This window comes from Setaria viridis, chromosome 8, assembly GCF_005286985.2.
Source record: "Setaria viridis chromosome 8, Setaria_viridis_v4.0, whole genome shotgun sequence".
In the NCBI taxonomy this organism is placed as follows: Eukaryota; Viridiplantae; Streptophyta; class Magnoliopsida; order Poales; family Poaceae; genus Setaria; species Setaria viridis.
Genome location: NC_048270.2, coordinates 30,576,013 through 30,644,371, shown reverse-complemented (window position 1 = coordinate 30,644,371; position 68,359 = coordinate 30,576,013). Strand labels below are relative to the sequence as shown.

The 68,359-nt window shown below is 44.3% G+C and overlaps 8 protein-coding genes and 1 pseudogene across 14 annotated transcripts; 4 read left to right on the top strand and 5 right to left on the bottom strand.

The window, feature by feature from the left end:
* The first annotated feature begins 11,643 nt into the window (after window positions 1-11,643).
* On the top strand, window positions 11,644-14,270 carry LOC117833308 (arginine-specific demethylase JMJ22). Its single transcript, XM_034712756.2, has 2 exons — window positions 11,644-12,989; window positions 13,714-14,270. The coding sequence occupies exons 1-2, from the start codon at window positions 11,713-11,715 to the stop codon at window positions 13,955-13,957; spliced, it is 1,521 nt and encodes a 506-aa protein (XP_034568647.1). The 5' UTR covers window positions 11,644-11,712; the 3' UTR covers window positions 13,958-14,270.
* A 267-nt stretch (window positions 14,271-14,537) lies between these two features.
* On the bottom strand, window positions 14,538-19,277 carry LOC117833306 (prolycopene isomerase, chloroplastic). Its single transcript, XM_034712752.2, has 13 exons — window positions 18,662-19,277; window positions 17,868-18,074; window positions 17,664-17,763; window positions 17,379-17,461; window positions 17,211-17,267; window positions 16,981-17,133; window positions 16,818-16,896; window positions 16,565-16,713; window positions 16,340-16,474; window positions 16,139-16,252; window positions 15,438-15,548; window positions 15,221-15,329; window positions 14,538-15,047 (listed from the first exon to the last, which is right to left on the bottom strand). The coding sequence occupies exons 1-13, from the start codon at window positions 19,067-19,069 to the stop codon at window positions 14,974-14,976; spliced, it is 1,779 nt and encodes a 592-aa protein (XP_034568643.1). The 5' UTR covers window positions 19,070-19,277; the 3' UTR covers window positions 14,538-14,973.
* Window positions 19,278-22,996: 3,719 nt separating this feature from the next.
* LOC117833309 (E3 ubiquitin-protein ligase RHF2A) lies at window positions 22,997-27,438 on the top strand. Of its 3 annotated transcripts, none has more exons than XR_004635390.2 (9): window positions 22,997-23,156; window positions 24,665-24,823; window positions 24,909-24,955; window positions 25,663-25,725; window positions 25,823-25,931; window positions 26,031-26,419; window positions 26,496-26,597; window positions 26,694-27,074; window positions 27,152-27,438. XR_004635390.2 is itself a non-coding variant. In XM_034712757.2 (9 exons), the coding sequence occupies exons 2-8, from the start codon at window positions 24,683-24,685 to the stop codon at window positions 27,016-27,018; spliced, it is 1,176 nt and encodes a 391-aa protein (XP_034568648.1). In that variant the 5' UTR covers window positions 22,997-23,156; window positions 24,665-24,682; the 3' UTR covers window positions 27,019-27,023; window positions 27,152-27,438. The 3 variants fall into 3 exon arrangements, 1 of the variants encoding a protein (XP_034568648.1); XR_011899002.1 differs by having other exon boundaries at window positions 25,663-25,729; window positions 25,827-25,931; XM_034712757.2 differs by having other exon boundaries at window positions 26,694-27,023.
* A 1,157-nt stretch (window positions 27,439-28,595) lies between these two features.
* Window positions 28,596-31,263, top strand: LOC117833307 (uncharacterized). 2 transcript variants are annotated; one of them, XM_034712753.2, is made up of 4 exons: window positions 28,596-28,990; window positions 29,166-29,578; window positions 29,687-30,361; window positions 30,440-31,263. In XM_034712753.2, exons 2-4 carry the CDS (start codon window positions 29,171-29,173, stop codon window positions 31,088-31,090), a joined length of 1,734 nt encoding a protein of 577 aa, XP_034568644.1. In that variant the 5' UTR covers window positions 28,596-28,990; window positions 29,166-29,170; the 3' UTR covers window positions 31,091-31,263. The 2 variants fall into 2 exon arrangements, with proteins under 2 accessions (XP_034568644.1, XP_034568645.1); XM_034712754.2 differs by lacking the exon at window positions 28,596-28,990 and having other exon boundaries at window positions 29,030-29,578.
* A 244-nt stretch (window positions 31,264-31,507) lies between these two features.
* Window positions 31,508-37,480, bottom strand: LOC117833305 (sialyltransferase-like protein 5). 4 transcript variants are annotated; one of them, XM_034712747.2, is made up of 13 exons: window positions 37,339-37,480; window positions 36,789-36,971; window positions 35,177-35,357; window positions 34,987-35,069; window positions 34,232-34,310; window positions 34,070-34,147; window positions 33,894-33,985; window positions 33,601-33,802; window positions 33,289-33,379; window positions 32,824-32,882; window positions 32,577-32,725; window positions 32,377-32,458; window positions 31,508-32,302 (listed from the first exon to the last, which is right to left on the bottom strand). In XM_034712747.2, the coding sequence occupies exons 2-13, from the start codon at window positions 36,926-36,928 to the stop codon at window positions 31,916-31,918; spliced, it is 1,623 nt and encodes a 540-aa protein (XP_034568638.1). In that variant the 5' UTR covers window positions 36,929-36,971; window positions 37,339-37,480; the 3' UTR covers window positions 31,508-31,915. The 4 variants fall into 4 exon arrangements, with proteins under 4 accessions (XP_034568638.1, XP_034568641.1, XP_034568642.1 ...); XM_034712750.2 differs by lacking the exons at window positions 34,987-35,069; window positions 35,177-35,357 and having other exon boundaries at window positions 34,232-34,318; XM_034712751.2 differs by lacking the exons at window positions 34,987-35,069; window positions 35,177-35,357.
* LOC140220131 (uncharacterized) lies at window positions 37,085-40,194 on the bottom strand. Its single transcript, XM_072295685.1, has one exon. The coding sequence runs from the start codon at window positions 39,790-39,792 to the stop codon at window positions 37,348-37,350; it is 2,445 nt and encodes an 814-aa protein (XP_072151786.1). The 5' UTR covers window positions 39,793-40,194; the 3' UTR covers window positions 37,085-37,347.
* Window positions 40,195-41,176: 982 nt separating this feature from the next.
* On the bottom strand, window positions 41,177-53,852 carry LOC117833304 (replication factor C subunit 1). The gene is made up of 22 exons (XM_034712745.2): window positions 53,493-53,852; window positions 53,245-53,385; window positions 52,184-52,696; window positions 52,031-52,098; window positions 51,804-51,879; window positions 51,659-51,720; window positions 51,414-51,565; window positions 50,958-51,118; window positions 50,693-50,881; window positions 50,494-50,615; window positions 50,205-50,412; window positions 49,687-49,740; window positions 49,317-49,486; window positions 48,596-48,686; window positions 47,953-48,134; window positions 47,812-47,851; window positions 47,605-47,729; window positions 46,847-46,919; window positions 46,122-46,214; window positions 42,235-42,481; window positions 41,745-41,804; window positions 41,177-41,659 (listed from the first exon to the last, which is right to left on the bottom strand). The coding sequence occupies exons 1-22, from the start codon at window positions 53,493-53,495 to the stop codon at window positions 41,523-41,525; spliced, it is 2,967 nt and encodes a 988-aa protein (XP_034568636.1). The 5' UTR covers window positions 53,496-53,852; the 3' UTR covers window positions 41,177-41,522.
* Window positions 45,003-45,828, top strand: LOC140223640 (uncharacterized; annotated as a pseudogene).
* A 2,687-nt stretch (window positions 53,853-56,539) lies between the features above and the next one.
* On the bottom strand, window positions 56,540-60,188 carry LOC117833106 (uncharacterized). The gene is made up of 9 exons (XM_034712495.2): window positions 59,658-60,188; window positions 59,337-59,565; window positions 59,183-59,244; window positions 59,017-59,078; window positions 58,658-58,735; window positions 58,476-58,566; window positions 58,306-58,377; window positions 58,114-58,221; window positions 56,540-57,344 (listed from the first exon to the last, which is right to left on the bottom strand). Exons 1-9 carry the CDS (start codon window positions 59,883-59,885, stop codon window positions 56,895-56,897), a joined length of 1,380 nt encoding a protein of 459 aa, XP_034568386.1. The 5' UTR covers window positions 59,886-60,188; the 3' UTR covers window positions 56,540-56,894.
* Window positions 60,189-68,359: the final 8,171 nt, after the last annotated feature.

Genomic DNA, 68,359 nt, shown 5'->3' with positions numbered 1-68,359 from the left:
CCGCCTAGCCTGGATCCGTCGCCGTACCGGGTCGAAGCAGCGCGGCGCAAAGCTGAGAAGCAGTAGCAGTGAAAGCGACGACGATGCGGCCTCCAAGGTCGCGCTGAAGGTGGGGGCCGGCGGCGATGCGGCCTCCAAGGTCACCCTGAAGGTTGGGGGCGGCGGTGATGCGGCGTCCAAGGTCAGCCTGAAGGTTGGCCGCGACGGTGATGCGGCCTCCAAGCTGGCCCTAAAGGTGGGGGACGGCGGCGATGTGGCCCCCAAGGTCGCCCTGAAGGTGGGAGACGGAGGCGACGGCGGCAGCTACGATCCCAACACGGGCACCTGTGGCTGGGATGGGAGCCCGAAGCACATCGTGGAGGTGGGAGGCGGCGACGACGACGATGTCAGCTACTCTCCCATTTTGGGGTGCTGCAACTGCAATCTGATCCGAAAGCACCTTGTGGCGGAGGAGGACGGCTGTGAAGGCACCTGCCCTCGCCACTTGGGGAGCTGCGACTGCTGTGGGAGCCCAAAGCACGTCGGACATGGTCGTCTGCGTTTGGACGCAGAGGGACAATTGTACGTTCTCGACTCAGAAGCTGAAGATAGTGAGCTGGAGGAGAGCTACCGTCCAGTGCTCCGCCGAGGTCAAGGGGTCTTTGGCCGTCGACTTGCTGCAACCGGTGAGGTGGCCTTGGAGGCAGGCACAACCAAAGCTACCACTGATGCCGGCGGCGAAATGACCGAAGAGATGGTGCAGTACATGGAACAATGCCTTACCGGCATCGAAGAGGCCAACAGGGAAGTCTTTATCCCCTGGATCAAGGTTCTCCTCACTTCTATCTACACCCATAACTAGTTCTGATGCCTGCATATTATCTGTACAAATATGTGCTGCTTTTGTGTGTTTTCGCTTTTGGGTATGAAGGTACCTACAATTTAGAACTATATTTCCGCTATTAGATTTCCGCTATGTGAACATTAAGAACTATATTTTGTTAGCTTTTGGGACAGTTATGATTTCCGCTATCCGAACATTAAGAACTATATTTCGTTAGTTCAATGTCACCAGAACAACGCAGCATACTCTTATTTTTGCAGTGAAGTAAATATATGCACGAACAGATGGTGTTTTTAGCGGCAGAAAATGCATGAACACGATTAATAAGTAAGTAGGAATTCAGAGAAACCAAACTAGTTTTTATACATGCAACAAAAGGCTTTCCTTCGCCTCCACTAGGATTACAAGATACTAAACATATTTACAAGTACACACATCACAATAGCAGTACATTAAGCAAAAGCTAGACATCCATATTGCATTGGTGCTGCACACTTCAAAAGCTAGACATCCATATCCCATTGTTGCTGCACACCTCAAAAGCTTAACAAACAATTCGATTAGTTGTTCAACGACTCAATTGCCTTCTGAACTATCTCCCTGTTGCAACTAAGATATTTGGGAAGCATGCCTGCTGCCTCCAGCCTCGGCTTATTCATGTGGGGGATCTTGTACCTATTCCCTCCATTATCTTTCATAACTTCAATCATGCATCCTTGTAGCATCAGGAATACCCTATTTAGAATAACAGGGTTGTAGTGTTCATATTCATTGATCACATTTGCGATGATGTCATCCATATTTCTAGATGTCGTTCTATCCGTCATCGACTGAAGAGATGCAAAGAAACCAAGATCTAGGCAATTCATATCAGGAGAATTAGCAGGTTGATTCATTATGCGTATATCCAGGCCGGTATGGGCAACTGCTATTTTAAAATCAGGATCATCGGCGTGGATATGTGAGGGAGCATTGTCCTGCTGTATCCAAATTATCTCGTTGGCATCTTCTCGAGGCCAACGAATGCGTATAGCTTCAAGAAGTTTTGTGATCATATAAGATCTCATTGTTTGTCTATCAACCTTCATTGTCTTCATGATAGGTGTGCCCCTAGGCCTATTGTCACTTCTTCTTTGTGCCGGTTCCTGAAAGTAGAACGATTCTTATGAGAATATAGTTGTATTGATTCTTATGTATCGAAACAAGAATAAAACATGGCCGAGAATGCTACCTCATGGACAAAAGGCCAACAGCCTAACTTGCCATCAAAATAACATCTACCTTCAGCATCAAACCTAGGCTGTGTAATTCCAGAATAAAACATGACTTTATTAATGTTATTCTTGTTTTGCACTGTCCTGTGGGGGTCTTCTTCGTCTGGAGCCATGTACATCTTCTTATTCTTTCTTGTCCCATTGAACCACTTCTCATCTGTGTGGATTATATTTTTCATGTGTCTGAACATGGGATTAGTTGGCAGCGTACTTGGTTCTAGCATAGAGAGACACCACTGCAGCCTAGCCTTTTTATTTGCTTCCTTCAAATATGGCTTCAGTGAGTTGGAGTGTCGTCGTAGCAATCCTTGCCTGAATGCCCTATGCAGATTGCTTTTATGGACACCTAGAGCATTTGCAAGTGACCTTATAGTACCCCTTGTGCTTAGGGGAATATTTGGAACTCTAGAGACATCCACTTGAACTTTTTTACGGCCGCAGTTCTTAGGTTTCAAACTCTGAACATCAACTGGTATGCCCTATGCCCAACAATTTTTTTCTCTCTTCCATACACGTTGTATGGTACGTACACGGACATTGTACTTTTCAGCAATAATAGTTGTAGTGTTTCTTTTTAATTTTCCATTGTTACTGCTCCGAAGCAAATCTTCAAATATGTCTTGTCTTTGTCTTTCTGTCAAATTCCTCAATCTATGTGGGGCCTGATCATAATTTGCTTGGTCATCATCTACACCATCATGTGCTTGCTCATCCTCTTCAGCATCATGTGCTTGGGCATTGTCTTCGTCGTCATGTGTTTGCTGATTCTCTTCACCATCTGAGTCCGACAACTCCTCTTCATCAAAGGCGATGTCTACAGTTTCAGCGTACACACCAAACACCTCTATAAGGTCATCCAAGGCATCTTGTTGACCTGGATAAAAATAGAACTGATCAATACAAATCGTTTTGGACTTGGAGCTAATAAATGTGTTGTAGGACCTTTTTATTTGGATCACATGCTGCACAGCTGCAGATATGCACACAATTAATAATTTTGCCTAGGATGTGCACAAATGCATTAAATATGATTCTTTTTAGCAAACATATGTGTATGCTCAAGTCACTAATTGGAAATAATCACCTGTCAGCAGGTTGTCTTGTTCACTACCCTGTTGAGGAAGATTCAAGTCAAAGGGATGGAAAACATTATGAACCGGTGCATCATCAAAGAGGCCAGGTAAGGCATCTGCTCCACCACTAAAGGCATTCTCACATGCTACAAAAAATAATTTCAGGTGACAAACATAAACACACCACTTTATTTGTGCTACTGAAATGAGCATTCTAAGATAGCCCTTTAATTGTAGAGAATTGATGTTCGTTAAATATCTTGAACTCCTGGAAATATTCACCTGCATGTACGCTTCCTTCTTGTTCATTTAAAGAAAATGGATGGGCAGCTGTCAATTGCACTTGTGAGTTATCCACCCCTATGAAATGTACTCCCTGTCAGCACTGTTTATTTTGGACAAGATGCTAAAAAAGCATTTGGTATACCAAATTTTTTGTAGAAGCAACAAAACATATGGTGAGGTTAGATGCAACTCTTAGTAGATTAAAATTTTTTGCACTTCTATTGAATCCAGGAAATAACCTTAGGCTACACCAAATTGAAATCCAATAGGAGTAAGGCATCAAATTACCTTCACAAAATCAGTTTAGGAGATAGAGAAAAGACAAACAGAATCCAAGCAAACTCATTTTAGGAGACCAGGAAGAGAGAGAAAAAGAACAAGAGTCATCATACTAAACTGCATGTTGAAGGAGGAGGGCAAGTAAAGAATCACCTCTTTTTATTTCGCTTGCACCAACTGCTTCCAAGGGATCATGGATACTCCTATCTTGTTCATTTGCAGGTGGCTCGTTGAGATCAGGCCCCTCATCTCCTTCCTCATCTAGAGTTGCATTCAAGTCAAGGGCCATGGCGAGTGAATGGTTTGGAGGAGTTGTGGGCAGTGAGGCAGTAGCTTTAGTAGCCCAGAAGTTAAATATGGCGCCTGAATGGCTATTTAAATTTGTTTGTGTTGCTTCTCTTAATTTTTGGCGCTAAGTTTGGTTCCCGCCAGCTGTAAAATTATGTTTTGGTGAAATGTTCATTTGTTTAATGAATATTGTACAAGCAAAAGTAAGTGAATGAACTGTGATATCTGCACATGTAATGATTGCAATTGTAGGGGTATGCATGTCATTTGGTGGTGGCCTTGGTACTCCCCCAAGAGACTAAAACGTCCTTTATATTGGGACAGAGGGAGTACTAGTATACACTCCAATCAACAATCAAAGGAAAACAACATTAAAATAAGAGTAAAGTACATAAGTGGTTCTCAAATTTATCACGCTTTGTCATCTGGTCCCTAAACTTACAAATTGCAGATTTTGACCTCCTAGCGGCGAAGTTTGGAGACATCGAGTTCACCAGGGTTTCGGCCAGTCGCTCTGGAGGCTTCTAGGAAACGACTTGTGGTGCAGTTAAGTTTTTGGTGGCAGCTTCATAGATGGAGGAGATACTGGGGCTGTAGGGTGGTATCATACCCCTTTCTGATGGCAATACAAAAAACAGATATGCGGCGTGGAGTCGAGGCAACGAGAGCGAGGAGTGGAGTCTAACGACGGATGTGACGAGGCCCTGCGCATTGTGTTTTTGTGGAGATGTTTGCGAGGCAGCCTTGGAGAGGTTCAAATCTGGTGGAATCATCCCGTTGGTTTAGGGTGTGGTGCTATGGCGGCACCATGGCGATGGATCCCGCTTGGTAGCGACTTTCTCGGCTGCTTCCTTGTGGTTTCTAAAGATGTTGAGCGGTTACTATATTTTTGGCTACTACATGTGCACGACCTGAAGAAGACAATGACCTGGTATTGCGGTGGCGGTGGTTGGCCCTGCATAGCAGCGGCTAGTTTGGCGTCTGCTGGGCTACTTGAAGGTGAAAGAAGATCTGCGGTGCGACTGATAATTGTGGTGTACGTGACTAGTAGTATTTGCGTTATTGTGGCGGTGGACGAGTTGGATGGAGCTTGTGGTTGCTGAGTTGTTCATTAGCTTAGTTTGTTCTGTATTGATGTCCCAATCCACTTGGGTATTTTTTTGTTGTTGTTGTACTGTCCAGTCTGAGCTGTTCTGCTTTTTAATATAATCGGGTAGCTATCTTGCTGGTTCATTTCAAAAAAATACATTTTTTTGTCCATACCAAAACATGAAAGCAGGTTACACTAGGTAGTCCAAGGAGCATTATCAAGTTGGGACTTGGCATCAAGAAGGCTACGAACACAGCTAGGCAGAACCAGCGCGAGTGCCAGGAGATCGAGAAGACTGTGTCCCGTGTGTGCTAGCTTGTGGACATGCCCATCCAAATAGAGATGCTACGCCACCCTGCGATGAGTGGGGTCTTGGACGACCTGGTGGAGAGCCTCCAGGAGGCCTTGGAGCTAGTCACGAGCTGCATGGAGAAGAGTGCTATTTGTCGCTTCTTCAAGGCCGGTGGCCGCATGGCAAAAGAAGTTGCAACGGGTGCAGGACCATCTTCTGCGGAAGCTGATGCTCGGTACCCTCCCCACAACGACTTCACAATCACTCACTATGAAAAGTGCAAGTTTCACTATAAAACATGAGCATCCGTCCCGAAACTTAGTACCGGTTGCATTTTAAGCTAACGGCTAGCACCCCAGGAGGCTCCCGTGGGGACCTTTACTACCGGTTGGTGCTCACAACTGGTACTAAAGGGTACACATTTGTACCGGTTGGGACCCCCAACCGGTACAAATTTGCCACCCACCCAACCGGTACTAATGTGGTGCACATTAGAACCGATTGCTTTCCCAACCCGGTACTAATGTGGACCCTTTAGTACCGGTTGGTGCCCCCAACCGGTCCTAAACTTCTTCCTATAAATCCCCTCCTTCCTCCTACCTGAGCCATTTCTTCCAACTCGAGCTTTACCTTATCCATGGCGAAATAGGGGAGATGCTGCTGGATTTGTGATCATTTCATGGGGATTTCACTCATTCAAGTGTTCTAAAGGTTAGGAACTTCATCCTCCCTTGATACATGGTTAGTATATTCAAGTGTTCTAAAGGTTAGAAACTTCATCCTCCCTTGATACATAGTTAGTATACTAAGTTTTATGCTTTAGAGCTAGAGAAATTTGTGATTTTTAGAGTAAGCTGCAATGGAGAAATTTTTCATTTATATGAATGTGTTATTTAGAGCTCATATTTGTTTTTTTAAATATATGTACCATTTTGAGTAGGAAATTGTAGGAAATTATGTTAAATTAGAAAAAAAATCTTGAAGTAGCTAGAATTTATATAAAATCATGTTAATTCTTAGAAAAGTATAAAAATAAGTGAAAATTATATTATGTTAATTTATCAATTACGTTATCACACTGTGAGAAATAATGTTCATTTCTTACCAATTCAAGAATTTTTCTATATTCTCTAGCTAATTCACCATTTTTACTACAATTTTTAACTAATTCATATACTGCAGAAATAGAAAAAGAATTAACAACAGATCGAGCTTCACCCTATCAAAGGCGCTATAGGGGAGGTGATGCGGAATTGAAGACTATTTCTTCAGGATTTCACTCATTCAAGTGTTCTAAAAGATAGAAACTTCATCCTCCGTTGTACATGGTTAGTATACTAAGTTCTATACTTCAGAGCTAGAGTTGTTTGTTGTAGTGTATCATGTTGTTTGGGTCTGAAATTTAAATTTTTGTATTTCTATCTAAAGTTTCAGCAACATTTCAATTTTTACTTATTTCATATTTTTTATGTTTCATTTATAATTGTATAGATGATCAGAATAACTTTGGTTCGGTAATATTTTGTAGATGGATTGGCAATGGATGTACAACGCAGACAAACGTTCCTTACAGTACATTAACGGCTTGCATGGTTTTCTCAATCAGGAAGAATCCAACAAACCACCGTCCGGTTTCATTTGTTGTTAATGCAGAAATTGCAAAAATGAGAAGGATTACTCATCCAGAAAGACTATTCACGCCCACATATATAGTTCTGGATCCATGCCTAACTATTTTGTTTGGACCAATCATGGGGAAAGAGGAATTATGATAGATGATGATGGTGAAGAAGAAGAAGATGACAACATTCCTGACTAGATTCCAGTAAGTGCCTTTGCATATGCTCCAATGGGCGAAGCTGAAGAAGAGATGGGTGAAGCAGAAGGTCCTATCAATGATCTAGGTCATGTGTTGCGAGATGCAAAGGAAGACTGCGAGAATGTGAAGGAGTCAAAACAATTTGAGCGTATGTTAGATGATCATAAGAAATTATTGTACCCAGATTGCAAATAGGGGCACAAAATTTTGGGTACCACACTAGAAATGCTGCAATAGAAGGCAAAAAATGGAGTTTCTGACAAGGGTTTTGATGAGTTAATGAAAATCATAAAGAACATGCTTCTCGAGGGAAACAAATTGCCATCCTCAACGTACGAAGCAAAAAAGGTTGTTTGCCCTCTCGGTTTGGAGGTACAAAAGATACATGCATGTCCTAATGACTGTATCCTCTATCGCAGTGAGGAATACGAGAAATTGGAGGCTTGTCCTATGTGCAAAGCGCTGCATTATAAGATCAGGCGAGATGATCCCAGTAATGTTGAGGGACAAACTATTAAGAACAAAGTTCCTGCGAAGGTAATGTGGTATTTCCCTGTAGTACCACGGTTGAAGTGTTTGTTCAGAAACAAGGGACATGCAAAGTTGATGCGTTGGCACAAAAAAGAACGTAAGCAAGATGAAATGATCAGACACCCCGCTGATGGGTCCTAGTGGAGAATAGTTGATAGAGAATTTCCCGAGTTTGAAAAGGATGCAAGGAACATACGGTTTGGTTTAAGTATAGATAGATTCAATCCATTCGATGGGTTCAGTAGTGGTCATAGCACTTAGCCTGTGACCTTATGTATGTTCAACTTTCCGCCTTGGATGCGCATAAAGCGGAAGTTCATTATGATGCCGATAATTATCCAAGGCCTAAAATAACCTAGCAATGACATTGATGTTTACCGAAGACTGTTGGTTGATGACCTTATACTGTTATGGAAGGAAGAAGGTATACGTGTGTGGGATGAGGAAAAAAAGAGACTTTTAATCTACGAGCATTGTTGGTTGTAACCATCAAGGATTGGCCAGCGCTTGGTAATCTGTCTGGATAGTCAAACAAGGGATTCCGATCCTGCACGCACTGTTTAGATAATACTTGCATCATGTATTTGAAACATTGTAGGAAGGTCGTGTATACGGATCATCGTTGATTTCTTCCTGCTAAGCACCCGTTAAGAAAGAAAAGGAAGCTTTTTGAAGGGGAGAAAGAAAAACGTACTAAGCCCATTCACTGTAATGGTAAATGTGTATTTTCTATGATAAAGGATGTGAGGGTAGTCTTTGGCAAGGGCTCTGGTAGCCAACCTGTTCCGAACGACGAGGACAGACACGCACCCATGTGAAAGAAGAAGTCTATATTTTGGGAGCTACCTTATTGGGAAATCCTTCAGATCCGTAATGCAATTGATATGATGCACCTGATGAAAAATCTTTGCATGAACGTGCTTGGCTTCCTGGGTACATATGGAAAGGCAAAGGATACAATTGAAGCGCTTCGGGACCTGAAACGTATAAAACAATGAGATGGTCTACATCCGAAAAAGAAAGACAATGAGCATTACTTGCATCCTGCCGGTTACACTCTTAGCAAGGAAGAGAAGGAAAGCATGTTTGAGTGCTTGAATAGTATCAAGGTCCCACGCTACTCCTCGAATATACAGGCATTAATAAATTTTAAACAAAAGAAATTCATAAATCTAAAGGTCCATGACTACCATGTCCTGATGACACAATTGTTGCCTATTGCACTAAGGGGTATTCTACTAGAGAATGTAAGAATGGCAATCATGAAGCTATGTGCATTCCTCAACATGATTTCTTAGAAGGCAATCCATCCAAACAACCTACTAAAGTTGCAGAATGACGTGGTGCAATGTCTTATTAGCTTTGAGATGGTCTTTCCACCTTCCTTCTTTCATATCATGACCCACCTTCTAGTCTACCTTGTTGAAGAGATTTTTATTCTCGGTCCTGTATTTCTACACAATATGTTCCCTTTCGAGAGGTTTATGGCAATTTTGAAGAAGTATGTTCTTAGCCGTGCCCGTCTGGAAGGAAGCATCGCAAAAAGATATGGAACAGAGGAGGTCATTGAGTTTTGTGTTGACTTTATTGATGACCTGATTTCGATTGGAGTCCCTGTATAATGCCATGAGGGGAGACTGAAGGGAAAGGGCACATTAGGGAGGAAACGCCATGAGTACACATTTTACACCAGAACCCAAGAACAAAAGAGCACAAACCAAAATAGTGGTGTCCGTATAGATGAAATAGACAACAATGGAAAAAAAGATAGATACTATGGTGTCATTGAGAAGATACGGGAACTCGACTATGGACCTTTGAAAATCCCTCTATTTCAGTGCCAATGAGTGAAACTTACTAGAGGAGGCGTAACGACACACAACTATGGGATGACAATAGTGGACCTCAACAAAATTGGATACAGAGAAAAACCATTCGTACTAGCCAATGACGTGACTCAAGTTTTCTATGTGAAGGACATGTCAAGCAAACCAATAAGGAAGGGTGCTAATAAGTCAGATGACCAGCCAAAGCGCCACATAGTTCTTCCAGGGAAAAGAAAAAATCGTTGGAGTTGAGGACAAGACTGACATTTCAGAAGATTATGATTAGTTTGATGATCTTCCTCCATTTTCAGTCAAGGTTGACCAAGTATCCTATTAGCTAAAGAGGACGCTCCATACTTACATCGAGATCACAACCAAAGGACATTCATTAAGAGGAGGGTTATTAACATTCCATTAGATGATGTTGCGTAATGTATTTGAACCATTATGTTGTGTTTTTGGTTATCAACAAAGGAATTAATGTAATTACCCTATTACCCTTAATTATGAATGGTTAGATCTTGTTTATACTTTATACCACTAGGTGGTGGAATTGTACACCGTAAAAAAGCTCCTAGTTTATAAACCAAAGTAAAAAAGAATAAATGTAATAACCTTTGTTGCCCCAGCAAGGCTGGCTTTAGTTGTAGAGTTAAATTTTCTGGTCAATTCCTCGCTCTGCATTCGACGTCACTTAAGCACATATCTCAGCATTTGACCTCACTTAAAGACTTGGCTCTGCATTTGACCTTGCATTTCCTATGGACGTAGATGGCCTTGATAAGTTGCCCTCTTCAGTGGACACAAGTCTTCCTTTTAGATAATATGTCATCGAACCATGAATCTGAAATAGGAGGAAAAATGAATGTCGGTGTGATGCAATAGATGTTAAATAATGTAAACCATATTAGCTCCTCATTCGTTGATTGGAGTTAGCAGTCTCTTCAATTCAGCAGTACCTCCAATTCGAATAAATTGATTGAACAATACTATTTGCAAAAATATCACCCTATTAAACAAGGACTAGTTTTTGCATGGTTAAAATATTAATTATTTTGATTTTTTTAGTACCATTAAATATTAAACAATAAATTTACGTACAATTAAACAAGTACATGATTAATTCACGGTAAACATGTTAATAACATTCTTCTAAATTTTTGCATGGTTATCTAGTTTTTCGAATTTTAAAGTTAACATAAGTATTTTGACCATTATAATCTATTAGTAAGTTAAAATAATAAATTTACCATGTTTGATATTTGATCGCATCTAATATTTTTATAGTGTACATCTAATCCACATGAAGCTACCAAATTATTTTTTCAATTTTTATATTGTATCGATTTTCTTCCTCCCTAGTAGTCTTTTTAGTTTTTCTAGACACACCTCTATTTTGATTCATAAAGTCATCGCACTTCAACCTTGCATTACAATGAGATTAAAGCAGCATGTCATGCTCTGCTGCCATCGGCGCCATCACCTTTGTTTGTTGCTTCCTCCTGCTGTCCTGCAGCTACGCCCTCTCCATGAACTCCGCCACGGTCTCCATCCCAAGAGAATGGCAGGACGACGAAGGAGAGAGAACAGTTTTTTTTACCACCACCTGTTTTTCTAATTAAATGGATCCGTATAGAGTTGTGAGGTGATTTGGGGATCTAATTATAGCACCGCGTAGAAAAATTAATGGAATCAGATTTAAGGCTGCTGTCAATTTACTTTACAAATCCTGCTACCAGACGCTGTTTCATCAATTTTTTGTTTAAAATAATGCGGATGAATACACTTCAAAACAAATATCATAATTTTATCTGCTTTCAAACTTATCTTTCAACAGAAAATGGGTCCTACTAGAATTTACTGTCCCATTTTAGTACCTAATCCATACCGTTAACTTTTCTAGATGAAATTTTTTTTTTTACTGCAGGAAGTGACATGAACAGTTGAAAAGATGCAGGTATTTTCGCTAGGAAGATCTGACAGTTTTTTAATTTACCGCGCTGCGATCTCGTCCGTTCATCTCTGATCGAGTGGCACCTTTAGCCATGCCCGTCTCCACAAGACCTTAACCCCCCGAACTCATCTCCCTCCTCCCCCTCCCGCCGCCACCGCCGCCGCCGCCAGAGCCGACCATGCCGGGGGCCTTCCACTCCCTCCTCCTCCCCCTCCAACGGAAGCGCAAATCCAAGCGCCACCGCAGCCGCAATCACCCAAAGGAGAACAAACCCAAGAACCACCTCGCCGCCGCCGGAGACCCGTCCTTCCACCTGAAGAGCTCCGCCTCCGCCTCCTCCAGGGACATAGGCTGCCTCGTCCAGCCACTCGGCAACCTCTTCCTCGCGGCCACCCCTCGCGCGAACCTCCGGGACGCGGGGCTCGGCGCGCTCCGCCCGCTCCCGGACGACCTCCTCCTCGACGTCCTGGGCCTCCTCCCAGCGCGCGACCTCGCCGCGCTCTCGGCGGCGTCCAAGGCGCTCTACGTCGTGGCCGCCCACGACCCGCTCTGGCGCGCCTTCGTCCTCGACGAACTCGGCGGCGCGTTCGACTTCGCCGGGTCCTGGCGCACCACCTACATCGCCGCGGCCTCCGGCGGCCAGCCCCACCTCATCCCCCCGCGCGCCCTCAAGATCAGGGGCTTCTACTCCGACTACCTCTTCCAGAGCTGGCTCTGCGCCAACATGGAGATGCGGCACGAGTGGCTCGCCCGGGACAACATCGAGCGCCGCCGCGGCATATCCGTGGAGCAGTTCATCGCCGAGGTCGAGGAGCCCAACAGGCCAGTGCTGCTGGAGGGGTGCATTGATGGCTGGCCGGCGTTGCAGAAATGGAGCAGGGAGTACCTACTGGAGATCTCGGCAGGTAAGGAGTTTGCGGTCGGACCGGTGAGCATGACACTGGATAGGTACTTCAGGTATGCAGACAATGTGCAGGAGGAGAGGCCATTGTACCTCTTTGATGCCAAGTTTGCAGAAAAGGTGCCGGAGATGGGGAGGGACTATGAGGTGCCGGTGTACTTTAGGGAGGACCTGTTCAGTGTTCTTGGGGAGGAGAGGCCGGATTACAGATGGGTTATCATTGGACCAGCTGGATCAGGGTCGTCGTTCCATGTTGACCCGAATTCGACATCAGCATGGAATGCTATCATTAAAGGGTCCAAGAAGTGGGTGATGTTTCCACCTGAGGTTGTACCACCAGGTGTCCACCCCAGCGCAGATGGAGCTGAGGTCACCAGCCCTGTATCTATCATGGAGTGGTTCATGAACTTCTATGGGGCTTGTAAGACCTGGGAGAAGAGGCCCATAGAGTGCGTGTGCCGAGCTGGGGAGGTGGTTTTTGTGCCTAATGGGTGGTGGCATTTGGTGATCAATCTTGAGGAGTCCATTGCCATTACCCAGAATTATGTGAGCAGGTTAGATTTCACAGTGCATACTGTTTCATTTTTTTTCTGCAGTCATGTCATATACATTGCCGTTCACAGTCAAGCAATCATGTATTGAATTATTTCTTTTTCAATATTGGCATATAGTTGTACTCTTCTATAGGTATGTTTTTTTTGTCATACCGTTTCACAAACTAGTCAGAATTAAAAGGGATTCCAGTGCTCGATACTGACACTGGTGTTCTATGCTAAAACATATTTTTGCTCACAGGAAATATGTGTGTTGATCGTGTGAGCTTCAACTTAATTACTTTATCTCATTTTAGCCTTGCAAAAGATTTAGGTCTCCTTGTCATTGTACAACTTATGGGTTCATACACCAAAGCCCCTTGATTTAATTCAAAGTATTGTGTCTTCAGTGTTGAATCTATCAGAATTGTCTTTTGGACCCCAACATTACCTAAAAACCCAAATCTGCTGGGCCATGATATTGCCCTTAACTCGCAAAATTGAACTAGTGTTTAGGATTCAGACTAGAAATGAACCATGAAGCCAAGTTCTTTGTGTGGGAAGCAACCTGTGTGCAATGCAGATTTCTTCATCGATACAGCAGAAAATTCTTGACTCATTTCTAATTATGACATGGACACTGTCAGCATTATGCAACTTATGTGTGAAGTTTTGTGCCATTTGCATTTAAAAATTTAGATTATGAATGATGATTTGCTTCTTCCTTTCCCTGCAAAACATCCAGGAGGAATCTGTTGAATGTTCTTGACTTTCTCAAGAAGCCCAATGCAAGCGAGCTTGTCTCGGGGACTAAGGACAGAGTGAACCTGCACGACAAGTTCTGTGGTGCCATCGAGGCCACTCACCCTGGCATGATAAATCAGCTTCAGCTGGAGGCACAGCAGAAGGCTGCTGCTCGGAAGAAGAAAGCATCATTCTGGGATTCCGCTGCCGATGCCAAGAGCGGAGGATTCAAGTTCTCTTTCTGAGTTTCACAACAGCTAGGTTCGAATCATGTTTGAGTGGGTCCATTTTTTTCTTGGTAAGAGTTCAGCAATTTTGTCGGTCCATTTCACTTCCCCGTGTGCATCATGGGAATTTTAGTGTACAAGATTTGTGAGCCTTGCTATCGGTGCGGTCACAGGGAACCTGGCTAACTGATTATCTGATTTGTGCAATGAACTGCCATGTTAACGTCATCCTAATTCGGAAAGGGTCGAGTGCAAGAAAAATCGCATTGCTGTTGTACCGTGTAACCTGTAGCATGATACAATTAAGAATCAGTTTTTGAAGATTTTTTTATGGCCGTTTTTGATGAATTTACAAAAGAATAGTTACATTGTTTTCATATATTAGTAAAGTACAATTACATTTGTTTTCATATCATGTACTCCACGCAGCTTCAGGCATTTCGGGTAACAATCAGGCACTCGTGCAATGGAAACGGGGGCACAATTGCTGCTCAGACTCGCTGTCGGCCAGAACTGTGGGAGTAGGGGGGCCTAGTGGCCATTTGGAGCTTCTATCCTTCAGAATGTTCAAAGGTATCACAAAAGTGAACTTTGAAAGTCGCAGGCAACACATCCGTATGATGTATATTGCAACAAGATGTAGAGCTCTCCTTAGTGTGGAGCTTTGAAGTACACAGTTGATAATGGCATCTGATCACTCCATGTGTAAAGGTTACAGGCTTAGATGCTGATATGAATGCTACAGTTGATCCTAACCCCCCAGATTTAGAATCTGAAATCTGTACACCTATTCGTATTCCCATTCTTCTTTTGGGAGTTTCAGTAGATGACCGCTGAGATGAATAAGTCCCAATTCTAAGCAAGACGGATGGCATAGATAAGACAGACAGCAGCTCCAGATCATGCAGAATCCTAACATTTGTGAAAAATCAGCCTTCTGAAGAAGAAGAAATTGTTCTATGCAAGTGTTCTCAACCATCAAAATTTTTGCTCATGAATAGCCCAAGGTGCTTCAATTTTTGCCTGAAACTGTACTATGCAAGTGTTCTCAACCATCTGAGTAGCCCAAGAAGACCAGCATCTAGAACTGGAGATTTTTGCTCTAGTCCTGGAAGAAGGGCCAAAGCAGTAAAAAGAAATCATGAGTTACAGCCCATCCTAAAAGTTTTGTTCATCAAGTGCTCTCGCTAACACCTAGCATCAAACATGTGGCAAATCCTGTTTTACTAAAACATTAAACTATCCCTGCTCAAGGACAGGCACAGTAGAAACTGAACTTACCAACATCTGCTGCAACTCGGTGAGCACACATGATCCCTGAGAATGCTACAGCAATGACACCTTGCCCAGGAAAACAGCTGTCGCCAACACAGTAAAGGCCATCTATTGACTGTAAATTGAGAACTCCAATTTCAGTTCAAGAAATCTTATAGCATGGTGAGGTCATCCAGTACACCGAGTCAGAGTCACCCAAAGAAAGATGAATTCTTAAACTTACTGTAGTGTTAAAAGGCATTGCCAGTAAGCCCTTTGGTTTACCCCGTGGCATCGGTCCATATGTACCATCATTTCGAGCAAGAAATCTTCGGTGAGTTTTTGGTGAGCCTACCTGGTGAAACAAAACATGTTTTGCATTAGAAGAGTTGCAGGTAGTATCGGTCAAAACAATTCCATTAAATTTTACTACATAGTATCAAAAGTAAGTGCCACAAGTCCATGAAAATGTCTGCTGTATTATATATTTCCAGACTTGTGATGCATGGAGCTCAATATTTTTGAACTCGGAACCCAAACTCGCTTTAACAATTGCCATCAATGGAAGGTCTGGAGACCATACTATAATTACTAAGTATGGGTCATTTGAAAGAGTTTGTTCAAGATATTTTTGTCAGTGGTCGTTACTATCCACAGGGTGTTATCATAGTGATTATGATTATGTGCCAACCTAGAAAGTAGAAACATCTCCACATACTAGAAACATTGGACTATTGTTGTGAGCTAAGTCTAAAAAAATGACTACACTAGATGGACTGCTGTGATCCATAATCATATACATATTCACGTATATGCTAATCTTCTGTTCGCCATCAGATACTTAGAGTTGCAAGGAAATACTTCAAAGTTTATACAAGAATTGATCAAAATCAAACAGTTTCAACATATGTCAATAGAATCACAACATGGAAGGCAAGACGATACCTCTTTGAGGACTATTGAATCTTGAAGACCAGGAAACAACTTCTTTTCAAGCCTTCTGATAATCTCATTGGCCACTACCTCTTTTTTCTCTTCATATTCCTTCCTCGAAAGACCCTGCCAAGAATGAAAACAAACAACCGTAGCATACATGGTTTCTCAATGTTGATGGAATTTGCATTTCAGCTATAACACTGTCCTTACCTCCCAATCTTCTATGCCTGCGGTAGTAAATATATGAAGTATATGATGTCCTTCGGGAGCTAATGATGGATCAAGAACTGTGGGGATACTAAGAAATATGCTTCCATAAGGCTTCTCCAAATTATTCCAATCATCCTGCCAATTAAACATCCAATTGATACAGACACACACCGTTGATGCAAAAAAAAAGGATGCCACTAATGTCCAAAACTCTTAGCTGCATACCTCAAGTACAAAATGATGGCAGTCAGTGCCAGCAGGCAAGACTGAGGCTTTGACACCCATATGAATTGACAGGAAGGATGGCGCCTTAACATAATTCTTTTGGAAGTTTTTCTCCTCTTCTGGAAGCTCTTTGTCTTTCAACAGCTTTCCTGTACATTCAAGAAAAGGGAATTAAACACTGCAACAGGTGAAACTGAAAGAGCTAGTTTTCCCTGCTTGGAAGTTCCAATTTAAGTTATATGTGCAGAATTACCAAAAGTGTCCCATCTTGTGGCATTTGATATCACCGTTTTAGCAAAGAATTCCTTCCCATTTGATAACCTCACACCAACCTGCAGTAGAGAAGTGCTCAGCTAAGATACAAAGCTCAACATAAGTACAGGTCTTTATTCTTTAAGTCGGTAAAGATGACTCACAGCTTTTCCATTTTCAAGAAGAACGTTGGTTACATTCGCCTTGTAACGGATTTCACTGCCCTTTTCAACAAGGCCATCTGCCAGGGATGTCGCAATACCACCAACACCACCAACTGGATAATTAATCCCCCCAAAGTGCCTATCGCACAAGACCTGTTATATTGACATTGAGATGACAGGAACTTCAAACAAATTGAGACGAAGATCTTAAAAATTAATATTGAACTTACCATGCTTGCGTTTATCATGGGTGTTTGCAAGGCATTGACTGTGCTCACAATAAAACACTACAGAAACAATTAATTATCGTAAGTCTTCAACTAAACTATAATTGACTGAAGATCACATGGCTAAAGAGGAAAACATGAAAAGTGAGTCAACTCACAAATATCTCACACCTCAGCATCTATGAAGGAGAGTAGCTCCTGATCTTTTATGAACTGGCGAGCGATATCCCCAGCATTCTGCGGTAAATAATAAGCTGAAAAGAGATAAAAGTGTGACTTTGTTTGCGAATATGATGTGCCATTCGGATTATTTTTCTAACATACAGCCAATAATTCTTTCATTTTATTTGAGATTACATTTGCTCCAAATAAATTTTAGCTGATTCACTATATAATTTCCCTGTAGAGTGTAAAGAGTACATTTTCAATTTGAATACAGGGCTGCAGTTTGGATACCTAGAGTTAAGCATTCTAGAGGCTTCTGGAAAAATTGCCCGAAAAGATAAAGGGGCTCTTCTAGGGACTTCAGCTCCAATGAATTTAATGAATTGAAGATCTGTTGAAATGCGATTGTGAGATAGCAGTCATAACTTGTAACATTGCACAACACAACTGTAACACAACAGTGACAAGATATGAATACAAAGCTGGAGGCAGTACCTTCCAACATATTCCGTAGAACTTAAGGATCCCTTCCTTCTCATGAGGGAATTTGCTGATCAGTTCATTGATGAAGTCTTCATACTTTCTATGCACAAGGACAGAGAGATCCCCAGGTAGGTGGAAATGGACCGTAGAAGGGTCAGGTAGGACTTCCATCTTACGCCCAACTGCTTCCAGTGCTTGTGTGATCAAATTCAAGTTACCCTGGATGACAACATATGCCATGCCTTCCATTAAAAAGTTGTGATGGTTGGTATACCGGATGTGATAAAACAAACACTAACACTGTTGCTTAACAAGGAACATCTGAAAGTGAACACGCATGCATGTCTGCCCCCATTGGCCAGAAGCATGTGGCAATTCGCTGAATTGATCATGAGATGAACATACACATTTACGGACCCTGACCTGACACTGCACACTAGCGTGCATCACGCAGTGCACACTTCTCAACACCTAGCCATGCACATTTGAGCAGCACAGACACTGTCAGCACTCAGCAGGCCGCGTGTGTCAACTACACCTACCGCTGTACCATTCTCAATTAGATAGAGTGACATTAAGCTTCATCAGGTTTATCTGATGGCACGGAACAGCCCCAGAGCAGAGCAACTGCAAACTACCTATCGCAATTCGCCGTAAACCAGACAAAAACAAATCACAATTTCTCATCGAATCAGCCCGTTCTCCTCCACAGCATCGCAACACCTCAGCACACCCGAACACGAACTCCCGGGAACACGCACACGGCACACTGCGCAACCAAATTCCCGAGAGCAGAACCCACCCACCTTGTCGGAGAAGCCGAACATGACGGAGGAGCCGACGTCGAAGGTGAAGCCGTCGCGGCGGTAGTACCCGGAGCTTCCCCCCGGGATGAGGTACTTCTCGAGGACCAGCACCCGCGCGCCCTTCGCCGCCAGCTGCGTCGCCGCCACCAGCCCGCCGATCCCCGACCCGATCACGATCGTGTCGTAGGGACCCTCTCCCTCCCCTCCTCCCGCATCCTCGCCCGCCTCCTCCGCCACCGCCACCGCCGGCGGCCTCTCCGAGGCTAGCGCGCCTTGCCTGACGCCAACGCCAGTGCCGACGCCGCCGCGGGGCCCGCTCGAGGCACGGAGAAGCGCGGCGGGCCGGGCCGCGGGGACGGCGGGGGCGAGGAGGAGCGGGGCGTGCACGCGCGCGGCGAGCGGCGGCATGGCGGCGCCGGAGAAGGGAGAGGCCGAGGCGGTCGCGTTTGGGTTGTTGCGGCGGCGCGGTGGAGGCGAGCGGAGCGGAGTGAGGTGTCGCCGTGTGCGCGCGTGGGGTTTTAAAGTAAGGGGAGGAGGGGGAGGCGAGGAATCTGGTGGGGAGGGAGGCGGGTGGATTCCGGGGCGGGAGGCGACGAAGGCCGGCGGTGGAGGCGCCGAGGCGCGGGGGTGAGACGGTGAGTCGATCTTGAGCCAGTGGCGGGCGGAGGACGGTGGGGGGATCAGGGCCGGCCGGCCGCGGGCGGTGGTGGGCCACGGTGGCAATCCACAGGAGACTGGAGGGCCAGCTCATCCCAACGGATTACCGTAGTGGCCGCACCACTTCAAACTCAGGAAAGTTTTTTTTAGGGAGATTCAAATTTCGATCCTGTTTTGTGTTAACAGCGCTGAGGTGGCGAAGAACAAATGACGAAATGAGACAGAAGCTGGAGAGAGAAGCGTTTGATTCAATGGCAAATACCTTCTTTGACCGCCATTAGAACTGAGCCAAAATATATAACTGATACGGTTACACAAATTTTGGTCACGTTTAGTTCCCTCCAAACTCCCAATTTTGACACTATGCAAAAAAAAGATTCCCCATCACATCAAACTTGCGGTACATGCATGAGTACTAAATGTAGACGAAATCAAAAACTAATTGCACAGTTTTGTTGTACTTTACGAGACGAATCTTTTGAGCCTAATTAGTCAATATTTGGACAATAATTCACAAATACAAACGAAACGCTACAGTTGGTATTTATGGCAAAATGCCAATTTTGCTACTTCCAAATTGGGAATTTGTTTTTCTCAAGTTGTGTAGCATGACAATACCGCCACCTATTTTAGGGGGTGTTTGGGCTCTGTCGTATCGGATGTTTGAATATTAATTAGGAGTATTATAGGCTAAGTACAAAACTAATTGCACAACCCCTAGGCTAAATCGCGAGACGAATCTATTAAGCCTAATTAGTCCATGATTTGACAATGTGGTGCTACAATAACCATTCACTAATGATGGATTAATTAGGCTTAATAGATTTGTCTCGCGATTTAGCATAGGGTTCTGCTATTAGTTTTGTAATTAGCTTATATTTAATCCTTCTAATTAGCATCCAAACATCCAATGTGACAGGGCTAAAGTTTAGTCCCTTCCTCCCAGACAAGACCTTATTTACAACTGAGTGAAAATAGACACAGTCAAAGTAAAAAAAAATAACCTGAATACAAACATAGCCTTCTTCGCGGTAGACTTGAGCATTTTGCAGGTCGCGCTGGGCCGAAAAGAAGCCCAATTCATTTCGGGCACAAAACGTCCATCACATGGGCATTGTCAGGCTGGGCTCAGGTAGTCCATTCTTTTTTATAGAAAAATAAATGAAATTACTTGTTTGGACGGGTTTGGGCTAATCCAAATTTTTTTTTGACTTAGGGGGTGTTTGGATACATCCTCCTAAACTTTAGTATATGTCACATCGGATCGGATGTTTAGATACTAATTAGGAGTATTAAATATAGTCTAATTACAAAACTAATTGCACAGATGGAGTCTAATTTGTGAGATGAATCTATTAAGCCTAATTAGTTCATGATTTGACAATGTGGTGCTACAGTAACCATTTGCTAATGATAGATTAATTAGGTTTAATAGATTCGTCTCGCGAATTAGTATAGGGGTTCTGCAGTTAGTTTTATAATTAGCCCATGTTTAGTCCTCCTAATTAGCATCTAAACATCCGATGTGATCCTCCTAAAGCTTAGTACATCGTATCCAATCACCCCTTAATTTTTCTTGACCGCGCCTGGCTCGGTAGCGAGCATGGGCGGACCAAAACTTATCGGGCTCCGACTGGGCCCGCGGGCCGGACCAGTCCGGACTCATGTCTACTTTACGGTAATTGATCGTGTTACATAAATTGCATCTGCATCGTGATTGGCAAAGACAAACACCACACGTGTACACGACCGCACGCAGAACAAGCCTTCAGACCAGGCCCTCAAATTTTATCGACTAGCATTTGGATAACAAAATCATGTCATTTGGTTCATAGCTAGAGACCAAATGCCTGAATTACCCCTTGTTCGAAATGAACAAAAGCTAACTCTACGAGCTAACAACCGTCAGTTAGCAGAGTCATTAGTCCGATAAGAATAATCCTTAGACTTGAAACGACAAAAAAAATTGCTCGATCTATACCGACTGCGCACATGCACGGACCACCACTCCACCGGTCATGCCTAGCCTCGAGCTCGACCACCATGCGATTGAAGTAGTATCATGTTTTTTTTTTGGCGCGTTGGAATGCGACCACCAGTGGCAGTCATGCCTAGGCCATGTTTAGTTATCCCCAACTTCCAACTTTGACACTATGCAAAAAGAAGATTCACTATCACATCAAACTTGCGATATATGCATGGAGTACTAAATGTAGATGAAATTAAAAACTAATTGCACAGTTTTGTTGTACTTTGCGAGACGAATCTTTTGAGCCTAATTAGTCAATATTTGGACAATAATTCACAAATATAAACGAAACGCTACAGTGTGCTACAGTGCTGGTACAGTAATTTTGCATCTCCCAAATTGCCCAACTAAAGAAGGCCCTAGTAGTAGCATGTTGCCCTCCCTAGTAGCACTGAAAAAGGACTTGGAATTTGTTTGCCCTTTCCTTTTTCAAAAAAAAAAATTGTTTGCTTTAATTGGCTCAAATGGGCTTATGCCCAATGAAATCCAGTAGTAGACACAAAGTAAATTAAAGATTTTCGTATTATCGCATCAATCTTCGCAAAAAAAAAAAGATATGTCCCATAAAAAATTTGGTGGCCGCTTCTATCTGCGAAATTCTGACAAGAATGCAAACACAGATTTTTATATTTTTTTTGCCTGATGATTGATCGTATTACCTACTTGCATTACATCATGTTGGTCCAATTATGGTCGGGCCTGGCAAAGACAAAGACCAGCTCACACATGACACGACCATTAGCACAACAAGCCATTATCCATCAATCCCCTCAAATTCTATCCACAAATGAAGATATTTGGATTACTAGCTTTACTAGGATCGAGCTTAAACCTCACATCGTGAACCCAAATGCCCGAACTGCCCCTCGTTCACACGGAGCCGAAGCCGCCACATCGGGGGGCAGGAACGTCCTTCTTCCGGACCCCACCTGTCATCCCCTCGCGCGCCGATAAGATTTTCCTAGCATTATCCGCGACGACTCTGGCCGGGGCCGGTCGCGACGCCGACGTGCCGTCCCGTTACCCTTCACCCCCTCCTCCTCCCCCCACCTCGAACGCCGCGCCCCACGCGCACACGGCATACCCGCAGTCCCGCACCCACTGCCTCGCGGGCCCCACCGGAGCTCCCACCCCAACCGATCGAACCAATCCCACCCTCCCCTCTCGCATACCCCACCCGCAGACACGTGGGTCATGGACGGCCGCAGGGTGGGCCCCACTCGCGGGTACGTGGGGGCGGGCGGGTGGGGCGGTCAAAACGTGTACTTGGGAGGCCGCACCGCCGTGTCCTAGCGGGCTTAGCAGCCAGGACCCAGCCACCCCCCCGCACCGCACCGCGCCGCGCCAACTACTATTCCTCCACCACCGACCGGGCACCGCCCACCGGCTTCTAACTCACCGACGTGTGGGCCTAGTGGAGAGCGTGTCCCACGAGTCGGTGTGGGTGGGTGTGCGGGAGCGCGTGAGCCAGCGGGGTGGAGCGGAGGAGGAGTGAGGTGGTGGACAGGAGGGAGGGAGGGGGCGGTGGGGCCCACCGGGAGGGGCAGGCGGGGCCCACCGGGAGGGCGGTGGGGGCCGAGTGGAGACGAGGCACGCGTCTCGCTCGTCTCGGTCCCTTTTCGTTTTCCTTTCCCCGTCCAGAGACCTCACCACAGCGAGGACAGGAGAGAGAGGGAGAGGGTGAGGGTGAGGGGGAAGGGGAGAGAGAGAGACAGAGGGGCTAGGGTTTCGTGCTCCCCCACGCTTCACGCATCGAATCCGAGCCGGATCGGGGGGCGCGGAGAGTCGCCGGCGTCCCGGCGGTGCCTGGTAAGCCCAGATCCCCCTCCGCTCGCTCGCCGCCTCCTCCTCTCGCCGACGCGCGGTCTGGTAACGCGGGCGCCTGTTCGGGGGCGCGTGGAGTTGGGGCCGCTGCAAATCGGGCTGCGGTTCGGTTCCGGGGGACCGCGGGTGGGGGTTTGGTTCCGGTGAATTCCGGGCCGATTCGGGGGGCGCTCGTCGCGGTGGGTTAGCTGAGGGGGGTTCCGTTCCATTTGGTGGGAAATTGGGGTTTCTGGGTGCCGGAATTCGGAGGGATTTCGGAGAATTGGCTCCGCACGGGTAGCTTTTTTTTTTTTGTCTCTCTTCTGGTTTGTAGGTTGCGTTTTTTCCCCCCGGGGGGATGATTGGTTTGGGCGTGGTTTAGATCGTGATTTGAGTGGGGGTGGGACGCCCTGTGACGAATTGAGCTGATTGACGTCTGCTTTGCTGGAGAAGCGAACTGGGTTGTGTTGTCTCGTTGGATTGGGGTTTACTTTTGATCGAGGTGGGGGAATGGGGGGCTACTTAGCTGGGACTGTTCTAGCGGCTAGCGCACTGAGCCACTGCTGCTCCAAAGATGGGCCTCCACATGGAGTGAACCGTGGCTGTAAGTGGGTAGTGTTACTGCTCGGATTATACTGTCTTAGTGTCCACTTTAAGTGGTATGTGTGGATTCGAGTGTGGTTTTGTGTTTTCGGCATGCTTTGCAATGGAGTCTGGATTCAACAAGATTCATTGCTATGCAGTATTTGCTACTGTTTTATTGCATGTATCTCTTGGACGTTAGGTGTATCTGTTATATTTTGGGGGAAGGTCCAAAGATGTGATAGTAGATTAGTAAAAAAAATGCAACAGACTTGCGTGGGGGAGATGTCAGTATCAGTGGCATTGAATTATCTTTTGGTTTTCACCTTGATCGTTCAAATTACACTTTTTTCATGCAGCTGATAGTTTTCTGGGGTCCTTATGGTGACAACACCCTTTTAGTGGGCTGTTATCTTTCATGTCTTGCCTGAATTTAATGCTTCTGGGTACCATTAACTTTATCCTTCTGTTTCTTGTGCTACTCAAATGATTAGATTGGTCCACTGAAAAATGTGTGCATTTTTGTGAGGTTGCTAAGGCTTCTTAGAGCAATACTTGCATAAATATGTCGAGACTGTGTTGAACTGTTGATGTTTTTTTCTTGTAATTACGCAGAGCCTGTTATTTTGAAATGGAAAAATGAAATATTCTCCTTATTTTAACATGGAGGTTTGGTAATTTTCCTGGTACTGTGTTCCATTTTTCATATTGTGATTAGTGTCTTGTCAGTGGATACTGTTTGACAGAAGATGTAATAAGATATATTGAATATCTCAAATTTACTGATCCTGTTGGGAATCATGATATTATTCGTTTCCTAAAGCATGATGGACAGCTGAACATATTTGTCTTTCATCTCAACTCAGCCACTAATTATGATGAGCAATCAAATTGTTGACTCTGAACTCCTTTTTTTTGGATATTTTATTCAGGGCTGTGATTCCCTTGCAATGGCATCAGAAACTGATGAGAAAGCTAAGATGGAGAGTTTGACATCACCTGCAGCCTTTGTAGAGGGTGGCATTCAGGATGCATGCGATGATGCATGTAGCATTTGCCTTGAGGCATTCTGTGAGAGTGACCCTTCTGCAGTAAGTTGCTATTTCGTTAGTTGTAACATTTTGCATATAGACAGCATGTTTAACCATTTTCTTGTTCTTGCCTTTCCCCCCCTAGTTGACCAGCTGCAAGCATGAGTTCCATCTCCAATGCATTCTGGAATGGTATGGTACTAGCTCTAATATATGTATCCTACATGTTACAATTTGTATATATATTTCCGCCGTGCACATGAACCATAATTAGTTAGTGTTTTTTTTCAGTAAGGCAACATTTTAGAACATTTGAAATCATATCTTAAGAACGTGCCTTTCCAACTGTATGCTATGATTAACTGGTTTGGTTGACCACATCTATTACCTTTGTTTAGGCTGTAACAGCTGATTGTGAATGCAAACATTGGACAAGTTGTATAATATGGTCGGTTCTGCATGTGATAATTTCGTTCCCTAAATTTAGTGTTTGTCATCTTTCTAATGCAGTTTCCTAGGCTTGGGAAAATTGGTAATCAACTGTACTCTCTTGCAACTAAGGAAAATTAGGGATACAATTATATGATTAATGAACACTTCTCACATTGCTTTTATGAATATTGCAATCAAAATCCATGTAACTATAATTATCATTTGCAGTCGCTGTGCCCTCATTTTTCTATCTGGTGCCGTCAGTGCTGCTAGAGTCATATGGTATTATCGTGTTAGTGTAAATTAGAATTCAGTGTCTTCCATTATGTAAAAAACATCTTTACATGTGCAAGGGCATAGAATTTTAGCCATACATGCAGGATGCTTGGCAGAACCTGTACCTCTTTCTCATTTGTTCCCTGTTCAAAATATTTTTGGCTCTAATGATTGATGGGATTTTTGTGTAGGTGTCAGAGAAGTTCACAGTGCCCAATGTGTTGGCAAGCTATTAGTATGAAGGATCCTACCAGGCAAGTTAATTCTTGGCTACGCAAATATGATGCTTGCCATTTCAGTCCTCTCAGGCTAGTTACTCCTTGGCTAATTTTAACGTTATTGATATCCCAGTCAGGAGCTGCTTGAGGCAGTAGAGCGCGAGAGGAACATAAGAACCAATCAAACTCGAAACACAACTATATTCCATCATCCTGCTCTTGGGGATTTTGAGTTGCAGCATGTATGTGTTACGAAACTACTTCAAGATACATTTCTTCTAGCTTTCCGGTTAAGTGTTATACTTCAAGTTTTTCCTGATTGGTGAGATATACTTGTGCAGTTACCTGTTGTTGGTAATGATGCTGAGCTTGAAGAGCGTATACTACAGCATCTAGCTGCTGCCGCTGCAATGGGAAGGGCGCACCATCTTGGAAGAAGGGAGGGGCACAGGGGCCGATCTGGCTCTCATGGTCGTCCACAGTTCCTAGTTTTCTCTGCACATCCAAATTCACCTTCTGCTGGCACAATTTCTTCATCTTCTGCTCATGTGGATGGGGACAATGATTCAAATCCTGTCACCCCTAGAGCTAGTGAGTCATCTCCACGAGCTATTCGCATTGGAGAAGCGGGTAACCAAAGCCCTGGGATGCTTACCTATGATGCTGAACAGGATGCTGTCGTTTCTTCTGGAAATAGCACTCCTGTATCGAGTCCTAGGTTTTTTAACAGGTACTCCAATCTATATTCAGATACTGCATTCTCATGTTAGTTTTTGCGGTGATCTAAGGCGCTTCTGATGTAACAGGAGACACTCCACTGGACAGTCAACTCCAGATAGGGCTGGCCCATCGGATGTTCAGTCTTTCTCAGACTCCCTGAAGTCTCGCTTAAATGCTGTCTCAATGAAGTATGGATATTTTGTTATTTTTAATATATTTTTGACTTGAGCCTTCCAGCATAATGGAATTTATCCTAAAGCTGTTTATACTTTTGTATAATCCAGGTACAAAGAATCTATTACCAAGAGCACTCGAGGGTGGAAGGAGAGACTATTTTCGCGTAACTCATCTGTGGCGGATCTTGGTTCTGAAGTGAGAAGAGAAGTTAATGCTGGAATTGCCTCTGTGTCAAGGATGATGGAGCGTCTGGAAACTAGAGGAAGTGGCAGAACAGGTGATAGCCCAACAGCATCCACATCTGAAGTTCCTCCTACAGAGTCGAGCAATGAAAGGGCTACGGACAGCATCTCTGCTACTAGTACTACTGCTACTTCTACAAGTACAAGCAACACCCCCACCCCCTGTGTTACGACTTCTGGTTCAAATTAGGACATGTAAGAGTTTCCAAAAGAAGGCCTGCACATGCCCATTCTTCATCTTGAAAGGTACCACATAGATCTTTTCTTATAAACTAGGTTGGATCAAACTAAACGATGCTATTTCTTTTTTTTGTTATTTCCAGGTTGTCAGGTGGCAGAGATGAAATGTGCAACAACACAACACTGTCATCTTCGCGACCATCGCATAAACGACTGCTGTGAAACCGGAATGATGATTTGATGTATTGGGTGGCTTGATACTTGGGTGGTGTGGGGGGCCTAGGAAAGCCGATTTGATCTTCCGTTTCGTCTCCTGTAAAAAATTTCCTCAGAGGGCGGATGTTTACCGGTATAAATAACGGATATGTCATTTTCATAGTATTTGGGTCAGCTATAAATCTGATTGGAACAGCAAAGTTTGCTGCTGCTATACGGTTACTGTAGCACGATTTCCTGTTTTGTTTCTGTTTGTGCTGTCTGCGCGGCTGGGCCGATGCTTTTGGTGTACAAAATACATGCATGTTTCGACTTTCTCGTTCGTATATATATACATGAACATGTTGCTTCCCTAGAGAGACCTGAGCATGGCGAAGGCGGCTGCATCTCTTGTGAAAATGGTCAACCAGTTGAAAACGGTGCAAGTTTATTGAGAACCGTACTTTGAAGTTTACAAATGCTGAGGTTTAAAGTCTGTTCTACTTTTGTTAGTACGAAAATGGTGATTTGCGTAAATAATGTATGTTCTGTTTTAATTCATACAAAAATGCCATTTTGGTTGGATATGCACCAGATTACGTCGAAACTAAAGTATGTGTTTTCGTTAACTTCCCATCGTTTTCAAACGATGGCATTGAGACGATGCACCGGATGACATTTAATGCGGGGAACAATACATTCAATTTTCAGCTGTTCGTTTCGGCTTATCAGCCGGTTTATCAGTCACCGAACAGTATTTTTTTGTTACAACAAATCAGCCGTTTCAGCTTTTCAGCTGGCTTATAAGTCCAGCCGAACAGGTCCTTTAGTTGCGGCAAAATTTGGCAAACAAAGTGATTTTGCGGCTGCGCTGTCACAAGGTTAAATTTGGTAGACAAAAAGTGATATGCGGCTATGTTAGGCTAGATAAGAGTGATGAAATCAAATCAAATCAAATTTGTGTCCAGTCCGCTGACTAGGGCAATCCCACTCGTCCTCGCCCCGTCTCGTGACCGCCTGATGCGCCGAGCCTCCAACTAGTGCCATCGCCGCCGCCTAGTGTGCCGGCTGCTCGAGCCCTTGCAAACTCGCCCCCTCAACTCCTCGTCTCCTCCCTTTCCCTGCACGCTGAATCCGTCACTGGTTTAATCTGCGTTTCCGGTGAAAGCACTAATTCTGGTTTTACGCCTGATCTTAGGCAAAAGATCGAGGAAGGTAGTTCCAGTTGTACACAGGAATACCATGTTGTGTCGAGTCTTCCAAACCCTTTGATACATCTTTGCATTCTACCCAACCCAAACCCCGCTTCACTGTATGGCTCCCTATTGCTATAATTAGGGATTCCATCCGAGCAAAGAAAGAGAGAGCTCTTCAACGGAAAGCCCAGCCCCCCAAGACGCGCCCCCCCTTCCCCCTCCCATCCCAATCCTCGCTGCTCGCCATTTCGCCAATCTTTGTTACGACTCCCAAATCTCGCCATTCCCCCCTGATCCCCAATCTCACGCGCCCTTCGCCTCCCAAATCTCCCCTCTCCCGCGCCCGCGCCCGCGCCACCCCCAAATCGCTCCTCCCCCGCCACCGCCCCCCACTCGCCGGACGGCCCTCCCGCCCACACGGCGTCCGCCGCCAGGGCCCCCTCCCGTGCCCGCCGTACCGGCGCGCCTGCCCGCAGGGCCGCCGCCGCCGCACGATGCCCCCAGGCCGCCGCCGCCGCCAGTCTGCCTGACCGGCGCTGCTGGCGCCCACCGCACCTCCGCCCGCGGTTCCCCGCGCAACAGCAGGCCAAGGTAAAACACCCGGACCCAAAATTCGTCCCGTGCAGTAGCTCCGTAGAAACCGGTTGATCGAGTTCCTGTGTGGAAATCGGTTGATCGAGCTCCTGCGTACACCAAAGTTCCTGTTTCTATTGCGCATATGTAGCTCGAACACAAATCCGATCGCTCCGGTTTATCGAATCGATAGGGACGATGGAGGAAGATTTCACCTTGGGGAACAGTACGGCGGACTGCGGCGGCGGCGGCGGGGAGCTGACGGCCAGCCCACCCGAGGAGCACCATTCGCCGGCCGGAGGAGTGGTCACTCGCTCCGTGAGACCCAACCAGAAACGGTCCAAGAACTTCAGCACCAGGGAGGACGAGATGCTGGTGCGGGCGTGGCTGAACGTGAGCGTGGACCCGGTGCAGGGCAGCGAGCGCGCCGCGTACTGGAAGAGGATCCACGATTACTACCACTCCGGCAGGGACTTCGAGTCGGACCGCAACCAGAACTCCATCACGCACCGCTGGTCTACGATCCAGGAGAGTGTGGGCAAGTTCGAGAGGTGCCTGAGCCGGGTCGAGGGTGCGGACCAGGATGGGGTGATTACTCAGGATGAGGTTTGTTTCTATGTTGTTGATTCGTTTGTCACTTCATGTTTTTCATAAACGAGTTGCCACTTCGCATTGAGTCTGGAAGACTTATGACATTTATTTTTGACTTTGCAGATTATGCAAGCACTTGCTCTGTACAAGTCTGAAGATCAGAACAATAGGTCATTTCAGTTTCTGCACTGCTGGAATCTCTTAAGAACCCATCAGAAGTGGATTGATAGGTCATCTCAGAAATTGTCTCATATACCGTCTCAGAAAAAACAGAAGACAGCTCCCAGTTCGAGTCCGAGTTCGTCTGCTCCATGTGCTCTTGAGGACGGTGAGGCTGCAGCTCAAGAATGTGAGGTACCGACAGAGACAGAGACAGAGCCAATAGGAGCGATGGACGAGGATGTTGACTTGTCGCCCGAGGGAAACAATTCGGTAGATTGGGGTGGCGGTGAGCTGATGGTTAGCGCACCTGAGGAGCAACATTGGCCGATTGGAGTGGCTACTCGCTCCATGAGTCGGAACAAGCGAAGGACAAAGAATTTCAGTAACAGGGAAGACGAGATGCTGGTGTTGGCGTGGCTGAATGTCAGCGTGGATCAGGTCCAAGGCAGTGAACGCTCTACGTACTGGCAGAGAATTTATGACTACTACCACTCAAAAAAGGACTGTGAATCAAATCGCAATCAAAATTCCATCATGCACCGGTGGTCTATTATTCAAGATAGCGTAAGCAAGTTCGAGAGATGTCTAGCCCGGATTGAGGGTACAAGCCAGAATGGGGTGATAACTCAAGATGAGGTTAGTTTGTGTGTTCTTCGATTTGGTCGTCACTTTATACGGAGTCTGGAAGGTTAATATGACATTTTGACTTTACAGATTGTGCAAGCACTTGCTCTATTCAAGTCCGAAGATCAGAACAACAAGTCATTTCAATTTTTGCATTGCTGGAATCTCTTAAGAACCCATCTGAAGTGGATTGGTAGGTCATCTCCGGTTGCACCTCAGAACTCGTCTCAGAAAAAACAGAAGACAACTCCCAGTCCAAGTCCGAGATCATCTGCTCCATGTATTCTTGAGGACAGTGAGGCTGCAATTCAAGAATGTGAGGTGCCAATACAGCCAATGGGTAGGAATATGGAGAAAGAAAATTTACAGCAAGGTGGAGATAGTTTGTCCCTAGAAAATTTACAAGGTGGAGATAGTTTGTCCTTAGAGGCGATAGATAATCTGTGCGCAGAGAAGAATGAGGCGGATGTGGAGAAAGAGCACAAGGAAAATGAGAGAGCATATGCACTAGAACAAGAGAGGGTTGCGCTTGAACAATTGAGGGCTGCGAACGAGGCCAAAAGTCTTGAAACAAGGAGCAAAGAATTAGATTTGAAGAGCAAAGAGCTAGATTTGAAGATAATGCTAGAAGAAGAGAGAATTATGGCTTTGGACATTAGTGCCATGTCCGGGCCACAACAACAATACTACAAGAGCCTACAGAATGACATCATCACTCGACGGTTCAATCGCTCAGGTTGAGCTTGTATGAACAACTCCTGTTAGTATTAGCTATTATGTTAGGTGAACTTTATTAAGTTGCAGGGACCGTTATGGTATGCGAACCTTGGTGAATGGACTATTATGCGCAAGGAGTCGTTGAAATGGACTTTAGTTGCATTGCAAAATTTGCAATGGACCTGTTGAAACCCAAATTTGTGTCTTTTTATTCAAATTGAACAAGACCAAAAGCAATATTAGTTCAGGACTTCTGAAGAAATCATGATAATAAAAAAGCTGTAAATTTGCAACTATATCTGGTCTACTAGATAACAGTAAAGGCCAATTGTTACATGGCCCCTTCAATCAGTTGCATGTTTCGAGAGTACTCATTCTGCAATTGAACTCATCTAGGAGTGTGAAATGAATAAATGTCAGTTACACTAAAAAAGGAGTCAGTTAACCAAAACCACAGATTTGGAATTGAGAGACTGCTGGATGGGCAGCAAAATAGCTCCCCCAGAATTGACAAAAAGACATCTAGGTACAGCTATGTCAAAAAGTGAAAACCATCTCCTATAGTATCAACATATCAACCCCAGCTTAAGCTGCTGTTCCTAGAAGGCTAGAACAAGCAAACCAACCAATAAAAGAATTTTCTGTTCAGGGTAAGATGACCACACTCTGAATCTGATGCCTCATCTAATTTTACAAGTGAATACAGCAACATATGCAGATTCGTCAGGCAATGCAGCTCTTGTTGTGTAGCATCCTTTCAATACCATCGTGAAACCAATCTTACAATTGTCAAAACGCTATCTTCGGTCAAGCTTAGGCGCCGCAATCTCAACTTGAGGCGCCGCAATCTCAACTTGATGAGCGCTGGTGCCTCACACAGACAAGATCGTCTAACTTGTTCCCGTCCATCTTGTACAGAGACACGCCGCCCATTTGGATATAATGTTCCTGAGCCTCCCTTCTTAGCTTCTCAAGTGGGAGCAACTCCCACTTGCTGTAGTTTGAATTCTTACGTGCCTCACTCATATCTGAAGTCCCTGATACTGGTCCGTAGTCAGGGTCAACTGTTCCCCATACCTTGCAATTGCTAAATGGCCCCAGCTCAGCTTGCTGGCCAGTTTCATGTTTTTTTAGACGGAAGGCCGCAGCATGCGCTCTTCTGATCTCTTCTTTGCTTGGTATGTCTGACCAATCTTCAACCCTTTGTGCTCTCATGGGAGAATGGATCCGAATGACCTACATAAGGTAATTATCATTTAAGTCAGAATAAATTTAAAATAGACCACAATGACAACATGGTTGAAGCTTACCCCAAGGCATTCCAGAAGTTGATAATAAGCCCGCCCTTGCAGTGGATTGTGCCCTTTCCTAGGGGCTGAGAAGTATCTTGTCCTGAAATAATAATGTAGTTGGCAGAATATATATTTATACAAAAGAACGTCCAGATAGATAATACCAAGTGTCATGTCAACCTAGAAATACTTGCTATTGTAGCCATGCTAATACTCACCATTCTGTGTAGCCAGGATCAACTGTAAAACCATACATGTCAATAATATCACACATGGAAAGGGCCAGTTCTATGGATTTCATGCCAGTTCCTTTAGCACCTCTTCGTAGGACTATACCTTGAAAAAGGTACACAGGATTTGGAAGTTCCTGCAAGTAACCCACATTCAATATAAGTGAGCATGACTTTCCATGAGTTCTTAGGTATAGTTTCATATCACAAATGAAACAGTATGCAAATCCGTTACCTTTATCACCGCATTGATTTCTTTGTGTGTCAAACTTTTAATAATAAGCGCCTCATCAGCTGCAACAGAAAGCAAGACAGTCACACACCTTGTTTTAAAAGAGCCCTCACATGCTATAGCAGAAATGTTTTTCCACCCATGTAAACTCTATTTGACAATATTAACTTCAGAACCATAAAGTGAACTTGGGGAAAAGCTATTAAGTTTGCATACATTATCACAGATGTAGTTGTATATTATATATGTCTGCAGTCAATGCTTGTTCTCAAAGCACAACAACACGACTCTACAAAATTTTAACCAGAGAGATGGGTACTGTACAGTAATCTGTCAAAGCTTCAGCGGTTAAAAAAATAATGCTATTATTTACTTTTGCTACCTATTTATTTTAATGTAGCAAACTAAAATCCTATCTGGGAAAAGGGACAAATAGTAAATTGGAAGAAATCAGGATTACAGCATTACAGGAGCCCTTTAGTATTGGTGCCATATTTCGAGCAGCACCCCTGACAACCAGTCGAAAGTCCCTTTTCAATCCAACATGTTTTGCATATTTCTGCAGATGGAAACATAAAAAAAATATAAGTATGATAGTTATGCCTCATCGATACTAAAGAAAAAAATATTTGTCAAGACAGCTCATGGAGAACACGCAGGTAGCAAGAAAGTGGTATGCTGATTGGCACAGTGTATGAATCAGGAGGCCAGCATACCTAAAACAATCTTGTCTGCATAATCTCAGTTTAGACAGATTAGAAGAATAATCCAATGCGTTACCTTATTAACAGGTGCCTCATTATCCCGAAACACAGCATCATGCGCATCAATCTCTTGCCCAAACTCTGTTTTCAAGAGATCTCCTGAGTTGCCAACAACTGCACATGTTGCAAACTGGCGTGGGTGGAAAGGAGGTTTAGCAGGCAGCAAGATACTAAGGAGTTCATCACAGAGGGTACGATTGTAGCATTTATCAGCACCACTGCACATTTTGAAAAACAAAATAACTATGACATGTGTGCAGATTGATTTCACGTTAAAAGAAAGAGACATGCAAGAAACCTGAAGCTTACAGCTGTGCAATCCTTTTAGCCGCATAATCCAACCATCCATCGGGTCTCACATCCAAGTACTCCCTTGTCAATACAGTCGTCATGTTGCGATACTGCAATCATATTTGTATTAAAGTTTTAACACAAGCATACATAGTAACGTGAGCAAATGTGTTAGTGAAGAAGAATGTCCTAACCTGTTCCCACAGTAGGATAGTTTCACAGACATCGTATTTGTATTCTAGAGGCTCAAAAATCTTGAACTGGGTATTATACTGCAAAAGTTAACAAGATATTATCACAAATGAATCTTTAACACATGATGCTGGGTGAGGAACAGCAGCCAGAGGAATACTAACCCAGGTGCTGTTGGTCCCTTTAGGAAACTTAAGGACAAGCTTGCAGTGATCAATGATATCTGCTGTGAGGCCAAGTCCCCTGCTTGCCTAAAACAAAGACAAGCCTTAAGCAAGCTAGACGATGAAATATAAGAAAACAAGGTTTGCACTGCATATAGTCGCAAGACTTTTATTTTTTGAGAAGGTTTAAAATGAGCTCAAAGTGGTTGCACAGGGTCACAATTTTGCATTTATATTCATGTGGAGACACAAACACCAACATTAACATAATAGCAAATCTCAGGGATGTTTCTAATCAAGGTAGTAATCCACTATTCATTTCTGAGACAGAGCGCAAAAGTCTACAAAAGTCTATCAGAGATACCAAAGCCAACCAGATTTATCTATATGGACTTTGCAGCAACAGTTGCAAAAAGTGAATACCAATTAGCCAAAGCCATACTCAAGGAATATGCTCTTTGCCTATCATAAGAAAACATACAATCACCATATGGCTGAGGAATCGCAGAAAATTTGCAACCAATCTTAGTATGTGTTATAGCTACAGCATCAGCGGACGACCATTGTGCCCCATCACCACGATTAGAACAGCATATCAGCTAGAGCAGCATAAATGCGAAACAAACAGGTTTCTTCGCAGACAAAATGTGCATGAAACTTGCTCAAAAAAATGTGCATGAACGGAACACACAAAAAAGGAAGAACAATTGCGGCTCCGTCTGTGCGCAACAACGAAGCGATTGCGGGAGGCGTACCACGCACTGCTGGACGCGGGACTGGAACCCCGCGAGGTCGCGCACGTCGCCGGCGTCCAGATCCAGCCTCCTGCCCGGGGCCCCTGCGGGGAGAGAGAGCGGTGCCGAACGCGTCAGCGCGAAGGGAGCTTCGCTAGGGTTTGGGGGAATGACGGAAGAGAGGGGGACGGGGAGGGAGGGAAGAGCGCACCCGGGGCGGCGAAGAAGGAGGACTGGATGGAGAGGACGGCGAGGCAGAAGGCCAGCGCCAGGCCCAGCAGCAGCGCCACCGTCGGCCGGCGCTGCGCCGCCGCCAGCGGCGCCGGCGTATGCAGGTGGGCCCTCGCCATCGTCGCGCCGCGGCGCGGGGGATCGGAGGCGGCGCGCGCTTCCTTGGATGGGCCGGAAGTGGGAAAAAAAAGGCGCGTCAGTCGGGGGGAGAGTGGGGTGTGCAGTGTTGAAGAGCTCACTTGGGTTCCTCAAACCACGCACGTGAGGGATATGGTGTTGATGGCTAGACGGCTTCGCAATTTTCAAGAGTCAGTTTAAACGATAAACATCACCATAACAAAACCTCTTCTTAGTCGGTTGTTTACATATTATAATACTTATCGTATCTCTATATACTCACTCCAAACTGTAGGTCGTATCTCTATATACTTATTAAAAACTATAACAACCTACATTTTTGAACGGAGGAAGTATATCATAACTAAGGTTAGATGCACCGTCACATGCATAGAATAAAATTTATATATTATAATCGAGGTTCAAATATCATATTATAATCGAGAACATTAAAGTAAACATAAGATGTTTGAATATTAGCAATGGGACAAAAACAAATCATACTAATTTCTAGATACAACCACTTTTGAGGTCGTAAAATACTCCATTACTTTAGTCTGCTATTTTTCATTCTGCTAAATCAATTCTAGAGCATAAGTGCTGGTGGATGAAAAATTTGTGATTTCTTACTTTTGCTGGTGGAACAAAGTTAATGATTAGTTGTCATTTCCTCATATGAACAAATCTAAACAGAGTAGCATAAAACATTTCTTTAGTAAGAAAAGCAGCATCGACACATACTTCAGATGTTGCCTTTTATATATCAGTGTTTCCCCATAAAACAGAACATGTTTGTGATGGGAGTGGTTCGACATCTGAAAGGCAACATCAAATTCCGTCTTATCTTCACAATTGTGCTTTTGATATGAAAGCAACAAGGATTGCAACAGTAGATTGATTTAGGAGAAGGAAGAGTACAGATATAAATAGGCGAGGAGATCCTAGGGAAGATTTATAGAAGCAGAACCAACCGAGGATATCCTTGCCTAACCTCCCAATCAATCAGAGATATGCACGGCTGGATGGCCGGCAATATCCCCAGGCATATACGCCTGATCCTATCAGGTACACAAGCACATATACATGCTAACATGATACCTGAAGTAAACCACAAATTCAGCCTTTTCTTCAAAATTCTGGATTCCGCCCCCATAATCAAATCACAAATATTTATTGTGTGAACATGGTACCATTTTCTAGCATATTCTGTGGGAGGAAAAAAAAACAAGCTAGCTTAGCAATTAAAGCAGCAACAGTCAAATGCTTGTATCTCAGCCAAGCATGAGCAACTTGTGGTGTAACTGAATCTAAGCTAGTTGAAATGGCCCACCTTTTATGTAGTAGAGATATGGCCAAAATCCTGTAATTTTTCAGCACGGCTGTGCTCAATGAAAAACCAGTTCCTACTTTGGGAAGCAATGTACACTATCATGGCTGTTGCCACACGAGAACAGAGACAGCGATGGTGTGTGTACCTTTGTGGGTGAGCTCGGAGAAGAGGTCGGTAGAGGTGATGAGCAGCGAGTTGAACTTGCCAAGAGCAAGCCCCACGAACTGACTGCAGCCACCTTGCCGGCACAGCACCATTGCTTCTTCCATCTTCCTTGTATAGCATTGGGGAGTCTGATCAACATTGCTGGATCTGCTGAATGAATATGCTACCAAAGACAAACCTTATGTGAGGGGCACTAAAAAGTTCATCGGCGAAAAAGTAAATGGATAATTGCATATCAAGCAGATCACTGAAATCTACAAAAAATGTATGCAGATGAAGCGAACCAACTGTTTTTAACAATAAAATATATAGCCTATCTGTGGCAAATGCTTTCTAGAACAGATTCTAAAAAATATTCATTTATGCATGTTGTGGGAAAACACTTATCTTCCCATCACAAGTCTTTATCTAATTCTCCTTAAGATGCAACCCGCGCATTACACCTCGATCATGCCAATTAAGAAAATAGCACAACTGATTGACTGTTTATTTCCTGTCTGACAAACAACAAGAGGATTTTTGGAGCTCACATTTAACAATCAACTAGAACCAGCTCCTGCAAGAAAATGATACTTTTCTGGGAGATATTTTATCTGTTCCTGACATGTCCCTCTGCTTGTGAAGAGATCGACCAACAACATTGTTGTTGAATCTTCAAGAGAGAAGTTCCTCTCATCAATTTTGGACAGGTAAGTTCCCGCCCTGACTATTTCGTGTTTCTCTAGCAACAACCTGGCCACATGATTCAGCATTCTAGAGTCCGGATCATAGCCAGCATTCTCCATGGATGAAAAGACATCATCTGCCTCTTCCAGTAACCCTTCTTTAATAAAATTCGTCATCATTAAATGGTAAGTCTTGACACAAGGCACCAGCCCACTTGCAGGGATAGAAGCAAACAGATCCTTAGCTCCTTCAGTTCTCCTAGTTTTGAACATTACAGCAATCATAATATTAATAGTTATAATATCAATCTTTACGTTCATCGCTTGTAATTTCTTGAAAAGCCCAATTGCTTCATCAAAGGAATTGTTTTTGCAAAGTCCATGAAGAACGGTGTTGTATGTGCCAGTGTCCACTGAGATCCCACTCTCGATCATTTCATGGAATCTTTCCTTTGCAGAAACTGTTCTCCCAGCCCGGAATAACCCATCCAGTACAATGTTGTACGCAATAGTTGAGGGCTTAATTCCCTTATGCACCATTTCTCTGAAAACACTCAACCCATCATCAATCCTTCCAATTTTACAATAGCCATTAACAAGTGTGCCATACACTGCAACATTAGGTTCAATGCCAGCTGACACCATAGCATCAAATACTCCCAATGCTTTCTCCATCTTGCCAACTAGGCAGTATCCATCCATCAGCGAACTATACGCAAAAACATCAGGATGCAGACCGATACTTACAAGTATGTCAAATATATCCTGTGCGTCCACTACCCTTCCCTCTTTGCAAAGGCTGTTTATTATTGAAGTTAAGAACACAATGTCAGGACGCATGCCTTTACTCATCATTTCAAAAACCAATTCCTTAGCTTTCAGCAAACCACCATGAGTACAAAAACCCTGAATCAGGCACTGGTAAGTAGCTATACTGGGTGCTACTCCTTGATCAATCATTTCATTAAATATTTCCATAGCATCGTCCATTTTAGCCATCCTGCAATGTGCAGCTATTACTGTCAAATAGGTTACCACATTAGGTTTTGCTCCTTGCTGCCTCATTTCACTGAAGATAATCATAGCCCGATCCAGCATTCCACATTTAGCATATCCCTTGATCAGTACATTGAAAATACGGACGTCAGGTGCAACACCATCTCCTAGCATCAAATTGAAGAGGTCTGTCATATCAACAAAGCAACCTTCAGTAGCGTACCCATCAAGCATAATTAGGTATGAGACAGTATTAGGCTCCTGGCCCTTTGTTGCAATCGAGTCAAAAACATCTCTAGCTTCCTTGATTTTTCCATGTTTGCAAAGGGAAGCCATTAACGAGTTCCACGTAGCAATTTCTGGTAGGAGACCCCGACTAGTCATTTCTTTGAATATCCTGACCACCTCGTTCCACTCACCACTTGCAGAATATGCAAACATCAAGTTAGTATATGACCAGTTATCTGGATGAACACCTTTACGAATCATTTGTCGGAGGACCACCTCTGCCTTGTCCATTGCCCTTGCCTTACACAGTGCATCAATACTGGAGTTATAAGTCACTAGATTAGGTGAAATCCCCTGCTGCATCATTTCATTTAATAGATCGCATCCTTTATCAACTTCACCCTCCTTAAAGAAGCCATCGATGACTGTGCTGTATGAGACCACGTTGGGTGAGCAGCCAGCTCCCTTCTCAGCCATCCTCCGGAGCAATTCAAGAGCCCTCCGACTCTCTCTGCTGTCGCAGAAGCTCTTCATAAGTATGTTGTAGGAGAAAACATTAGGCACACAGCCAAACTCGGGCATCCTGTGGAGCAGCACGTCCAAAGCGTCTTCAGTCCGCTTTGCTTCACAGAGGCTCCTGAGGAGGTTGCTGAAGGTGATGACACTGACGCCCAACCCTGTCCTGAGGAGCCGGCCGAAGAAGGCCAGCGCTAGACCCGGGTGGCACGCACGGGTGCAGCAGTCCATGAGGATGCTGTAGGTGTGGAACGAGAGCGACAGCACCTTTGGGCCGGCAGCTCGTGACATGGCGTTGAAGAAAGTGACGGCGAGCACAGGCCCGTCCCTGCAGGCGGTGGAGGGCGGCGCGCGCGCGAGCGCGGCGAGGAATCCGTTCAGCGCGCGCTCGGGAATGGGGGTGCCTCGCCGCCGCAATTCGTCGAGCAGGTGGCGTGCGTCCTCTGGGCCGAACGCCCCGGACCGCACGCGCTCCGTCGTGGCGGCCAGGGCAAGGTCGGGAGCGCGCGGTTTCGGAGCTCTGGAGGATGAGGCGGCGGCGGCGGTGACGACTGTGGAGAGCCGCGCACGGGACGACATGGCCGCGAGCGATTTCGGCCGCCCGTTAACGCCGTCTGTCCTGTCCTTCGGCGAGAGGCCGGCCTCGCTCCTGCGCTGTCTCTAGCGGAGCTCAGCGCGCGCTCGCGCCACCAGGTCGGGTGGAGCAGGCTCGCCGCCTCCGGCGGTTGCCATCACCGCGGCATGCCCCCCACAGGCACAGTGGAGGCCGTGGCGCTGGCGCGTCGGGGACGGCGCAAAATGAGTAGCCGTAGAGCGGCGGGGTCGCGGGTTGGTGAGAAGCGCTGGGCGGTGGGCACGGCGGGATCGGAGCTCCGTGGCGCGCCGCCGGTGCTGCACGGCGCGGCGGGGAAACAGAGGAGGTGGCCCTTTGACTGGGCCCTGGGCCGCAACGAGAAGTGCTTGCTGTCACCACGGGTAATTTTCCTAATTTGTTTGCCACAGTTAAGTGGTTATTTCATTGGTGAGCAAAATCATCCATAGGTGACTTCTTTTTTTTCGAAAAATAAACTGCAAAATATCAAGCGAAAGTAGCCTATGCTTTCTTGCTTCGTGCAGTGCCTATGAATGATTTTGCTCGCCAATACCCAGTAGAGAACGAGGTTCAAATATCATTTATCATAATCGAGAACATTAAAGTAAACATAAGATGTTTGAATATTAGCAATGGGACAAAAACAAATCATACTAATTTCTAGATGACGCTATACTAAAGAGGAGGAAAAAAAGAACCCACTGATATCATCATCTCATCATCACATGTCCTATTGAATTTTTTTTCATCTGTAAATTCTAACCCATCAGAAAATTTGACGTGAATATTTTTCAGAAAATTTTCACAAAGAAATTGCAAAACTTATAAGGGCACAATCATCTTTTTTTTCCACCTCTTCTCTGCTCCTGAATCCGTACAATGTACCTTAAGATGTAACTTTACCACTAGTTTTATTTGAGTACAGTCATACTATATAATAACTATATGAAATCATTACAGTACTTTTCCAGACAAATATAACATAACTTTTTAAGCTTTTAATCTAAGTATTGCAAATATTGACAGAGTTCCAAAATTTTAACCGGGCTTGACCAAAGCACTGTGATCGGCGGAAGTGACACATTTGACAGAGCAAGCATCAGCATGTAAATGTACCATCCCTTCTCTAACACAATCCTGTTTCTCTAACACAATGTTCTGCAGCCTTCTTTCTACGGATCAACATCCTCAGTACCAGCACGGTACAAAGAAGCAACAGAACAATCCTGTTTGGTGGTCAATCATTATGCTCAGAAATACAGTCCTTGCCGCCTTGCATCTCACACGTGTTTCTTCGTCTCGATCCAAATACAACTCGGCAATTACATGACAAGCTACAAAATCAAACTCAGCAAGGCGCAAAACACAAGATGAGCAATAAAAGAACGGCATTACATCAAGGGAAAGCCAATGGCTCGTAATCTTTGCAGTAAGCATTCACAAAAGAGAAACCGAACACAAACCAACACCAAATCAGGTTGTAGCTTGTCAGCGAGGAAGTAGCCTAACTGCCTAAGTGCATACAAATTTCAGAAACAAGATATGGATGGCCCTGGAGCAAACAAGGGAGCAGCGAGAAGGTACAGTTGCCTAGTGCCTACAGATGGCGTCGGATGGGAATATGTACAGTCAAAACTCTCAGCCTCGCACTGCTCCTTATTACCAGGGGATCCATCCAAACTAGTCGCCAGCTAACTGCCAGCGACGGATGTGTCAGTTACCTCTTCCTCTTCCCAGCTGAGCCTCCCGCAGACTTCCCACCGGACCCAGGAGCTGCTCTTGATCTGGAAGCAGGTGTCTTCTTCCCAATGGAGCCGTTTCCGTTGCTCTTGAGGTCAAGCTGGACTTGAATTCCTGTAGGAAGATAAGCTCACAGAAAGTTAATCACAACGAAGAGGGATGGTTAGGCTGGAAGTAAATGTACAACAAGCATGAGAACCTTTCTTCTTATCACTCTGCAAGTCCAGTTTTGGCATTGAGTCACTAGGCACAAGTTCATCTGAAAGAAGACAAAAAACAGTGGTTAAACAGCAACTCATGTGCTTCAAAGAGATTCCTTTTTGGTTGCAACATGCTACTGACTAAAGAGTAAGGGCCTGTTTGTTTGCTGCCTGCTAGGCACCTCGTCGCCCAGGCAGCAACGCCAACCGCAGGCCGACGAAATCGAACGCCTGATATTGCTGCCTGAAGCAGGCAGCTTTGCCAGGGTCGGATGCAAACAAGCCCTAAAAGCAAGCTAGTAGCACAACTGGCTATACCATATACACCTGTATGTCTTGTCTAAATGACATGAGTACATATGTATGTGAAGATGGTATGGCACCGCAAAGTTGCCTCAACAGATTCTCTAGCCAAATACCCAACACATTAGTCAAACAAACAAGCCTTTATATGATTTTTCTGCTTTATTATGGGAAAGGAACACGTACCATTATTTTCAGTATCAGAAGAATCCTCTTCATCAGCTTCAGCTGATGCTACACCATTTTCATCAGGCAGGCTCTCTTCTACTGGCTCCAAGATTGCTGCTACTCGTTTCTTTAGAGGTTTCTTCATGCCTGGAATATTTATTAGATCTGCTGCTCGAACAACACGAGAACTACTTCCTTGTTTGTATGCCTTTGTCAAGGCACTTTTAACGGCAGGTTGAATCCCATCCATAGGACTTGGATGGCCCTACATTAAAAACAATGTATTCAGAACCAACATGATGGGGGAACAAAGACAAGGGTAAACTATGAAAAACACGTTTACTCATCTAGTGACAAGCCTGCATAAATGCTTCCAACATTTAACTCCACCTATGTTGTCTCAACATAGCAGGTCCCAAACCCTAGTAAAGGAGGGTTGTGATAGGCTTGGCGAGCCAACGTTAAACCTAGCCATTCTAATGGAGATGAAACCCAAGAGAAATCTGTTGGGGCGTAACCCTCTTAGCGAAGCACCATATCGGAACCCGGATATGGTGTTAAATGAGCAAGGGCCGGGTCGTCTCCCCATTAGTGACGCGTCGTGTCGTGATCTGGGCACGGTGCCAAGTGAGCAAGGATTGGGTTGCCATTTCCTTAGTGGCGCGCTACATAGGCGCCTGGGTGTAGTGAAAAATGAGCAAGGGTCTTCACATCTCTCTCGATGGGTGCGAAGGGCAAGGAAGCTAGTCGAACCAACTAGGATTCGTGTAGGTAGTTGGAATGTAGGGTCTCTTACAGGTAAGTTAAGAGAGTTAGTTGACATAGCGACTAGGAGGCGTGTAAATATCTTATGCGTTCAAAAGACTAAATTGAAGGGCCAGAAGGCGAAGGAGGTGGACAATACCGGTTTCAAGCTTTGGTACTCAGGGACAGTTGCAAATAGAAAATGGAGTAGTAGAGTTTTGATTGACAAGAGTCTCAAGGATGGAGTGGTGGACATGAAGGCAAGGGGATAGGATTATCTTAGTTAGGCTTGTTGTTGGTGATATGGTCTTGAACGTGATTAGTGCGTATGGCCCCCAAATAGGTCACGAGGAAAGTACTAAGAGGCAATTCTAGGAAGATTTAGATAGCCTGGTTAGAATTGTACCTTCTAGCAAGAAGCTTTTCATAGGAGATCTTAATGGGCATGTAGGTACAACAAGTGCAGGTTTCGAGGCAGTTCATGGAGGTTTTGGGTATGGTAGTAGGAATCAGGATGGAAAGGAAGTCTTGGACTTTGCAGTAGCTTTTGACTTGATGATAGCGAACTCTTTCTTTAGGAAGAGATAGTCCCATTTAGTGACTTTTAGTAGTGGCCAACACTATAGCTAGATTGACTTTATTCTCACGAGAGGATAAACGGGCATGCTTGGATTGCAAGGTGATACCAGAGGGATGTGTTGTTTCTCAACATAAGCTTGTGGTGGCTAACTTTCGTTTTCAGATGCACGCACGGAGGGATAAACAAGCCAAGATTGCAAGAACAAAGTGGTGGAAAATGAAAGAGGAGACATCAAAGGTCTTCAAGGAAAGGGTAATCAAAGAGAGCCCTTGGAAGGAAGGAGAGGACGCAAACAACATGTGGGAGAATATGGCAAACTGCATTCGGAAGGTGGCCTTGGAGGTGCTTGGAGTGGCCAAAGGTAGTAAAGGCATAGATAAAGATACTTGGTGGTGGAATGAGGAAGTCCAAAAGACTATTAAGTAGAAGAAAGAATGCTATAGGCGCTTGTTCCATGACAGGAGTGTGGACAACATAGAGAAGTACAAGGAGGCAAAGAAGATCGCAAAGCGAGCTGTAAGTGTGGCAAAGGGTAGGACGTATGAGGATCTTTACCAACGATTAGGTACGAAGGAAAGAGAGAAGGACATCTATATGATGGCTAGGGTTTGTGAGAGAAAGACGAGGGACTTCAACCAAGTTAAGTGCATTAAGGATAAAATAAAGATCTTGGTAAAGGAGGATAAGATCAAACATAGATGGCAAGAGTATTTTGACAAATTGTTCAATGTTGAGAATGAGAATACAACCTTTCAGTTGGATGACTCTTTTGATGGCACCAACAGGCATTGTGCGGAAGATCCAAGAATATGAGGTCAGAGAAGCGTTGAAAAGGATGAAAAGTGGTAAGGCGATGGGCCCGGATGGTATCCCAATTAAGGTGTGGAGATGCCTCGGAGATATAGCTATAGTATGGCTAACCAAGTTGTTCGACCATATTTTTCGGTCGAACAAGATGCCGGAAGAGTGGAGAAGTATATTGGTACCAATATACAAAAATAAGAAGATATTTAAAGTTGTACTAATTACCAAGGAATTAAGTTGATGAGCCATACTATGAAGCTATGGGAGAGTTATCGAGCATCGTTTGAGAAGGATAATGCGGGTCTCTATAAACCAATTTGGTTTCATACCTGGAAGGTCAACCATGGAAGCTATTTTCTTAATAAGACAAGTTATGGAGCGGTATAGGGAGAAGAAGAAGGACCTACACATGGTTTTCTTGACTTGGAGAAAGCGTATGACAAAATACCAAGGAATGTCATGTGGTGGGTTTTGGACAAACATAAAGTCCCAACGAAGTACATTGGACTTATTAAGGACATGTACAACAATGTTGTAACTAGAGTTCGAACAAGTGATGGCGATACAGATAACTTTCCGATTAGAATAGGACTGCATCAAGTGTCAGCTTTGAGCCCTTATCTATTTGCCTTGGTGATGGATGAGGTCACAAGGGACATACAAAGGGATATCCCTTGGTGTATGCTCTTCGCGGATGATGTAGTGCTAGTTGATGAAAGTCGAGCAGGAGTAAATAGGAAACTGGAGTTGTGGCGGGAGACCCTAGAGTCAAAAGGTTTTAGACTCAGGAGAACTAAAGCTGAATATATGAGATGTGACTTTGGCACTACTACAAATGAGGAGGAAGATGTCAGTTTGGAAGGCCAAGTAGTGCTCAGGAAGGATACATTACGATATTTGGGATCAATGCTACAACGAGATAGGAATATTGATGAAGATGTCAGCCATAGAATCAAAGCGGGGTGGATGAAGTGGCGCCAAGCATCAGAAATTTTATATGACAAGATGGTACCTTTGAAGCTAAAAGGCAAGTTTTATAGGACGGCGATTAGACCTGCAATGCTGTATGGTGCAGAATGTTGGCCTCAAAAAGACGACATGTTCAACAAATAAGTTTTGCGGAAATGCGTATATTGCGTTGGATTTGTGGTCATACAAGAAGGGATCAAGTCCGGAATGAGGACATACGTGATAGGTTAGGGGTAGCAACAATTGAAGAAAAGCTTATCCAACACCGGCTGAGATGGTTTGGACATGTCCAACGGAGGCCTCCGCAGGCACCGGTGCGTAGTGGAACCCTAAGGCGTGACAGTAATGTGAAGTAATGTGAAGAGAGGCAGAGGAAGACCAAAATTGACATGGGAAGAGGCAATGAAAGGAGATTTGAAGAGATGGAATATACACAAAGATTTAACCCTAGATAGGAGTGCTTGGAAAACAGCTATTCATGTGCTTGAACCCTGATGTGGGCTCTTGTTGGGTTTCACCTCTAGCCTACCCCAACTTGCTTAGGACTGAAAGGCTATGTTGTTGTTATTGTTGTTGATTGCACTTAGCCAACAAGTAGACTGTAACGTATTTTGTTGTATTCCATACTCACTTTAGTTTTGCATCTCATTGGCAAAATGGGCAGTGCAAAATTACTAAAACCAAACACCTACTTAACAGAAAATTCTGATGCAGATGCAAAGGTAATTGTAACCATTCAAAGGGATGGTCGAGTGAACATGGCATTAAATGGAATAAACATCAAACTGCTGCTAGAATAATTGCCAACCTTAAATTTGGATATTTCCACAATCGTGTCAAAGTCTTCCTGGCTGAGAGAGTAGGTGTCCATAAACTCCACCACCTTTTGAACAGCTTCATCCTGGATGAATTGCAAATATGAATTTTCCAGCAGATTTGCGCAAATAAATAGTTCTACAAGGGAAAAGTGTTTGAGATTACTGCATTACAAAATGACCAAATGGTAGGTTAATTACAAAGGGATTCTCCAACTTCATGTTTCTACAGAGCGTGAACAACAGTTCCACAGATTTTCCAAACAAAGAAACCAAAAAAGGAAATTAGAATCTTAAATTTTAAGCTATGAAGCAGTGTTTTAAAGGCGACAAGGCGACCTAAGGCGAGCAGTGCACACCTTAACGCCTAGGCGACAAGGCGGACCTGTTCGCCAAGGCGAGCTGGGTCCACCTGGACGCCTAGGCGACACCTTTGAAACACTGCTATGGGTTAAAGAGTTCAGATGATATGTGACAGTTTGCTTGAACGAGTGCAGAAGTTGGCATATGAAAAATTTCTCGGTTAGCCTTGTATCTCTAATCTCATGACTCATCAGAGGTGTGGCATTTCAACTTTCAAGACTAGTCCTCCAGAAACAACAAAGTTTGGACCAATTACGTAACACCTAATAATGCCCTGGAGATTATCATCATGATGAAATCAATAATGACGGGAAAAAAGGAAAAGTGGAGTTCAAAGCACAAGATGAATAACAACCTTTGGCATTGTTTTCAGTGGGTCAGTCAGCTGTCTCAAGAGAAGAGTAAGATAATCCAACCTCAATGTCTCCCTGCAGTTATCAAGCAATATTAAGGCTCGCAATAAAACATTACAAATATCACTTAGGCCCCGTTTGGATCATTGGAATTGAATTCCATCCTAATAATCATAATTTAGACACAAATTAATTAAGCTAATATAATTGTATGTGGAATATAGTTGTATATTATAGTTGGTGATATGGGAGAGATACTTGTATGCTGCACTTCTACTATAGAGAAGCGAGTCTAAGAGCGTGCTATAAGAATTGAATTCCATCTAATAACCATAATCTATAGAATCAATTTCCATCTCCCACCCCATGAATTTAAGATAGGCTTATATCTAAACTTTGGAAAGTTGTGGAATGCCACATTCCAACATAAATTAGCCTACTCCATTAAATAGATTCCAATTCCTTGGACCCAAACGGGGCCTTAAAGTTTGAACATCATTCAACTATTCAAAGTTACAGCACTGATGAAAAACCATGCATGAAAAATAGCATTCAAATCCATATCCAAAACTAGGACAGATAGCTGTGGTTTGCCGTGCCCAAAAAATACATATTAGGTGCAGATTCAGGACATGGCCAGATATGAAAACAGGTAACTTCACTATCCCATACCAGCAACTTAATAAGTCAGATATGTGACAATAAAAGCACAAGCCACTGAAAAGGCATAAGATAGATCTCAATACGTAAAAGTAACTACCTGTCCAAGTTTGCCTGTTGGGACGCAAGAATATGACTGTGAGCATCTTCCAGAAGCCTTCTGTTTTTGTTAGTTGTTGAGTACTTACCCAACCACCCACCAAACCTATTAAAGTTTCGCTCACCCTGACAATTTATTTGTTACCCAATTTAATTTGGCTCAGTAAGCAAAAAATAAACTACACAACAGATAGGGTTTGAACTTTACCGCTTCAAGGATTTCCCTGTTCCCATGCATAAAAGCGGCACTGGAAAAGATGGAAGAGGTTAGAAAACTGGGTTAGCAAATTCAAAATAAATCAATACTACTGCCACCATATAATGAATGATGTACCCGATCAATACTTACGGTACTATAGATGAAGCAAAACAAGCAGCTTGCGACAACTGCCACTGTCGATATCTTCTTATTTGTACATTAACAAGATCACCATCCGCTATAGACTCAGCAGCACGGGCAAGAGCGTTCATTCTTTTAACTCCACTTTCATCCTTCCCGATGGTGTTAGGTCGATAATTGATATAATTTTCCTACAAATGGGCACATTTTTACATGTGAATTTTAGAGGCATTTTGATTTCCAAGACATATTTAAGCCAGCAGAAGCAGAAAAGAAAAGAGAATATATTGATCCATGTGCATCATGTGATTAAACTCGAACTAATGGAATTCAACAATACTCAACTAAAATCACAGCAACACAACATAGCAAAAGAAGACCTAAAGCATACGTGCCTTAAACAGTTCTGATACACACTGATTTGGAAAACATAAACATAGCAACAAAAGGCTAGAATTCTCTTCAGAATACACCATTCTTATGAATCTGAACATCCCAGCTTTCAAGCTATTACACAAGCTGCACACTACCGTTGATATAAAAAAGTATATTTGAAAGAAATTTGTGCTAGTCGCTACTCAGAATAGATATCAGGAGAGAGAATACAGTAGAATTAACATTTATACAGGGGATTTCCATCAGTAGTACAGACCTGGATAATAAGGGGAACTAAATCAGGATCACTCATGCCAAAATCAATTCTCTCATCCATCCTTAATCTCCCACCATTGAAACCAAACAATCTGAAAGTTCAAAGAATATGCATGAATAACATAAAGAGAGCAGACAGAAATGCACAAGAAAAAAAGAACCATAAACCATTCCAATGCTCGAGTAAATTTAACCCATCTGACAATAATTTAATAGCACAGAGCATACAGTATGTTCTCTGAGTCCCCAGTCAAAGATTCCAATAAAGAGCAAACTAGCAGTTCGAAGGCAGGAAAATGGTTCAAACATCAGCACCAATAAAAGTATTGTGGCTGTGGATTGTCCAATCTAGTTGTGAGGTGCTTCATGTCACCTTTAACAAAAAAAATGTACCTTAACCTAATCCTGAAGGCCAGCTAACTAGTACAGGCGAAAGTGCTTTTCTCCTTGGAAAAATATCCAGTGAGGATTCATGTGTGCCTTTCAAGTGATAATATGGAAGAGAAACAACGAAATCTTGATATTAAATCAACACATATTAATATATTGAACACGAAACTTAGCATAAACTCTCATCCTTCCAGTCTGAAATTAAATAACCGCTTGCACATTAGCCAGTAAAACATGGAGAGGTTCAAGGTAAGAATATCAAGGAAAAAATATAGAAAATTAATCAATAGAGATATTTTGATGTCGAAGAAATACTAGAGAAAGGAAAATACTTGTCAACAGCTGTGAAAGGAGAAATATCTTCATCCTTTGCACTGCTATTAAGTCGCTCTCGTATATCATCATATTTGACCACAGATTGGGAGAGGCTCATATACTGCAAATGGTTAAGTGCCATGCGAATATCCCCATGAACTCTTTCAGCAAGCTCTTCCATTGCATTCTATCATACCAGAAAACCACATATTAGTAGCAAAACCTGGAAAGTCTACACATCTGAGAACCATAAGGAGAGAAAAATGCTAGAAGATTAGAAATACAAGAGAAACTACAAGCACTAATTTTCTTCTATGTTATTGGTCTGCTTCTACTAACATCTTTAGGTTCAAAAACACTGAACTCTGGAGAATAAACAGTGGATACCTCTTGAGCTTGAATACCTTCCTTTTTGGCAATTTCCATCAATCTCTTACTCATCTGTTGAATAAAGAAGTTAGAACCAAGAAAAGGACCATTCAAGTCATAGGTAGAAAATAAACAGTTCTTCCTTTATACGATGATCATGCAACCCTATATGTAAGCAGAGAAAAATTAAAACAGAAAGAACATAGCAGTCAATATGCGACTTGAGACAGCAAATGGTCAAATTTTCTATCAAATAGGGACAATCGTGCACAAAGAGCAATGCTGGTTAGAAGCTCATAGCATCCACAGTAAGTGGCACCATCAACCTAGTGGATAACCCAGTCCATTTTAGACTCAAAGACATCACATACAGATTTGCTTCCAAATAACATGAATAGCGGCAGGACAAACTACATTGCACATGCCTAGATATAACAAGAAAAAAGGAACGGGGTGCTAGTTTTTTGTAATTCAGGGGATCATTAGTGATTCTCAAGGTCACTGCCTCACTTGAACTGAACATGGCAAGAAATAACCTGCTGTTTTGTTGGTTTTCTGAAGTTGAGCATCAGGCAGTAATTGACAAGGCTCTTCAATTTCTGGCTATAACGGTCATTACAGATGCAGATTATAGGAATCTTGGATATCTTGATGCTAGCAATAAGATCAGCAACACCACCTCTATCTCCAGCAGACATACCATCAACTTCATCCATGATTAGTACAGCTTTAGGATGCTTTAACCTGTTGAATTGTTGCACAATTTATTATAATAAACAATATACGAAGTCCAAAAAGGCTCATGATCCATGCTGTAATACTGACCGATTGTCACTATAATTCAGAGTTGCATTGCTGATAAGCTCTTTGACGGAATTTGATGTGCTCCCCCCAACACCTTTCTCAATCTTGGAGTCTGCTTTACCACGGCTATCACTTGCATTTACCTATTCACAAAAATTATTGTTTGAATTCAGGTCTGATTGGTAAGGAACAAATATAGTGCAACGACTAAAAATAGTACCTCAATGGCCTGCAATCCTAGCATCTGACTGACAACTTTTGCAGTTGTAGTCTTGCCAATACCCGGAGGTCCACTCAACAACACAGCCTTTTTGGCTCCGTTATCAGCTTGCTTCTTTCCCTTGCCCTTTTGCCCAGAATGAAGGAATTGTGTGTCCCAACTTTTCAACCAATCATGAAGTTGTTTAACCTACGTATGAAGTTCATAGTAAAACATCGATGCACAAATGAATGTAATCAACATAACCAAAAGCAGCACTACTCACCATTGATTGGTTGCCAACTATGTCATTCGGAACTTTCGGCCGATATTTTTCTGTCCATTGCATAGAACCACGGTCAATATTCTTGGCCTTTCTGTTTTCAGCAGAGGCATCTGCGACATTACTCTTTGAAGCAATACTTTTGCCCACAGGACTTGCTTCAGCTGAAAATTTCAAACCAAGCATAAATAATATATTTAAGATGAGAAAAGCTAAAATCAGGGGGGAAATAAATGATAATGAGTTGAATCACCAGAGGATCCAAACATAACAGCAGGATCAAGTTAACATCCACAATGATAAAGTTAGAAATACAATGAACATAAAAGTCATGTCAGATATTCATATTCAAGCAACTTTTCAGTCTTTGACAAAATGATGCATTAGGTTATGCTAAGCAGGATCCCACAACATGCTATCCGATTATAGAAGCATTAGAACTAGGAGGGTTCAGTCTACCTCGTTTCTCAACTTTAGCTGGAGAGCTCTTTGTCTGTAATTTCTGCAGCTTTTCAGAACCGTTGCTGCTTTGATGTCCGTCTACAGGAGCCTTTGCAGGCTTCGATTTCCGGATTAAATCAAATAAACCATCTTCGGTCAAGAATGGGACACTGCAAAAAAGTGCAAGCACATATGAAAATGGCAAACTAAAATGAATTCGCAACATTTTTTCATACAAAAATTACAAAAATAGGAAGCAATACCCCAGATCTTTTGCTTTGTTAGATTTCACTCCACCAATGTCTTCATCAGCCAATAAGTAACTCTGTCAACAAGAACTTTCACCAAAATCAATACATGAAGGGCACTGATAAAATTCAGAAAAAGGTGCCATACTGATATGCATACCGTCTTTTTACTAATAGAGCCAGTCACACGGCCTCCATAACGCTTAATTAGATCAGTCGCTTCCTCACGTTCAAGACTGCAAATACATAGGAACTTAAGATGATCTCCTGGCAGAATCATCTAAATATGGAAACTTTAAAGTTTCAAATTATAATTCATCGGCCCTTGCATTATCATTAAATATATACTGTATACTGAATATTATCAAGGAATAAAAATCAAAGCACCTGTCAAGGGTACCACTAATGACAAATGTCAGACCAGATAAACAGTCAGGGGCACCCTCTGGGACCTCCTACAAATTGCATAAGATGAAATAAACAGTTTAGGATTGAGTTTTTGAGTTTCCAGAAAACACTGATGAAAGATATCAAACTTACCTTTTCTCCTTTGTGAGGGGGATCCTTCCTCTCACCAAAATTCATGAAACCTCTCCCACCCCCTCCTCTACCTCTACCCCCAGGGGCTGCTCCTCCTCTTCCTCCCCTTCCCCTTCCTCTTCCAGCTCCTTTCGAAGGAGTCTTGGCATCTTCATCCATCTTGTCCTCCTCCTCACCATCATCAGTACCAGTAGTCCTTCCAGGGGCTTCAACATTAGATTCAACCTTAGGCTTCTTTGATGGCGGTGGCTTCACTGGAGTTTTCTTTTTTGAAGGTGACACAAAGTCGTCATTGTCGTCTTCATCATCCTTAGACATTTTCTTTGCTGGCAAAGGCTTTGTGTCATCCTTGAGTTCATTGCTACCTTTCTGAAGTTTTCTTTTAGCCGCATTCTTCTCAGTACTCTTTCCTGCAGTGGCATCTGCCATTTCAACATCCGAGTCCTTTTCAGTTTTTGACCCAAAGTACTTGCTTGTCTTCCTTCTAGCAGAAGGATCATGGTCGCAGGACGCCTGATTGATCCAGGGTGCGGCATTAACAAAGTCAGAAACTTATGCAGCGTCAAATATTGTAAGCCAATGAAAATTAGATAAGAACTGCAGTTAGCATGGCGAAACAAACCAACCGGAGTGATGACTCGACAATCAACATAAGTGGATAAATAGCCCAATTTGTTATATTATGGTGCAGGTGCTAGATGAAACGACATCGAAGGAACTCAAAGAACCTAGTCAATAATCTAGTCTAGCAGGTAACTAATAGGCTAAAACTAAATCTACAAACTTCCACAGATTGCAAATGTCCAGAACATAATCATTTTCCATTTATTTGGCAAAAAAAATAACCTTAATGAGCACAAAAATCCTAGCACCCCATTGGTTGCTGCAAGGAACACATTGACCAAAACTGAATGGCTGACCCAATCGGCCAATCCACAATATCATGCACTACAAAACAATGTCTCAATCAACCCAACCCATCTAAATCACCCATAAGCATAACAAGGCAACAATTAGGAACAGAGGGCGGAACCAATAACAACGGGGGTTCAGCAACCTACCAACGAAGGTGGTGCCTGCTTCTTCTCCGGAATGCTGAGCACCGGCTTCTTCTCCGCCGCAGCCGGCCCTGAGGGCTTCACGGCCCCGGAGGCCCCACCCTTGTCCTGCGTCCTCATGAACCATTTCCGGATGTCCGACGACTGCGACCGAGAAACCCAAGAAACAAAATGCTCAGCCGGAAACCAAGAATCAAGAACTGGCGCGTCAAATCTCCGCGGAGGAGGGTACCGGGCGCGAACGCACTCACCATCTCCGACCCAGCAGCGAAGGCCGGATCTCTCGGACTCCGGGAGACCGAAAGGCGGGAGATTTCCGGATCCCCGGCAGATTCCTGGCGCGGTTACGATGGCGAGGGGGCTAGGGTTCTAATGGGCGGGCGGTTCTTGCCTCCTCCGCCCAATCCAGCCCTGCAGCGGGCCCACCCGGCGCCACCCCTACTGGATGCGGAGAAGAGGAATGGGAGGAAGAGACGGCGGGGGGAGGGGAGGGGAGTGGAGGCCGCGGCGGTGTACGGCGGAAGACTCGTCTCGCCTCGCCTCGCGGGCGCGGAGGTTTTGGGTTGGGGAAAAGGTTGGGGAAACCCGGCGCGGCGCGCGGTTCTCTCGAGACGCTGGCGGGAGGAGGCGTGGCAACTGGCAAGGAGTTTCGATGTGTCGTGATCCTTGAGATTCGTGCGGTGGGGGCAGGTTCATTCCTACGGCTGAGATCTGACAAGAACATAAGCATCTGGTTGATGTAAAACCATCCGTCGAATGCAATGAGAAACCGCTTTGAATGATTTTGATTTATGTAGCTGGGATTTACTGAGATTATAACGTTAGTTTACATGAAAAGCAATGATCAAATCCCTGTTGCAACATTTCGTCGGAGTGTTTTTTAAGAATCCAACTATTGCTTCGGTTTGGTTTGGACCATCGAATTTGAAAACCACTGTTAAAACCGTTCTAGCCGTTTAGGTTGGTAATTTCGTTGTCATGGACGACAAGCGGCAGTGGGATCCACATGTCAGTATTATCTTCTTCCCCTTGTCCATTCTCTCTCCCTCTAGCCACTTCCGCTTCTTCGCGCCGCCGCTCTCCTAGTCCTCGCCCCTGTATCAAGCCGCCGGCCCGCAGCGGCCCATCCCCTCGACAGTGGCTAGGTTGGGAGCCCTGTCGTACATACATTTATGAGCCCACCGAAAGGTTTGGATAGTTCCAAATATGGGACTGGACATAAAGACGTATCTGACGTGGAGACCATGGCGCAGGGCGGCATAATCTACATGGAATAATAGGAACTAGTCAAGAATTAGAAAAGTACTCACTGTAATAAGAGTATGACTCCTCTAGTTGTATCCAGCTAGTAGTATTCTTGTAAACCAACCGACATGTAACCCTACCCTAGATATATAAGGCGAGCCAGGGACCCTTCAAAACAATTGAATACAACCAATGCAATACAACACATAGGATGTAGGGTATTACGCTGAATAGCGGCCCGAACTTGTCTAAATCGTGTGTCAGCGTTCATCTTCGAGTTCCTGATCTTGGCAAACCCTATCAACCAATCCACTACGTCGGGGATACCCTACCTTTGCTGGTTCTAGCCTCTCTTCTTCTTCCTCCAAGCAGGGCACAGCCGAGCCGAGCCCGACCTTCGGCCACCCGCCGACCAAATACTCTCCATCCACCCCACTAAAATCAAATCTCTCGTACCTGAAGCTCATTCACCCTCTAAGCTCCACCCCTGGCCCCTCCTAGGACAACTCCGGCCACTGGTGGGCCTGGGATTCGAATTTCTCGAGCTGCCATGGGCGCCAGGCCGCCGTGATCCGCCCGCCATCAACCACCCGCCTTCGGCCGTCCTCTACCGCTTCGAGGTACCAAAACTGAACCCCCACAACCCACTGGGGCTCCAACTCCTGTCAGCTCGTGGGTTAAGCCAATGTCCTCGCCGAAAAACTCATGAGTGCCGTCGCTGCCATGCTGTGTGCGCCGCCTTGAATGGGGTTCTCTCTATTTTTTTAGGCCATAAAAATGTTTTCAACTCCAGCAATAACCTCCTTGGATAGAGGGCTCCCTAGAGACCTCCCCACTAATGGAGGGTGGAGGGGGAATTTGGGGGCCTCCCCAAAATAGTGAGCTAAGCAGAGGGCCTGCTGGAGTGCGTTTTTTTGACTTGGCCCTCTAAACCTTGAGTAGAGGGCTGTTTAGAGGGTCTGCTGGAGTTGCTCTCCACCCGTTCCGAAAAGAATGCAATTTTAGCCAGCCATAATTGCATTCTTTTTGAGACGTAGGGAATAAATGGTAGTGTTTTTTAATCACTTTAATGTTTTCAGGTGGTGATTTTTAAATAAGTTACATATTTCATCTAGAGTTTATATTTGGATTGACAATTTTGCTTTTGATGGTGAAGGATCAAGTATAACAAGAATGCCTTGAAAATTTGGGACTTGAAACCACAAAGTGAAGTCCTATTATTTTACTACCGTAAAATAATTACATTAGTTTGTGAAAGCTCCAAACTTTCAATATTGGAGGTTGGAGATTGGTACTAGCTAGAGTGAGGAACTATCGCGCTAGCGCTTTGTCATTATGGCAGAGCGATGTATATGTCAGGAGCAAGAACAGTAAAAATTGACATTCCATTATATTCGTAATGTAAGTCACTTTCGAACAATATGTAAAGAATTACATGTAATGATAACGTTAGGATTGATCATAATACGACCATCATGAAAATTCTTTCATATGGACCATTTTTTATTAAATACTATTTTTTGAATTTGGTAGTCAAATTGTCACCTTCAAGATGGGTCAAATTGTCACATTCAAGATGGCACCAATATCCCCATTTATTTATATTTTGTACAAGGAGAAGGGAGCCGTAGGTGGAGTTGGTGGTTAAGGCGTAGCATCACAAGCATGAATCTTGGTATCTTGGGGTTTTCAAAAGCACTAGTGCTTCATGCCTTTATCCTTAAGAATTGTATAAAGAGTCGCATCGCAAGCATAAACTTGTTCTACCTCCTTTTTGTTTTCATCGGTGTTCTACTTTTAAACAAGAGGAATGTTTTTTCGTCTTTGAAGTGCCGTGAACACTTTCATTACATTGTATATGACAGCATGGCATTTGATAACTAGTGCTAATCCAACATATTTATAAGCACTGATTGAAGACCTACTTACTAGTGTATTTTACAAACAAAAAAGAGAGAAATATATTGAAATATGTCATTCACGTTTTTTTTACTTAACAAGCCAGGGCAAAAATGAGAGTTGAGGTTCCTCAAAAAAAAAGGGAGAGTTGAGGTAAAACCAACAAGAGGCCAACAAAATTATTACAGAAAAAGGGCAAACAATTTCAAGTAATACGACCTCATACCACAAAATGAATCTACAAGTTGCATTAATGTATTGCAACAATCCTAGGATATCCAACGGCATACAAATCAAATATACACAAGACTGGGAAATGTAAACATGAACAAAATATCAAGCAATATACATGGCATGCTCAATGACAAGCTGAAAAAAATGGATGTCTACTCAGGAAACGATAACCCCATGACTCGACGCTTTGAGAGATTCAACTTTCAATGAAGCACACACCCTGACTATTCACAGAACTGCAAGAAGGAAATAAATAGGCAAAATGCACAACCCGATCAACCATGGACTGGGACTTCATTCGAAGCGACCAATGGGGCAGCCAGATCAGGTCCTGTTGCTTCTCCAACGCCATGTTCGACAGTGAGCTCTTCTGGAGCAGAAGGTTGTGTAGGGGGGACTTCAACTGGGTTGTCTTGCACTTGCGCAGCCTTTGCCCTTGAAACCTTAGATTTCGAGTTTGAGGTTTTCGGTTTTGTAACCATAGGTCTTGGTTCAGCCTTTGCAGTCCCAGACACTTGGGATGTAGTTTTTGTGACTGATCTCTGGACAGGTTTTCTAGCAGGAGCCCGAGGTTTGTTGTTTTCCGCAACTTCATTTACCCTGGCAGAATTCGCAGTGCTCCGTGGACTCTCACATGATACAGAACCATCTGCAGAAGCAGCAGTAGCAGAACTGGTTGGCTTGTGCCGCCCAAGCTTTGGTGACCTCGCACGTGTTGGGGGAATCTGCACAACCAGTGTATGAGAAACTGTTTTTAAGGTGTGCCAAATTACTAATGTGTCAAGAAAATGTGTACAGGAACATAATATTCAGGAAGCTTAATCAATATTTTTGATCCAACCTAGCAGATACACACACGAGACAAAACATTGAAATATCAATAAATCGGAAATTGAATTTCAACACACTGTGAAACCGTGCATACAGTGGAGAAATGAAATGAAACATGAATGACTTGATAAACTTGTAGAAATAAACAAACTTTGTCACTTGTAAGTTGTAACATTATATCTTCCTGTGAGATGGAAGGGACTGATTTCACTAACATACATCTCATTGACATGAACATGTCATGGTCTGAAATCCTACATTAAGGTGCTTCAGCAACTGCAAATCTTAATCTTTATGATTATCTGATAACAAATTCAATCATATCTGGATGAAAATTGTTATAGAAAACAATTCAGGTAATCAAATATATGAAAGAAATGTGAAAGGTATACTGCCTTAATGAATTAGTATAAGGCATATAGAGATAGATGACAGTGACTCCACCAATTTAATAGCAAAGATCTAGAATCGTAAGGATTTTCTTATCAGTAATAGACCGTTCACAAATCAAAAGGACACAATGCATATGGAAATTTATCAAACCATGCCCAATGTGAACCTTTCTATTAAAAGAGGAAAAATAGGATGTACTTAAATTATATGAAACCATTTATTTGAAATATACAAAGCAACCTCAGTAAATCAAGTAGATCAACTTAGTACCTTTTTCAGCTCAACTTTAGGTGGCTGCTCCTTGTAAAAGCTTGGCATAGGTGTAGCTTTAAATGTCAGGCTCTTCCTCAGCAGTTTGATCTCAGCTTCTTGACTCTCCTGAGTGTGTGTAGATTAATTTCAGAAATGAAACATGCAAATATCCCAAAGGTTTTATGCAAATAATACAAAAGCAATTCCCACCTTAGATTTTTCCTGCAAATTTGTTTGTTCAAGCTCCTTTGCATGGATTTTTTCTTCAAGCTTTTGGAAGAACTGGGTGCAACAAACAACTAAGGCCCTTCAGTAAAAGAAAAGGGAAACGCAACCAAGTATGTAGTACTACACAATACCACCGTGGAAACTGTGCTCACCTCCTTTCGCTTCTCAGCACGCTGCTCCAATCTGAAACTGAAGGCAGCGGCGGCAATCTTGCGAGCTGCTGCACGGGGAGTATTGGTACTTCTGCAACATGACACGGAATGATGACATTGGTAATGATACCACGGGGAAGAATAAATAAGTGACTATCACTCTCTCATGAAGAATTACTTACGATGTGGTGGAGCGCACATCGTCCTCTGTTTTTCCTGGCTGCACTTGTTTCAATGGTTTGGCGGTGTTCTCATGTGACCTGATACCCAGCATCAAGAATTTCAGCAAAAGAAGGAAAACGCCCAGCCTTAGCCTTTGATGAAATCATATTTGTAACAGCTCTGATTAGTCAATCTATTGTGACAACGACATTAATTGAATCATTTCTAGTAAGCATCGGAAACGGGCTCAAGACCGAACATCCAAACAACCCACATTAATGGTGTGTTCTATTTAGAGACGATAACTGAAATTACAACAACGCAAAAGGGGAAAAAAACGCACGGCCCAAATCTGGATTGGTAGTGGTCCAGCACTTACTCTTGGACTGCAGGAGTTGCATCATTTGGCGCGGCCGCATCCACTGATCCAGACTTGACGGGCTAAGTCAAAGACAATTGGACCAAGTCTTACCACAAGGCAACTAAAAATAGGCAAAAAAGACGCCAACTTCAAGTGAAAGATCAGTCAAAGGAAGCATCTTTACCATCGCCCGGCGAGCGACAACAGGCGTTCGTGCCGAATTCGCCTTCTTCTCCGCTGCCCGTCCTGCAAGCAATTGAATCCCATCCCCACAATTCAGCAAACCCGACAGATGGCAACCCCATCGCTGTCGAAACGAAGAGCAAATAGAAACCAACCTGACGCCGCCTCTGATCCGTTGGCCACGGCAGCCTTGGCTTGCTTGGGCGTGGTAGCCACCGCCGCTGCGGCCGCGGCCTTCTTGGCGCCGCCGCTCGGCCCCCGCGCCGGGAACGAGGCACTCTGCGAGAGGACCCCGGGCTTCTTCCCCTTGGCCGCGGCGGCGGGCACCCTGCCGTTGGGCAGCTTCCCCTTCCGCGCCACGGCGGCGTCCCCGGATCCAGCCTTCTGCAGACAGAGCGAACACCCGGGCGTCAGTGGCTGGCGGATCACACTAACCCCGTACGCGCGGCGGGCGAAGGCCAGGGAGCGGAATTCACCTTGGCCGGCGCCTTGGCCGTTGCCGGCGCCGCATCCTCGGCCAGCGGTACCGCCGCGCTGGCGGCCTCAGATCCGCCCTCCGCCGCCTCTTGCACGGCGGAGAGATCCTCCCGATCGCCGGCGGGCTCCCCGTCAGCCGCCGCCGTGACGACGAGGTAGCCCTCCGCCGCTTCCACCGCGCCATTCTCCACCGCCGCGGCGGCGGCGGCAGCATCTCCGTCCTCCATCGCCGGCCGCGCGCGCAGATCCGCGCCCCCGAGATCCTGCCCCGGATCGCCCGCTGCGCGCCGCAGCCAGCCACCCGCCTGCGACCGCCTACCTACCTACCAGCCAGCCAGCCAGCCTACCACGGCGCGGGCGGAAGGAAGGCGGGGCGCGGGGGGGCTCAGCAGTGCGGGAGCGCGGGCGCCATCGCCGCTGGGGAGTGGAGGGGGAGGGAGAGGGCGGAGGCAACCACCAGGCCACACCCACCCACCCACTGATGGTGCCGGGCTGGCTGGCAGCGGGGCGGGAGAGACGGAGGAGGAGTTGGTGCGCGGCTGGAACGGAGTGGACTCGTGGGGAGACGCGACGTTACGGGGTGTCGTGGTGGACCCCCCCGCCCCCCCGCGCGTGACCGTTCCCCCCGCGCCCGAGCGCTCGGACGGTTCTGCCCCTCCCGCTCCCCTCACGTCTCGCCGTTCCGAGCAGCCCTCTCCCCCGTACGGGACGGTACACGCGACCGTATGTGCGGCATGGGATGCAGAGAAGCGACGATTTCGCACCCATACGGGATCAGGGGCGGCTGCCGTGGTGCCAGAAATTCCACGGGAACGGGGAACCTACGGTGGCAGCCAAGGTACCGCAGAAATGTAGAGGCAACTACGGTCCTCGTTCGTGTTTGTACCGTAGAGATTTTGAGTAACCTTTTTGCGGGTGGTGGGTGCTTAAGGAGAAGAGAACAACCACGCCAACGCTCTCGTTGAATTGCAGCAACACTTGACATTATTTGTGTCGTAGCGCTGCACACGTGGAGGGGTAACACACATTCCAACACACACTTCTTGTGCACGCTAGACTTACAAACTATACACGTACAACATTTTTCCAGATATCGATGAAGTATCATTATAACTCCATATATATATAGACGATATGCATAATTAAATTTGGAAATGAATTCCAGTGCAACTGTAACACCCCAAGAAAAACAAACGCCACCTTAGGATGCTACTAAGCCACACCGGACAAAAGGGACAGATTTTGACAGCATCTTCCCTAAATCAGGAACACCGCGGAAGCAAGAAACAATAAGATATGAAAATGGATAAAGCACACTAACATAAATAAAAGATCCTAACATGAAATTCAAACGATTAAGGCAAGGTTTAACAAAGCTTAACCATCATTAAGCAACAAATAGACTCTCATAGAGAAGGACTTAAATATTACAGTAACACACTAGAGGATTTTGATTAAAGAGAAGTGTGTGACGTGCTGCTACTTCCCAACCCCCAAGCAAAGCATCCATCCATCAAGTACCTGAGAGGGTAACAAAAAAAATAGGGGTGAGATATAAAATCTCAGCAAGTAACTAGCTTTAACAAGCTATTTAAACTACAAGTTCATTAGACCATGGTTTAACTATTATCAGTAAGTGTATCTCCTCAATGAATAATAATAATAATAATAACTCCAACACCCTCATACATAAATAAAACCAATTCGTCACCAAACCTTGGAGAAAATTCACTTCTCACCACCACTGCCAAATAAATACCATAGAAAACCGATAGCACCCTAAATGCAAATGCAATGCAAATGCCATGTCTCCTGCCTTCATACTCAACAAAGTATGAAGCTGCACCGTTATGCCCAATAAACGATGCTGTACCGGTACGGTCGCGGCTATCAAGCGGCGAATTAACTCCATATGCCATGCATTGTGATGCAATGAAATGCAATGCCAAGACAGATCGCACAAAGAGAGTATACACCGCATATACCAGATAAGTCTCTCCTCATTTGACAACATAATCCTCATCATAATTATGCTAACAAGAGCCATTACTAAGTCATAAAGTAAAGAATAAGGCATATGTAATAACAACAGTAAGATGTGCATAAACTTGTAATTGAATGGATGATATTGGATAAGTTATCATTCTGAAATTTAAAGTGGAGGTAGAAAAAATAGCAAATTAAAGCTTGTAGCAACCACCGCTACGTTACTTGCCTCCCAATGAAGGAGATAGCCGCTCTAAGCGTGATCCGGAGCGTTACCACCTGTTTTGACACAATAAGATCAGAACATATCCTCAACACAACCATGTGCACACAGCAAGTAAAGCACCCATATAGCCCAACCCGTCAAACAAGCGACGATGGTAAACATCACCTAGGTTAACCGCAGCAGTGCTGCTTCACTTTTTTGTATCTTTAAAATTACAAAAGATATGACAGCAAGCAAATACATCTTAGAAAACTAAGGGAGAAATCTTACAACTTTGTTCAGATCCTTTATTTTTAGCATAATCCAAAGAGGGGTAAAACTGCAGTTGAATGTGAAGTACAGAATCTGTCTGAAATTTCGGGCAGCAGCATACAAAAATTCATATCTCCCAAACCCCTTGTCCAAAAATTCTAAAATTTTGTCAGGACATATATCTCTGAGAAACCTAAAACTTTGTTATTATGGGTTTCCACGAATTCCATCCTTAAGATCATCTAATACATCTCTGAACATCTGCTGTCAAAAATCTGGACATTCAGAAACAGCGTCCAAACAATATTCAATAACTGAAGGTATACTCCGCCAAAAAATATGAAACTTGGACAGCAGTTACATCTCATAATTCTATACAACTTTTGTATGATCCACTTTTGGAGGAGAAATCGTTTAGGTCACCAAAACTACAAGGACAGCAGCACTGCCCGAGCTACAGGACAGCACACCTTAAATCGACCTTCAAACCGTGTTTTCCCCAACAAATCCACTAATCCTCAGGACCAAGAACCTCCTAAAAACATCAATTAGCAGATCTAAAGTGGATTCACCTCACCTTGGTCGTTCCCCAAACCCTAGGGCAGCGGGAAGATATGGGGAAAGGACCGATCTACATGGAAGATGCACCTTTCTTGCTCCTCTTGTTGTCCTCGATCCGTTTTGCTAGTTCCCCCCAAGGGTTTGCTGCTGTAGAGGGGGAATTTAGGGAGGGGAAGCCATGGGAGAGCAGGGAAGGAGGAAGAAACGTGAGAAGGAAGAGAGGACCGGTCTGGATAAGATGGGAGGGGGGCAACGGGCCAGGGAAAAGGTTGGGCTGGCTGGGCCTTTGATTTTTTTTTTTAGTGTGTTACATTCTCCCCTCCTTTAAAGAATTCGTCCCCGAATTTAACTACTCAAAGGTATACCAACTTGATAAATTAAAACTTACCGCTCTCAAAGAGTTGTGGGTACTTCTTGCGCATTTTGTCCTCGAGCTCCCAAGTCGCTTCACGCTCCGACTGATTACTCCATAGAACCTTGACATATTTGATGGTCCTCTTTCTCATGACTCGCTCGGATGAGTCTAAGATACGTTCTGGGTGACATTCCACAATTAGATTTGGCTCCACAATAAGTGGCTCCAAATCAATCTTGTGCTCAGGATCCCTCAAATATTTTCTTAACATAGATACATGGAAAACATTGTGCACTTGCTTCAATGATTCTGGAAGCTGCAAGCGATATGCCAAACTGCCAACACGGGCTGTGATCACAAACGGACCAATGTACCTTGGGCTAAGCTTTCCTGTGGTGCCAAACCTCACAACACCTTTGGTTGGCGATACCCTAAGAAGAACATGGTCACCCACTGCAAACTCTAGATCTCGCCTCCTCACATCAGCATAACTCTTCTGCCGGCTCTGAGCAGCCAACAGATTCTGTCGTATCTCCCGCACCTTTTCAGATGTCTCTCGGACCCAATCTGGACCAATCAAAGATCTCTCACCCAAAGTTTCCCAGCATATGGGAGAAATACACTTCCTACCATACAAAGCCTCAAATGGAGCCATCTTGATACTAGCTTGATAGCTGTTATTATAAGCGAACTCTGCCAAAGATAGATGATCCTCCCAACTACCTTTCCATGAAAGAACACAAGCACGAAGCATGTCCTCTAAGGTCTGAATAGTCCTCTCCGACTGACCATCAGTCTGAGGGTGGAAAGCAGTGCTAAGAGTCAAATTTGTGCCCAATGCACTATGCAAGCTTCGCCAAAAGTTAGACACAAACTTGGGATCTCGATCAGAAACAATGGACTTTGGCACACCATGAAGCCTTAGCACTTCTCTCATGTATAAGGGAACCAAATCTGGTGCTGAACTAGTTGACTTCATCGGAATGAAATGTGTAGACTTAGTGAGTCTATCCACAATAACCCATATGGCATCTCTCCCTCGAGGTGAGCGAGGTAACCCGACCACGAAGTCCATGGTGATATGTTCCCATTTCCACTCAGGGATCTCCAAAGGCCGTAATAAACCCGCAGGCTTTTTATGTTCTGCCTTAACTTGCTGACAAATTCCACAAGATGCTACATATTTGGCAACATCAACTTTCATCCTTTTCCACCAAAAATTTTTCTTTAAATCCCGATACATCTTGGTCTCACCAGGGTGAATTGTGTAAGGTGTTCGATGTGCCTCCCTAAGTATATCCATCTTCACATCAGAATTTTGTGGCACACAAAGACGCCCTCTAAAGCGAATAGCACCATGTTCATCTATGGTGAACTCCCGTGGTCTACCCCCTAAAATTCTCTTTCGAACCTCTTGAAGCAAACGATCATGTTGTTGAGCCTCACGCACCTGATCAACTATGGGAGACTGAATAAGCATTTGAGTCTCTTGATGTGCAACGCCCGCATAACAAAACGAAACCCCCATGCGATCCATATCAACAATCAAGGACATCACTGTCTTAGGAACACCTGTCCTACTAAGAGCATCTGCCACCACATTTGCCTTTCCTGGATGGTACTGGATAGTGAGATCATAGTCCTTAATCAATTCTAACCATCTCCGTTGCCTCAAGTTGAGTTCTTTTTGTGTGAAAATATATTTGAGACTTTGGTGATCTGTAAATATATCACATGACTCTCCATAAAGATAATGCCTCCAAATCTTTAGAGCAAAAATAACTGCAACCAACTCTAAATCATGTGTGGGGTAATTTTGCTCATGCTTCTTCAATTGCCTTGATGCATAAGCAATCACTTTACCTTCTTGCATAAGCACACAACCAAGCCCGATTCGAGAAGCATCTGTATACAAAGTGAAGCGTTTGCCGCTCTCAGGTAATGTCAATATAGGAGCATTCACTAACTTATTCTTTAGAGTTTGGAAACTGGTCTCACACTCTTTAGTCCATATGAATGGAACACCCTTCTTAGTGAGATTAGTCATTGGCTTAGCAACAATTGAGAAACCCTGCACGAAACGCCGATAATAACCTGCAAGCCCAAGAAAGCTCCGAACTTCTGTTACATTGGTCGGTCTTTGCCATTCCACCACTGAGGCAACGTTTTTAGTATCCACCTTAATGCCATGTTGATTAATGACATGACCAAGGAAGCTCACTTCAGAAAGCCAAAATGCACATTTCTTCAACTTTGCATAGAACTTGTTCTTCCGGAGTGCATCCAAGACAAGACTGAGATGAACCTTATGCTCCTCCTCTGACTTGGAGTAAACTAAGATATCATCGATGAATACCACAACAAAAACATCCAAGTACTCATGCAACATCCTGTTCATGGCCTCCATAAAAACAGCAGGGGCATTTGTTAGTCCAAAAGACATAACCACATACTCATAATGCCCATACCTGGTATTAAAAGCCGTCTTCTCAATATCCTCTTCCTTGATACGTAGTTGATGGTAACCAGATTGCAAGTCAATCTTAGAGAATACCTTGGCACCTCTCAATTGATCAAAGAGAGCATCAATACGAGGCAAAGGGTACTTGTTCTTGATTGTTACTTGATTAAGTGCTCGATAATCAACACAAAGTCTTTTAGTGCCATCCTTCTTTTCTACGAACAAGACTGGGGCAGCCCAAGGTGACGTGCTTGGTCGGATAAACCCTTTAGCAAGAAGTTCATCCAATTGCTTCTTTAACTCCACCTGCTCCACAGGAGCCATCTTGTATGGTGTCTTATATATAGGTTGCGTTCCAGGAACCAACTTTATGTGGAAAATAGCCTCTCTTTCAGGAGGCAAACCTGGGAGCTCATCTGGGAAAACATCTGGATAGCGACAAACCACTAGAATATCATCCACTCGCAAGGGAACCTCCTGATCACCACTCATCACAAAAAGAATACCAGTTTTTTGTGTCCATCGATTAGGAAATAACTGACACAACAAGGAGATAGAGTACTTCAAACCACTCCCTTGAAAGATCATCTCTCGTCCTGATGGTGCTTGCAAAGTGATTGTTTTCCAGAAACAAGAGATAACGGCCTTATACTGGGAGAGCCAGTCCATGCCAAGAATCACATCAAAAGGCTCCAACGGAATCACCACTAAGTTAGCAATAAAATCCTCATCCGCAAGAGTGACAACACAGCCTGGACAAACTATAGAACTCGAAACAAGCCCTCTAGCAGAACTAACAATGATAGCCTCCCCAATCCTTTCAACAAAAAGACCCAAACGACCAACAAAAGCCTCTGAGATGAAAGAGAAACTAGCTCCAGAATCAAAAAGAGCATGAGCATCATAAGAATCAACTGAGATGATACCTGTTACCACGTCACCACGATCTCTAGCGTTAGTGGCAGGCATAACATATGCCCCTGGAACGCCAGACGAAGAAGAGGCACCCGAAGTAGGACCCGTCGGAGTGGGAGCCCATGGAACCATGGGTGCTGAAGGAGTAGCATGGGGCATCCAGTAAGCCCCAGTCTGAAGTGTAGGGGCAGCTGATGGAGTCACCGGTGGCGCTAGCAAGTACTGAGGTGTAGGGGCAGGTAGGTACTGCTGCGGTGGCGGTGCAAGTAGGTGCTGCTGCGGTGGCGGTGCAGGTAGGTGAGGAGTAGAAGATGCAGCCGCCATCATATGGAATGCACCATTGGGAGCTGAAGAAGACACTAGCTCCCAACGAAGCTTGGCATCAGGATTCTTCCTACAAACCACGTCCTTGTGATCTTGACCACAAATAGAGCACTTGCCGGACCATCGGCACTCTCGAAGACGATGCGCATCTCCACATTTGAAGCACACCATCCCCGTGCCAGGTTTGGGAATGGCACGATACTGAGGAGTACTCCCTCCTGGAGTACGAGACTGAGCTGAACCACCACGGTACGGCTGGTGACGCTGAAACTTGCCCTTCCTATGAACATGACCACCAGAATGGACCTTCTTGTCACCCTGACCACGAGACTGGTCACCACTCAAAGACTTATTTAGATCAGCTGTGACCTGAAGCTGCATCTCAACTCCCAAGGCTTTCTCTACCATGGAGCGAAAGTCTGTGACTTCAAAGGCACCCAACACATGGCGAATTGAAGGCTTAAGGCCTTGACGAAATTGCCTTGCTTTCTCTGCATCATCATGGGCCACATGTGGAACAAAGCGAACAATCTGGTTGAACCCCACCTCATACTCAGCCACTGTCTTCCTTTCCTGCACATAGTTATTTAGCTCAATTTTCATCTTGTCCAGGAAGGTCACTGGGTAAAACCTCCTCTCAAACTGCCTAACAAACTCAGGCCAAGTTAAAGAACCATGCGCAGCCGTGCGAGCTGACTGCACACCCTTCCACCAAATCTGTGCCTCACCCTTTAGTAATTGTGCCCCATAACGAACACGATCATGAGCTGACACCTCAAAAGCTTCCATCTTATCCTCCACATATGACAACCAATCAGCAGCCTGAATAGGAGTACCACTGCCATCAAAACTATCGAGCTTCATGCCAACCCACTCTCTCAGCGAGACACCACTCTCAGGGCCAACTGGGGCAGCAACTTCCTGAGTAGAGGTAGTAGGATTAGGTTGTGCTGCACCCGCACGAGCAGCCTGCCTCAAAGTCCTCATCTCATTTTGCATCTCACGCATTGCGGCAAGTAATTCTGCTTGACTAGTGCCATCAGCTTGGGCACCGCTCGCTGGTCGTGCCCGACCTTGCTTCTTAGGCGGCATAACTGCAGCCACCACAAGACACAACCAACACAAATATCAAGCTCCAACAATTTAAAGTATGCATAAAGACAAAATAATCCATACACACCAATGTACCCGTACCCAACCTACAAGTGCAAGTGTGTCAAATTAGACTTTATTTTTTCCTAGGATTAAATTAACCTAAGCTCTGATTACCAACTGTAACACCCCAAGAAAAACAAACGCCACCTTAGGATGCTACTAAGCCACACCGGACAAAAGGGACAGATTTTGACAGCATCTTCCCTAAATCAGGAACACCGCGGAAGCAAGAAACAATAAGATATGAAAATGGATAAAGCACACTAACATAAATAAAAGATCCTAACATGAAATTCAAACGATTAAGGCAAGGTTTAACAAAGCTTAACCATCATTAAGCAACAAATAGACTCTCATAGAGAAGGACTTAAATATTACAGTAACACACTAGAGGATTTTGATTAAAGAGAAGTGTGTGACGTGCTGCTACTTCCCAACCCCCAAGCAAAGCATCCATCCATCAAGT

Coding starts and splice junctions, on each gene's coding strand:
- LOC117833308 (XM_034712756.2), top strand. CDS start 11,713: ATGCCGGGGGCCTTCCACTCCCTCCTCCTCCCCCTCCAACGGAAGCGC. Junction 12,990..13,713: donor ACCCAGAATTATGTGAGCAG/GTTAGATTTCAC, acceptor CAAAACATCCAG/GAGGAATCTGTTGAATGTTC.
- LOC117833306 (XM_034712752.2), bottom strand. CDS start 19,069: ATGCCGCCGCTCGCCGCGCGCGTGCACGCCCCGCTCCTCCTCGCCCCC. Junction 17,764..17,867: donor TCTACGGAATATGTTGGAAG/GTACTGCCTCCA, acceptor GCATTTCAACAG/ATCTTCAATTCATTAAATTC. Junction 15,048..15,220: donor CCGAGTTGCAGCAGATGTTG/GTAAGTTCAGTT, acceptor CCCTTCTTCCAG/GACTAGAGCAAAAATCTCCA.
- LOC117833309 (XM_034712757.2), top strand. CDS start 24,683: ATGGCATCAGAAACTGATGAGAAAGCTAAGATGGAGAGTTTGACATCA. Junction 25,726..25,822: donor AGTATGAAGGATCCTACCAG/GCAAGTTAATTC, acceptor TTGATATCCCAG/TCAGGAGCTGCTTGAGGCAG. Junction 26,598..26,693: donor TTAAATGCTGTCTCAATGAA/GTATGGATATTT, acceptor TGTATAATCCAG/GTACAAAGAATCTATTACCA.
- LOC117833307 (XM_034712753.2), top strand. CDS start 29,171: ATGGAGGAAGATTTCACCTTGGGGAACAGTACGGCGGACTGCGGCGGC. Junction 29,579..29,686: donor GGGTGATTACTCAGGATGAG/GTTTGTTTCTAT, acceptor TTGACTTTGCAG/ATTATGCAAGCACTTGCTCT. Junction 30,362..30,439: donor GGGTGATAACTCAAGATGAG/GTTAGTTTGTGT, acceptor TTGACTTTACAG/ATTGTGCAAGCACTTGCTCT.
- LOC117833305 (XM_034712747.2), bottom strand. CDS start 36,928: ATGCTATACAAGGAAGATGGAAGAAGCAATGGTGCTGTGCCGGCAAGG. Junction 33,986..34,069: donor CTATCCTACTGTGGGAACAG/GTTAGGACATTC, acceptor ATATGATTGCAG/TATCGCAACATGACGACTGT. Junction 32,726..32,823: donor AAATCAATGCGGTGATAAAG/GTAACGGATTTG, acceptor GGTTACTTGCAG/GAACTTCCAAATCCTGTGTA.
- LOC140220131 (XM_072295685.1), bottom strand. CDS start 39,792: ATGTCGTCCCGTGCGCGGCTCTCCACAGTCGTCACCGCCGCCGCCGCC.
- LOC117833304 (XM_034712745.2), bottom strand. Junction 41,805..42,234: donor TTCTGATACTGAAAATAATG/GTACGTGTTCCT, acceptor GTCTTCTTTCAG/ATGAACTTGTGCCTAGTGAC. Junction 41,660..41,744: donor GCAGAGTGATAAGAAGAAAG/GTTCTCATGCTT, acceptor ATCTTCCTACAG/GAATTCAAGTCCAGCTTGAC.
- LOC117833106 (XM_034712495.2), bottom strand. CDS start 59,885: ATGGAGGACGGAGATGCTGCCGCCGCCGCCGCGGCGGTGGAGAATGGC. Junction 59,566..59,657: donor CGGCCAAGGCGCCGGCCAAG/GTGAATTCCGCT, acceptor CTCTGTCTGCAG/AAGGCTGGATCCGGGGACGC. Junction 59,079..59,182: donor TTGTCGCTCGCCGGGCGATG/GTAAAGATGCTT, acceptor TCTTTGACTTAG/CCCGTCAAGTCTGGATCAGT.